At 34.6% G+C, this 72,089-nt stretch overlaps 1 protein-coding gene and 1 long non-coding RNA gene across 3 annotated transcripts in view; one reads left to right on the top strand and one right to left on the bottom strand.

Moving 5' to 3' along the window:
* The first annotated feature begins 48,987 nt into the window (after positions 1–48,987).
* LOC119524349 (PHD finger protein 20-like protein 1) lies at positions 48,988–54,133 on the top strand. Of its 2 annotated transcripts, XM_037822938.1 has the most exons (3): positions 48,988–49,435; positions 49,581–50,605; positions 50,795–54,133. In XM_037822938.1, exons 1-3 carry the CDS (start codon positions 49,353–49,355, stop codon positions 52,480–52,482), a joined length of 2,796 nt encoding a protein of 931 aa, XP_037678866.1. In that variant the 5' UTR covers positions 48,988–49,352; the 3' UTR covers positions 52,483–54,133. The 2 variants fall into 2 exon arrangements, with proteins under 2 accessions (XP_037678866.1, XP_037678865.1); XM_037822937.1 differs by having other exon boundaries at positions 49,581–54,133.
* Positions 54,134–70,502: 16,369 nt separating this feature from the next.
* LOC119524348 overlaps positions 70,503–72,089 on the bottom strand; it is a 3,671-nt gene continuing 2,084 nt past the window's right edge. Inside the window, exon 3 of the long non-coding RNA XR_005214796.1 lies at positions 70,503–70,549. This is a non-coding gene — a long non-coding RNA (uncharacterized LOC119524348). The remainder of the gene's footprint in view (positions 70,550–72,089) is intronic.

Genomic DNA, 72,089 nt, shown 5'->3' on the forward strand with positions numbered 1-72,089 from the left:
TGACAAACTGCTTGGCCACTTATTCAAATTTATATCAGTCTCAAACATTTTGCTAATAAAAGGTGATTCTAAAGGCTATGCTGTCTGAATTGAATGAGAGGGAAATATCTTATGGGCCAAGTAGTGTACAGCTTTTCAATTTTGTAACCTCTGAATTAGTCATGCAGTTTCTACACCTGTCATTTAAATTTGCTCAGGAATTTCAAAAGAATAGGTAGTGCTGATTTTCTTATTCTACACTTGGATTAGGACATTGTGAGCTGAATTATAAAGTAGTAGAAAACACGTCATGTGTAAAATAGGAATTGCTAAGGTAATAAAGTAAGTATGAAACATCAAGTTAGAAAGCAGATGTTAACTAAATTTATCTTATTTATAAGAAATTATCACTTTAACTCATTTCTTATTATCTAAATATTTAAATTTATACAAACCCCAGAATTATATTTTCATATGATTTCAAAATGAACATTTAATTGCATAGATTTTGGTGATAGTCCTTTAGAATTTAAGAAAGGTAGTACAGTTGAGGATGTAGGAAGTACAGTTGAGGATGTAGGAATATTTTATTAATTTCTATTGCTGGATAACAAACCAATGGAAACATAGTGGGTTTTAAAAAAAACATTTATTATCATTCCTTGTTCCAGAGTTACCAGGGGTCAGGAGTCCCCACACAAGTTAACTGGGTCCTTTGCTTAGTTTCTTGCAGGGTAAGAGTAAGATGTTAACCAGAACAGCAATCTCATTTGAGGATGGAGGGTCTCTTCCAAGCTAATTTAGATTGTTGGCAGAATTTCATTCCTTGCAGTTGTAGGGCCAAGGGCCCTGTTTGCTTGTTGGCTTTTAGCTGGGGATCTCTCTCATCACCTACCAGCCATCCTCAGGTCTGAGGTACATTGCTTTTGAAAATCAAGAATAAATCTCATACCTAGTCAGAGTCTCGAATACTTGGAGGTTGGTGGGGGAAAGGGACAAAGACGTGAACTATAATGCTCTCCTATGACTGTGATTTCAGCAGATAGATGGAAGCTTCCTTAGGTACCCCTCTAGATCTCAGGTCTCAGGAATTAGGTGGAGGAATGATAATCAGTCTCTCTTGGGGGGAAACAATAAATTATCTTTGATGGCACCTTAAAAACACTGTTTCCAAAGATCAAGGGGTAGGGCACAAATCAATTCCCCAATAAAAAGATTTAGGTCTAAGAAGCCCCCATAATTAGAAGATGCTCAGTGATCTGAACATGTTTAGGACTGTCTAAAAGTGGCAGCTGGTTTGGCTGAATAATACACCCACTGGAACTGGGGAACACCTCCTGCTATTCTCAATATCAGCCTTCTATTTTCAAGAGAACATTCAACATTCCCTTAAAACATTATTTGATATATTAAAAAGAATTAAAATTATAGAGTATGCTTTCAGACCCCCCCAAAAGACTAAATTAGAAATCAGTGATGGAACAGTAGTAGAGAAATCTCCAAATATTTGGAAATTAAATCACACAGTTTTTAAAATCTTAGGGATCAAAAAGCATTAGAAATTATTTTAACCTAAATGAAAATGAAAGCACAACATATCAAAATTTGTGGGATGGAGCTGGATACTAAAAAGTCCTGGCACATATTAAAAACTACGGAAATATATCCCTGAAGAAAAAAGATGAGAAAAATCTTTAAAATACTTTCAAGAACAACACAGCAATATATAAAAAGATAGTTGTCAAGACCAAGTAGATTTTATCCCAAGAATGCAAGGTTGTATGACATTTAAGATTCAAATGATGTAATTTAACCCATTAATAGAATACAGGAGTAAAATCACATGATTATCTCAATTGTTTCATAACGTTATTCAGTAAAAGTTAGCATCCATTCTTGAGGAAAAACTTACCGTATATTAGGAAGTTAAGGAAATTTCCTCAATCTGATAAAGGAAATTTATGGAAACTCCATATGTAACAGTATACTTAATGGTGAAAAATTTAATATTGTCTTCAGATTAAGCACAAAACCACAATTTTCTTTCTCATCACTTTTCATCAGTGTTGTGCTAGAAGTCGTAGCCAATACAGCAAGGCAAGAAAAATAATAAAATGTGTATAGATTGAAAAGTAGAAAGTAAAACTACCTACATTCACAGATGAAATGCTCATGCAGATAAAAATCATAGGAAATCCACAAAAAAGATAAAATAAATAAGTGATTTTATCAAAGTCACAGAATATAAGGTGTATGACAATAAAATGTTTTATTTCCACAGTAGCCACCAATAAAAGGAAGTAGAATTTTTTAAAAGATAATTTATAATAGCATCAATAATATGTAATTTTGATATCATATTTTAAGAAAATAAATCATATGCAGTCCTTCAACCTTAAAAACTCCGAAACAAACCTAAAAGGAACAGAATACCTAAGAAGTAGACATATACACTATGCTTTCACATTTGAAGATTTAATATTGCTGTGCTATCAAGGCTCCCCAAATTGACCTACCAATTCAACAAAATAGCAATCAAAACCCCTGCAAAATTTTCTGCTTTCTTTTGCAGAAATTTACAAGCTGATTCTAAAATTTATTAAAAAATCAAAATGACCTTTAATTAATTTCCTGATTTCAAGTCTTACTATAAGCCAGTGTTAGGATAATACAGAGTAATGTAGCAACAAAAAGACCATAAGTATACTCACACATGTAAGACTAACTGATTTTCAACAGATGGGCAATATAATTTGATGACAGAAATAAAAGTATTTTCAGGAAATTAAAGAAAAAAAAAAGAAACTTAATCTTTACTTCCTACAGTACACAAAAATGAACTCAAGACTGATCATTTCACTAAATATAAAACCCCAAACTATAAAACTTATATACTAAACCATTAGAGGATGTTTCAAGTACCTGGGCTAGGCAAAGATGTCTTAGGGAACAAAAATTATTTGAGCAGAAAATAAAAGTGTTGCTAGTTTATTCTCTGACATTTTAAACTTCTGCTAGTCAAAATACACAGTTAAAAAAATAAAAGACAAGACACACACTGGGAGAAATATTTGTAATACATACATTTGACAAAAGACTTGTATATAGTATATACAAAGAACTTAATCAAATTAACACTATTACTAAAAAAATCAAATAAAAAACAGGATAAAAATTTGAGTATACCCTTCACAAAAACGTATACAAATGGTCAGGAACTGCATGAAAATATGTTCTGTGCCATTAGTCGTTAAAGAAATGCAAATTAAAGCCATAATGAGATACCTCTATACATCTGCCAAAAAGTCTAAATGATTAAGGCTAAAAATATCAAGTGTTTGTGAAAATGTGGGGCAAATAAAATTCTCATACATTGAATGTGGGTGTCTAAACTTGTAGAAAAATATTATATGAAATATTAGCAGGTTTTAAAAAGTTAAATATATACTTAAACTATCATTCAGCAATTTATCTTGTATATATTATCCAGGATATATGAGAATACATGTCTACAAAAAGACCTATCCGTCAACAAAGGTTTATTCGTGATAGCTAAAATGAAACAATCTGAATGTCCACAAACATGTGAATTGATAAACAAAAGGCACTATATCTGTATAGTTTAATTATATTCAGCAATAAAAATGAAAAAAAACCCTACCAATAAACAGCAGTAACTTCATTTCCAACACATTGCACTCAGAGAAACAAGTGGGGTCTAAAATAGCACATACTGCATGATTTCATTTATTTGAAACTTTAGAAAAGACAGATGCAACCTACTGTGACTGAAATCAGATCAGGGGTTGAGTGGAGTTGGAGAGGAGTCCAGTGATGGGGGGGTGGGTAAGGTTAGTGGTGGGGGCATAGAGTGGGAAAAGTGCAATGTAATTGATTTAGAAGAAACATGAGAAAATTCTGGAAGGTAATGGAACTATTCTATATTGTTTTGTGGTGCTAGATTACATGAGTATATATAATTGTAATAATCATCTAAATGTAGAATTAAAATAGGTATATGTAATTATATATAAATTACATCTCAATAAAGTTTATTTTTCAAATTGCCCAGAAGAGTTTATTTTTTGTAAGACACAACTTTAAAACATTCAAATTTATTAAAATTCTATTTCTAATTGAATTAGCTTTAGCAATTCATATTTTTCTAGAAATTTTATCTACTAACTTTCATAAGATGCTAAGCCCACAGGAGGTTTCTTTGTAATGTCTAGCATGCACAGATAGTTTATATTTTCATTTTAAAATTGTTTATTTGTGCACTCCCTCTTATATTTAATTTCCAATTTCATGTTGAATTTTCAATTTTAGTGGTGTTTTCAAAGATTCAACCTTTGGCTCTGTTAATCTCATTTTGTAAATAGCTAAGGAAAGAAAGCATTTAAATCATCTTTGGCTCATCTTACACTGATCTCAACTGTATAGATTTAATCTGTTTTTAATTTCTATTTCATTAAATCCTGTTACATATACACTTTTACATCTTTTTAAGTTCTTTGGTTTTATTCTGTTGTTTAATTCTTCTTAAGCCTTATTCTTAGTATATGATATTTAAGCTACTTTCCTTTTGTGATATCAGATTTTTAAAAATTTGGAATAATTATAGACTACAGGAAGGAGGGGAAATAGTGCAGAGGGGTCCTATGTACTCTTCAACCTGTATCTCAAAATTTTAATATCTTACATAATAATATTAAAATATCAAAATCAGGAAATTAATATTGCTATAATACTATTAACTCAGACTTCATTCAGATTTCAACAAATCTTACATGTTCTCTTATGTGTCCGTGTGGGTGGTAATATGCAATTTTATCAAATGCAACATTCCTGTACTCACCATCAGCAAAATTCAACATGCGGAACTCTTGAATCACCACAAAGAAATTTTTCTCATATGACCCCTTTGTAGTCACATTTCAACACTCCCCTCTTCTATCCCTAACTCCTGCCTACCACTAATCTGTGCACCATCTCTTTAATATAAGATTTAAAGCATATATATTTCTCTCTAATTACCATTTTTATTTACTCTCCTAACTTACAGTATGCAATATTTTGGACCTTTAAGTAAATATTTGCAATCACCATAATAATTTTCCTTGGAGGCATGAGTTACTTCTAAGTTTGTTTGTTTTTTTTAACATTTATAAACATGGGATTTTAAAACTATTTTGTAACTAATCTCTTTGGGATTAGAAAAAGTGCTTTGTAAGTTATAGCTTTGATATTTGCAAACTGTTGAGAGATCATTTATGACCAACAAGATGGTCAAATTTTGTAAATAGCTAAGGAAAGAAAGCATTTAAATCATCTTTGGCTCATCTTACACTGATCTCAACTGTATAGATTTAGTCTGTCTCAACACAACTTCCAAACATCTTTATGGAGTATATTCTTATCAATAACAGTGCATTCTAATAAAATTGCTCAAGCACTTTAAACTAAATTACCTCTGATATACTGAAAATACTCTGGACAGGTTATTTTTACAGAAACAAAATCAAGGGTGAGGTATGTGTGTGTATTTCCAAAGAAATATATGTGGATTCCTTCATGGTACTGCATCCTAAAATATAGCTGTGCCTGCAGGCTTCTGTGTTGCTAGGGGAAGTGCTCTGTTCTGTATTGACATGAGAACTAATATTATGGGGCACGAATGGTCCTGATTCTACCATCAATCCAGTGGTAGACGACGGAAACTTGACGTTGACTTTAGATAAGTATGACCGCCTGATATTCTCATGGAGCACCAGGCATAACATTATTTCTTGTCAGGACTCTGCATTTTTTGTTCTTTTCAGATTTTTTCTTCTTGGCATTTATCATATTTGACTGGTTATTTTCATTAATATTTTCCTCTCCCAATAGACTCAGATCCCAATGGCAGCAGGAAACCTAACTAGTTCATACATCAATTCTATACTCCATGCCTGGAATATAGAAGGCACTGAAAAAGAGAAGCACGTTGAGTAAATGGATTGATTGGAGAGGATGCACTGCAAATAAAAAGTGATTTGGCAGCTAAACAAGTTCATTAATTTTCTCTTGGATTCATAACCAGTTAGATTTGATCAGAATACAATATAATTTAAAGATTCATATAAATTACTAATTTATCAAGTCATTATTTTGGTATGCAAATATGAACAAAACTTGCTACTTGAAAGGAATTCTGAAGTGTTTGGATTGTGGATGAAAAATTCCTGGGTGATGTCAGCATCCCATAGGTAAAATATGATTCACAGAAGAGGGAATCACCAGTTTCTGTGGTGCAAGTTAATTTCTGTTGTCATCACAGATCGTTACATTCTTATTGCCGTTTCTTTAAATTAATCACATTTAAAAATATTACAAATAAAATGTTATTAGTAGTTATACTCTCAAGATTGTAAAAGATTGATTCAAGAGAGGAGTATCACGGTCATGTTCGGGAGTTGGGACAATTTGGCATATAATTTCTCCCCCTTCTCATCTCAATTGGTGTCCTCAGTGTGGTGTTGCTGTATTTTCATCCCTGGCTCAATTGGTTGGGTACCTGTAAGGGAACCTCCTTCAAATAAATTTTTACAATGTTTCTTTTAAGCCTTTTCAGAATGGACTTTTTTTCTAGACACTTATTATCCACTAACTTTATGGACACCACAATTGCTTAATTCTGTATTTTTTGACATTTACCCTTAATCTCTTTACTGTACCTGTTTATAAGACATTTTCATATGACTTGTCTTAGATGCTTTAATACTATCTTTTTAGAATTTTAAATTATGTTAGTGTTCATAATATCTATATTAGTTACTGTAGATCATTGAAATTTTGAAAAATCAGGTAGCATAATATGATACACATGCAGTGGGGAGAGTAAAATGTTCTTTTCCAAGGTAAACTTCATGCTAAATATATTGCAGTGGGTATAACTTGGGCTGGAAAAGTATGTCAACATGCTAGCCTTTAGATCTCCAGGTATAGAGTCCATATGTTTTCGTAATTACAATTCTAAAGGAAAAACAATATCCAAAAACGTTTTTCAAACATAATGATGCTCTTGTGAAAAGTGCACAATTGCTTTACATGCTTTTAGTTTGAGAGATGAATTCCTTAAATGGATCAATCTTAAATATGTGCCCTCCTTTTCTGTCTATGACACTAAACTAGTTCAATATTGATTGAATTTTATAGAAATTATAGTAAGAATTTCATAAATATCTTGATGCTGCCAAACTCTTTTTGCCTTTTCCACCAAAGGACTAATGTTAAAACTTTCTTATTATTTAATAAATTCATGCTCCATATATTAAACTTATTGTATGTACTCCATGAACTTGTTTGAGAACTCATCTAATGTGCATCCATACTATGATAAACATTACTCACCTCCCTCAAAAATGTGCTGAACTAGCAAAATTGGTCTACCCATAGTTTGCTAAATACTCCAGTGTCCTGGATTCACTCTTTCAGTTCTTATTTCTGCCTCTAACAATTCTCCCTTTCCTTTAACTCTGACAACAAATGCCATTTCTCTCAAATAAATCTTTCCAGATTATTAAAAGTAGAAGTTATTCCATTTTCCACTATATTAAAGATAATAATTATTACCTGATTCCACTACAACTATTTTGTAACATTATGGCAATTTTTATCATATCTAGCATTTAACTTCATATATTTAAAAATATTTTACATCCTCTTTATTAGGTTATATTTTGAATACATAGATTATATATTTTCATTTGTACGACAGATAATTTTTCAAAGGGATGTTTTTCTTTGAAACTGTTGTTACAGGTTTATTTATATTAGAGCAAACTAATTAAATGACATAATAATAAAAAGTAAATGGTGAGAAGGTATGAATTCAAATGGTTTATTTAAAATTACCTGGAATACCATGGATATACGGCAGCATATGTGAAGCTGAAAATATCATAGAAGATCATAGGTGCCTTGAAACGTTAAAATGACTTAAGATAAATTTAAAGGAAATAGGTTCATCAGGATAAGATAACTGGTAATTGGTAACAGATGTCCTTCTAGATAATGATAAAATGATAATTACTAAAATATATAGGATCCAGGAAAGGAAAAATGAGTTCCACCAGTTATCCTACAAGTGTAACTAGAGACAACATAATAAAAAACCCTCTAGAACAAAAATTTTAAAAGAAGTTGTACAAATTACCCTTGGAAATATCTCCAGGTTTCAGGGTTCTTTCCTAAGTTCTCAGAAAGCAAATTTGATGGAAGATTAACTGCCTTTGAAGTTTAGGCATGTGCTCACATCATTAGGACTTTAATTCAAGTTAACATAGTCATTTTGTTTCAATTTAATTGGCTCAATAGGAAGCAACTGAGCTTAATTGTTAATTGATAACTTAATTCTATATTTTAAAAAACTATACAGTTTATTATTTGTTTCTCAGTATTAGGATATTAGGAGACAACGTCAATTTCAAAGTTCACAGGAAGGTGCCACAGGGAAAAAACCTACAATCTGGCAATTTCTCTTCTCAGTATATATCCAGAAGATCTGAAAGCAGTGACAAGAATAGACATTTGCACACCAGTGGTCATAGTGGCATTGTTCACAATTGTCAAGAGATTGAAACAATCCCAGTGTCCTTCAACATATAAGTGGATAAACAAAATGTGGTATATACATATGATGGAATACTATGCAGCAGTAAGAAGGAACGAGGCCCTGAAACATATGACAACATGGATGAACCTTGAAGACATAATGCTGAGTGAAATAAGCCAGACACAAAAAGAGAGATATTCGTTAAACATTTAGAAGAAAATGGCAAGTGAGAATCCTATCAAAGCTTGATTACGAATGAGAAAGCCTGTGTCTAACTTTCCTTGGGACCTCAAGCAAATAATTCCAGCCATGTCTATGAAGTAAGAGGAAGCATCTGGTGTGTTACAGCCACACTGTCTTCCACAGGATTTCCTTTTTTAAGAGCTTCCATTTGACAGACTTGTGAATGCATTGCTTCAATCAAGTCCTCAGAGAGCATGTGGTTTGAAGGGACCAGGAAGTGCCCAGAACATGAATTAAAAAAAAAAAAAAAAAAAAAAAAAGCCTTTGTAAGGTAATTTGCTATGAAATTTCCGAACACTGGGGAATAAAAAGAAGATTACAAAAACTTCCAGAGGAATAAAATAGGCCACATATAAAAGATGAGAACTACCAGTGGCTGCAGACTTCTCAGCTGCATTGCTGGAAGCAAGAAGACAATGAAGTAAGGCCTTCAAAATTCTGATGGGGAATTAAATTAGAATTTAATTACAAGCTTCATTAGAAAACAATTTTATGCTTGTTAATTGGTGGTCTCTAGAGACAGATCCTACAGAAATGTCAGATTGACTGTTAGGTGGCTATATGGTTGATATGTTCAATGAAGACTTACATTTGTGAGTCAAAGGTATACAGGTATTTTTAGATATAATTGATATTCAGTAAAATTTGCCCTAAGAACAGTTTTGTAAGTTTTGACAAATGCAAAAATTGTGTAACTGTAGCCATTACTACAATCAAGGTGTAGAATGATTCAATCTCTCCATCAAATTCCCCTGTATCTCTTTCTGGTCAACCCCTTCCCATGATCCCAGACATTGAAAACCATAGATCTGTAATCTCTCTTATAGCTTTGCCGTTTCAAGTATGTCATATAAATGATAGGTAGTAAGATAAGTACATGTTTAATTTTATGAAAAAAATACTTTTAAATTTAGGTATATGACCCATTTGGAGTTGATTTTTATATGGTATTACATATAGATCGATGTTCAACAATTTACATGTGGATGGATAATTATTATTACTATCATTTGTTAAAAAGACAATATAAAAATATAGGTGGGTTTAGAGTAAAATAATGGAAAATATTGACCCTGTGAATATTAATCAAGGGAAAAGTGTAGCAGCTTTGTTCATATGAGACAAAATAGACTTCTAATCAAGGATTATTACCACGGATAAAGAGAGACAATATATAATGAAAAAGGGGCCAATTACCTGGTGTGCCTAATAATCCTACATGTGTATTCACCTTTCAATACAGCTTCAAAATAAATGAGCTAAAAAAGTGATATAGAGGAAAGGAGAGATAGACAAATCCATGATATACTTGGGGCCTCAGCACTCTTAGACGGTAAATCAGCAAATGTATAAAAGATCCAAACACTAGCAAACAATTTGAACTGACAGTTACAGAACACTATACATCAAAAATGAAACATACATTATTTTCAGTTCTACATGGAGTATTTACCAAAGTTATTTGGGCCATAAAGCAAAGCTTAAAAATTTAAATAATGGATATGATAACAAGTACTATTTGAACCACAACAGAATTAAGTTGGAAAATAACAGAAGCATATGTAGACAACTATAACATATTTGCAAATTAAGAAGCACAGCATATTCGAATTTGTTAGCTGAAGCTATAACTTCATCTTAAAGAAGAATTTATAGCATTAAATGCTTACATTAGAAAAGAAAAAGCCTCAATTCAATAATCTAGGCTTGTAGCCGAAGAAACTGCAAAGAACAAGAGCCAAATAAGCCAAAGGCAAATCAATGAAAGAAATTAAAAAGGTAAGGTTAAAAAAATCAATGAAAATAGGAAAAGTAAAACAATATAGGAAAACAATGAAACCAAAAAGCTAGTCTGAAAGATCAACAAAATTGAAAAAACTTTTGGCAGATGTAGCAAGAGGAAAACTGAGAAGACACAAATTACCAATACCAGGAATTCAGAAGAGGAAATGTTATTTATTATTATCTGAGGAGTCTGTCTTTGGCGGAAAACTTGCGTGATTTTCCCGGCTTGATCACAAGCAATGACAAAGGCTCACCTGACGGGCCTCACTGGAGAAGCCGCCCTCCCCAAACCAGACCTGGTGACCAGCCAAGGGCAATGCAGAGTCTGAGGCATTTGCAGTCAAGGACTCAGAGCCCTCCTGGCTTCTCAGGCTCTTACACCCACTTTCCTACCTGGAGGACTTTCCCAGTCACCTCTGGTGAGTCCCCTTGTGAGGGGGAGAAAAAGAAGACCTTGAGGACATTTTCCTCCACACTCAGATGTTTTCACTCCTAGGATGTCCTCCAGTGTCTGAGTTCATAAAACTGCAGAAGCCTTTAGTTGAGGTCTCCCACCTCAGTGAGATGTTCCCCACATCTGTGCTGATGCCCCGAGTCTTGCCTAGTAGTTTCCATGGGGGACAATGGAATGAAGGGAACCAGAGCCTTTTCTCAGGTTGCCCTCTAGCTTGCATCACTGCAGGAAGCGATTAAAGACTTAATTGCTACTTCCATTTTGGTTTTGATGGCTTAATTGGCTACCATGGACACCTGAGAGCTCAGCTGAGCTTTTGCCATTACCCCATTAAGAGGAATATTTCATTAACTTTATATCCAGAAATTCATCAATTTAGATGAAATAGAAAATTTCCTTAGTAGACAAAATCTACAAAAGCTCACCTTTGAAAACAATCATTGTTTATTTAATATAAAAATTGAAATTATGGTAAAAAAAAAAAAAAAAACTGTCTAGCAAAGAAAACTCCAGGCTTAGATGGTCTCATTGGCAGATTCCACAAAACATTTACAAATGAAATGAATGGTACCAAGTCTACACAAACTCTTGAAGAAAATAAAAGAATTCATTTTATGTAGCCGGCATTATCCTGAATTTAAAAAAGAAAACAAACATACAAATACATTTCAAGTAAAGAAAATTATAAACTTAGATTTCTCATACACATGAACTATGTAAACACAAAATTCCTCAAAAAATTTTTAATGAATTCAGCAATATATAAAAAGAATAATACATCATGACCAAAGTGGTATTCATCCCAAGCATGCAAGACTATTACAACATTAGAAAAGAGATCAGTGTATTCACCATACCATTAGATAAAATTTTTAAAAAAGCTTCTAACTTTCTTAGTAGATGCAGAAAAGTCATTTGACAATATCCAACTTCAATTTCTGATAAAAATCCTTAATCCTGAACCAGATTCATAAAAACAAAATTAAATAAAAAAACAAAAAAAAACCTAGTTTTTTTTTTTTTTTTTTCATTTTATTTGGTGAAAAACTAAATGTTTCGCTAATATTTAGGGGGAAAAAAAAAGGATTTTAACCTCACAACTCCTATTCAACAGAAAACTAAAGGTCGTAGCCCACACCATAAGTGAAATGAAGTAACAAAAATTAGAAAGGAAGAAATGAAACTATAGTCACAGATGACATGATTATCTTAACAGAAAATCCTCCTGCAAAGAGAAGCATTAAGAAACTACTAGAATGAATAAGTCTTCTCAGCAAAGTTACAGGGTACAAAGACAATATACAAATCAATAACTTTTCTATTTTCTAGCAATCAAGTGAAATAAAAAAAGAATATTGAATTTTTTTAAAACAATCATCTATCATTTAATATAGGACCCAATAAAATATAGTTACATATAAATAGAAAAATATGTGCAATATCTATATGTTCAATTGTAAAAAAAAGAAAAATAACACTATTACAAGAAATTAAAGAAGACACCTAAATGGAGAATTATACTGATATTCATATTTTTGAAAGCTCAGTATTGTTATCAAATCTTACTAAGCTGATCTACAGATTCATTATAGCTCCAATCAAAACCCTATCATAATGTATAATTTGACAAGCTATTACCAAAATTTATATTGAAAGGCAGGGAAACATAATAATCAAAACAACTTAGAGAAGAAGAAAAAAAGTTGGATTTCACACTACATGATTTCAAAACTGAATACAATGGTTCAACAGTCAAAGCAGTTCAGTGTTGGAAAAATCATAGCTCAGTGAAAAATAATTTTATATTTACGTTCATCTATACCATTGGGTGCCTTGAAGTCTTTTTTTTTTTTTTTTTAAGTGTTTGTGTGTGTATGTGTTTATCTACTTTCCTGTCTGGTATCATATTCAAACTGCTAGAGAAGTTCCTTTAACATTTCTCTTAAAGCAGGTTTACGAATAATGAATCAATCCTCTCAATATTTGTACGGTCATTAAATTTTTCTCTGTATGTAGTAAGTTTTATTTTTACCTTTGGATGCTTTTAATATTTTCTGTTAATATTTGGTATCCCACAGTTGGAATATGTTGTAGGTTGTTTTGTTTGTTTGGTGTTTTTAACGTGTTTGTTTATTTTGTATTTATCCTGCTTGATTTTAGATATATAGTTTGGTACACTGATACATTTTGGAAATCTGCCCTCCCCCCCCACACACACACACTCACCTCTCTTGCCTTGTTCTCTCACTCTACTTCTGGGGGTTCCAAATACCTGTATGTTGGATGGTGTGATATTGTCCGAGAGATATTGGATGCTTCATACCTTTTCTCCCCCTTTTTTCCTCTCTTTTTTTTTTCTTTATTGAGTAATTTCTATTTCTTCAAGTTCATCATTTCTTTTCTTGGCTGATGAATCCATTTAATGAATTCTTCATCTCTCTTTCCATGGTCATTGTTTATACCATCTATAATTGACTCTTTTTTATAATTTACATCTCTCTGTTGAAACTTCCCACTTTTTCATGTATGTAGTCCACTTTCCCACTAGAGTCTTTAACATAATAAACTTAATTATTTTAATTTTTCTGCCTGATAACTCAACATCTTGGCTCACATCCATGTCTGATAGTAAATGCTCTGTCTGATGATGTTGTTTTCCATGTACTTCATATTTTTTTTGAAAGTTGTATATCTTGTATAAGCAGACAGAGATGAAATAAAATAATACTTATGTCTGGACATGGACACTCCTCTTTTTAAAGTTCTTTAAACTGAGGAATTGAATGAAAGCTGTATTAAATTGAACTGGGTTTGGGTTTTGTTGTTACTATCATTACCCTCATTTATCTCAGTATTCAAATTTCTTTATGGCAACCTTTTGCTTAGGGTGGCAACCAGTTTAACAGATTTATTTTCTCAGCATTTGTTCTACTCTTATCCTTAGAGAGCCTTCATAGAGTCTTTCTCCTTGATCTTGTCCTCTTGCAGATCTTGAACCTGGTGAGGGACGGGAGTAGTGGATGTGTATTCTCTACTGTTTTGATTCAACCTCAGTCTTAAACAGATCCATTGACCTGGTTCTCCGCAGAGGGGATGTCAAGAGAATCTGCAATAGAAGTCTAATGATATGGTTGGCTTCTGTTCCTTCCCCAAGAAATTAGTTCTTTCTTCTTCTATTTCCTCCTTTCTTCTTTCCTTCCTTCTTTCCTTCCTTCTTCCCTCCCTCCCTCCCTCCTTTCCCTCTTTCCTTCCTTCCTTCCTTTTTTCTTTTCCATTACAACAGCTGCAATAAGTATTCAGTGGGAAGGAAGGTTTGCTTCCTTTCCCCAACAGTGTTTAATTTTTATAACACAGAACATAAGGGAGATAGGAATGAAGGATCTTACTGAGGCTTGGTTTTTCCCATGGGTGCTTCTGCTCTCTTCCATGACACTTTCATGTCAAAGGATGTTTTCTTTGGTATCTCACCCTTCCTCCAGTATTTCTCATGAGGCACATGGTGAGGTCTGTGAGAAAAAGCCTGAGAGAATGTGTGAATTTCCCTTGTGTCTAAAGCATTTAGGGGTTTTCTACAGTCACAGTTGCACATGCTTGGCTTTATGTAATTCAATAAAACTTTTAGCAGATTTCTATTTAACCAGATTGTATGTGGTCCCATGTCTGCCCCAGGTAAGTGAGTTCTTGTGTGATGTTCTCTAATTAGAGGTACCTGTGTTTCCTTAGATTTCTGAGGTTCTGTGACCTCAGCTCTCTGTTGAGTTAAAAAAGTTTGTGATTTTGCAGAGTATCCAGCATTTCTTGTGAAAAGGTGGAAAAGGATGCTCCTTCCAGCCTTCTGTATACTAAGCAGGAGTGATATACTAGCACTATATATATGTAAAGTGAAGAAGCAAGAGTGATCAAGCATGTCATCAGAGAAAAAACCCCACAATTTTATGTTACCTACATGTACACATATATAATCTCAAAATCATAGGTTTTCTAGTTCTGACACATCAACCACTGAGATTCTATTTAATTTTGTGATGGCTGTGTTATGTGTCAATTTGGCCAGGTGATGGTGTCCAGGTGTCTGGTCAAGCAAGCACTGTCCTAACCATTACTGCAAGGACATTTGTGGTTGGTTAATGAACCAGAAGGCTGTTTTATTAAGTCATCAGTCAATTGATTGCATCTGTGGCTGATTACATCAATGAAGGGCATGTCTTCTGCAATGAGAGAATTCAGTTAGATTTAATCCAATCAGCTAAGACTTTTAAGGGAGAGGGAGAACTTCTGCTTCTTCTTCAGCTAGCCAGCATCTCCTGAATTCATCAAACACCTTCATTGGAGTTGCTAGTTCCCTGCCTGCCCTATGGAGTTTGGACTCATGTATCCCCAAAGTTGCGTGAGACACTTTTATAAAATCTTATGTTTACGGATATCTCTTGTTGGTTCTCATTCCCTAAAGAACCTTAACTAATACAAATTTCTATATCCAGATTTCAGAACACTGGTCTTGTTTCTATTTGCTTCTCTGTAGAAGAGAATTCACGCCCACAGCATACACACCTTCCCACTCCCAAGCCACCCCTCAGACCTCACACACACTTCAATGTCTTTCATGATGGATGGTTTGGGTATGAAACTCTGTGTTGAAACTGTAGACATTGTACTGATAGAATTTAATTTTTCTGTATGGAATGCAGATGTTTTGTTCTCAAGTCAAAGCTTAAAGATGCCCATGCTAATGTGGAGGTACAATGAAAAGGAAAAACTATACAAGTGGGTCCTAGATCTCTGTAATCTGTGTTCAATTAAATATAAATTAACAAATGTAGTGGTTCTCGCTCCTCTTGACTTCAGGGAAAAAATTAATATTCTCTTTTCTGGGATGGGAAGATCTGGAAACAGACACTACCATCTATGGAAGTTATTGGATTTTATTTATAAAGTTTTGTAGATACCTGCATCGAGAAATGATGTTGGGAAGTGACTACTATTTATATATCAAATACATAATACCCAGAAGCAACCGGAATGCCAATGCTCTTTCTTCATTTCATAAGCTAAATTGATTTGGACCCACAACTTGCAGTCTCAGAAGCATCTCAGCAAAGTTTGCACAATGTTAAATTATAATGAATAATGAGCTATTTATAAATATATATGGTCTTTATTGCTTCTCTGAAGGGTGTTACTGCTCTGTGTATTATACTATTTGTGCTCATCAGTCAGGACTGAGGAGAAAAAGGGAACATATTTAGTGATCAAGTGGAGAAGAAGGACCAATGAATTAAATTCAGTAAGTGGTGCTTGGGAAGTCTGGGGCAGGCCAGATTGAAATAATTTCTTCTACGCCATTAAAATCACTCAAGAAAAGCAAGTAAATCAAAAGAAACATATTCCTGGATGGGAAGGTAGACAACCTACTGATTAATTTTGCAGAAAAAGGAGAAATTTCATTCAAATGACTTTTTAAGTGTTATAAAATTGGCAAAGACATGGTATATTATTAAAAGTTGGGGCTGGCTAAATAATTAATATTTTCTTTATATGTAAAACAACGGAATTAAACTATGTGGGGATCTTGGTTTATAAACATTTCTTGAAAATCTTAGCATTCAGAAGGGGGCCCTTGGGAACTCAAATCAGAAGAAGATGAAGAAACAATGGGCTCAAATTAAATTTAAAGCAAAAATGGGTGATAATAACTGTAATCCTGAAGGTCCAAGTCTTAGGCAGGTGAAGCTTGAAGAGATGAAATTATGGAAAAAGGAAATCCATGAAGTCTGGGGATGTACTCCATCACCTGGGCAATACTGAGAAATGTGATTTGAAGCTTGAACCTGGGAGGGTTCCAGCCACAAATTTCACAATATATAATAAGAACATATAAAGACCATTCTGACTCTTTTACCAGGAGCTTAAGGCCTTGCCTCTGGGCAAAATATCTTCTCATTTTCCCCATTATACTATGAAGAAGGTCAATTTTAAAATTCTATAATTAACAAAAATGCAAATACCTGTTGGTAGAATCTTTTTTAAAGTTTTGGGATCTTTGAATCTCAGTGATTTCATCTATATACTGTAGATAGTTAGATATTCACTGCAGAGCTGTATTGAGGAATAAATGGAGCAATAATTATAAAGCATTCAGTAAAGATCCTAGACATAACAGATGATCAGAAATATATGTCACAAATATAAATATTTACATTAGCTTACAGCAATTCACAATGCCTAGAATAATTAGCATCATTTTTTGAATCTTGAACATAAGAGGAAATTCACATTTGTCTTTTGGATAAATGATTATTAATGATGAACTATGAAGAAAAGACAGCTAAGATCTACCAGGGACATGACTAGATGGGTTTCACCTTGAATGGAAAAGGGAAAATGAAAAAAAAAAAAAAAAAAAAAAAGTTAGAAAAAGACTAGGGATTCTGAATTCCATTAATATTATAATGTTGACTGGAGCAAATCCCTGGGAGTTTTTGTTAAATTAACTGTATTCACATAGAAGCTACCTGCAAATATCATCAAGTTAAAGAGGAAAGCAACCTGGCCTTGACCCTCGGTAATCATAGGAGTGGATATTTTTAATATTTCTAGGAATCACTTTCCTCATTGTTAAAATGAAAGATTCACTTAAGGTGATTTCTCATGACTTCTTATAATCATTGTTGCTATACTCAAATATTTCTTTTGCTTCTATTTACAAGCACAGTTAGGTAGCTTAACTGCCTGGGATTATTAGTGTTAGAAATATATATTAAAATAGATAAATGAACTATATATAAAAAAACCTTAACATTTTCAAACAATCTCAGTTTTAACAATCTGAAAAATTATTATCTAGAGCATGCTTTTGATTTATTGAACATTCTTCTGTTAAACAAATATTTATTGAACATTCCCCTGTTCAATAAATATTTATTGACTGGCTAAAATATACAAATAGTGTGCCGGGTGGGAGGGATATAATGTGGAGCACAATTGAAAAAAATCCTCCTATGGAATTCACAGTCTATTGGAATAGATAACCATTAGTCAAAGTATGAGAATTAATAAATTGTGTAATTTTAAAGCATGATTAGTGCCATAAAGGAAAGCTATAGGAATCTCAGGAACAGAATAATATAGAAAGCAGAAGATACTGTTTCTCTGCTGGAATGACCTGTGGTGCCTAGGAGAAATGAAGAGGCTGGGGTTCAATCCAGAGACCTACTATATAGAATTTCTGGAGGTCTGGCAGGGAAATATACATTTTTCATAAAGTCCTCTACTGTTTCTTCCTATTTACAGTGAAGTTCAAGACCAAGATCTCCAGAAGATTTGTAACAATTGCACCAAGGGTTGGAAGCAACTGATTGGTTTTCTAGATTAAAGCTTTCAAATGAAGATTTTTATTTGTTTATTTACAATTTAACAGGTATGTGATGTTTAAATATTTAAATTTGCATTTGGAAATCAGATTCCCCACGTTTCACTAGGGAAACCCTAAATTAGAATAATTTCAGGTATTTTTAACATCCTTGTTAAATGCATGTGTGATAGGGAAACTCATTATGGCCCTATGGATATCACTCAAATGCAAAGTGCTCATTTGACAAGAAAATGGTTTAATTTTTTGATGTTCAAATAAAATAACTTAGGGACAAAATAAAATTCCCATAGGGAAATTGCAATAAATTTAATTTGAACCCATTGTTCAACATATACATATCTCTTTATACAACATACGTAATTATAGAGCTGAAAGAATATAGCACATAAGCCACTCAAAACCCATGAGTATAGTATGAATATGAGATGGAGAATATCCCAATGTTCAGTTGCAGGTAGTGTGGAAATACAAACAAGCAGAACCAGTCCCGTATGGCACACAGGAGTAGGAAGTAAGGCAGGGAATGCACAGAAAGAAGGAAAGTTCCGGCTGCTCTTAACAGTGATGGAATAGATAAAATCATTCAAAAGAGTAAGTCCCACCCCGAATGGGTTTATGTTGAGAAAAGATCTGAGACAGGATACATCAGAACACTGGTTACTGGGGAGCTAAAAGGAAGAGGCTTCAAAATAATCAGATCCAATTGCAGCAGTCCTGGGAGCACAGTGAGTCTGAAAGAAAGTGGTGGCTTGAATGGAGTGGTAACCCGTGGGTTCTTGGGGATGAAGGGGGACTTAGAAGGAAGTGGTGGAGCTCAAGAATCACATAGAAACCAATATACGATGGAATTATTAGATGCCATAATGTCCACCCGATGTTCTCTTTGAACCAAAATAATGGGCGTTTTTGAAATAAGAAATCCAAGAATTTTCCAACCTTGTACCACTCTAGAAATATCTTACTTCTCATCCGAGTAAAATCTAAGAAATATTTAAATATCTTAAAAATGCAACCAAAATTCATATAAAGCTACTATAATAAGAGGTGAAAAGTAAGAATTAATTTATCAATAGATGAAGGTACTTCTCAAAAGATGAACCATGAAACAAAGGAAATTTATCACAAAACCATCCAACAGAAATTTAAAATTATTAAATAAACATTTAAAGATATGCAAGAAGAATTCAAGTCAGAAATTTTTAAAAACCTGTACAATTGGAAAATATCCACATAAAGCTGATATAAGCTGGGCTTCCAATCCAAAACAAAAAACAAAACAAAATAAGAACATTACAAATGAATGAAATCAGGATGGTATAAGATCATTTTTCCTCAGCAACAATCAAAACAATACAACAATAAGCAACATTTTTAAGAACACACTGGGAAAAAAAGTGGGATTGTGTATTTAGTCAAGACATCCTTCAAATTACAAGAGTACAGAAGGAAAATTTTAATTTGCACGTACTCAAGGAAGTCTATTCTCAAGAGCCCTATCTGAGGACACATTTTTATTTGCATAAAAAAATGTCAAAGCAGTCTGGAAGCAATCACAATTTTTTTCTGAACTTTTAATCATTCCCTAGGACCTACGTAGGTCATACATACATGTTACCCAGCAGGGTTGCCTCTGACATAATAGTGATTCACAAGCAAAGAATAAAAAATGGATCAGCCTACCATGAAAAATAAAATATCTACCTCTGGTTGTACAAATAATACATACTCTATGGAAAAGTTAGAAATCATGTAAAAGCAAAGAGAGTAACAATAAAAGATATCACTATTTATGGATAATATTACTAGCAATGTGCATATATGGTTTTTAACAATACTATAAATTACTTCAAAAAAGTATGAGCTTAATTGAACTAAGCATTCAACCTGTTGGGGACTAATGTGTAAATATTGGACTCTGCAACTACATTTTCTCACAATGATGCCTTATTTACAAATTGACACTTCATAAATATCTTTCAACATATCACTGTTTCTCTTCTTTTTATTACTCATCCTTATCCTCACTTCATTATGGATGGACTTCAGTCAAGTTATGTTCATATGATTAACCCCTGTTGGTTACTGAAATCCCTATCCATTATGGAATAAAGTATGATCTATTGCCCAATTTCAAGGTATCTTTATATTGCTCTGGTTGTTTGAAAAATGCTGTTGATCCCAATCCATTCCCTAAATCATTATACATTACAGTATCAATAAAATAATAAACAAATAAACCAACAGAGGAGAAAAGAGAGCTCAAGGAAAGACCAAGGTATATATGGAAACTAAGTATAAAATAAAGGTAGTAACATAAACTAATGGTGAAAGAATGAGTAATTTTTACATGGTTTGGGGGAAAAATATACTCAAGTTATATGGATAAAGTTAGAAAGTATAATCTAGATGGGTTAAAACTGATTTTGAAATCTAAACTACACTGGTAATCTAAAATGTAGAAGAATATGTTTTTAACTTTGGAGAAAGCAAAACTTTTTAAGAAAATATCTAAAACACAAAGTTAAGGTAAAATGTTATTAATGGGGTTGTATAAAATTAATAATTTCTTTTCAAAAAAGGAAACCATCATCATAGTTACTAGGCAGAGAGGAGATCAGGAAAAATGATTTGTAAAGTTTGAAACTGAAAAGTTAAACACTGCAGACAAACATGAGACAGAAGGCAAACACAATGGAAAAATGGGGGAGGGATGGATGGATGGATGAATGAATCTATGAATTCAGCTGCAATTAATAGAAGAGAAAATAATACAAATTAACAGGCATATATGATGTTCAAACCCATCAATAAAATGAGCCAATGAAAAGTAAAAGGAACATGTATATTATATATATAATTTTTATTCTATTAGACTGTATCAATAGTTGAATAACGCCAAATATTGGCAGAGATGTGGGCATAGAGGAACCCTCCTACTAGCGAGAGTGTGGACTGGTACAGCCTTACATTCCATCATGAATCAAGGAGTATGGCTAACACGATCCTCTATATTTGAGGTACAAACCGATTGAAATAAAACCTCCTGTTCAATTTACTTGCACTACCCAGTGTCCTTATTAGATTAAAAAAAAGAAAAAAAATGATGCACAGTAGAGGGTACTTTAATAATCAAACGATCTGATGTAGAAACATGGCAACTGAACATTAGTAGGATGCCAGAGAAATATATTTTCATATAAAAATTAGTATGTGATAAAAATCAGACCTGCATGAGACATTTGAAATAAATAAGTGAATAGAAAGCTAGAGAAAGAGGATAGTGGAAAAAGAGGGAAGTAGGAGTAAGAAAAGAAGAGAGAGCAAGTGTAAGGTGAGGTGAGAGAAAAAAAGTTGCAAAGGAATATTTTTTTCTTTTATGTTCTAAGGAATCATTACCATATTTCTCTTCAACTGAACCTGTATATGAGTTTTCTCAATTATTTTTTTCATGGTGCTAATAACAAAGAAATTTCTTCCAAGGTGGTATGGAGGCAAATTTGCTTGGGAGAGTCAAGCCAATAATGGAAATGACAGTGGTCAAATCAAATTGATGTGGTGGGAAATCTGCACGAGAAACCAGGAAAGCAGGGGACCGTTCAAAAATCAAAGGAATATCTGAAGCTATATTGAGAAGGGTGATGTTTACTATCTAGAGTTCTATTAAAGCATCTGCCAAATTAATACCAGTCTCTAACAATTCAATTAACTGAGCATCTGTAATGTGCCAGGAATTATGAGAATACAAATCAAAATGGATTATCCTTGCCCTTGAATGATTCATTCTGAAGGAGGAGATATAAAGTTTCCAATTCTGTTTGTGGCAGAAGATGAAATAGCTATATGTAAAAATAATCATGAGAATAAAAGGGTGAAATAGTTATTTAGAAAGGAGGTAATACTGGAACTGGAGCCTTTGACTTCAGAGAGGAAGTTTACCAAGTGTCTTAGCTGTGTGTGGCTTCCATAACAAAGTACCAAATGTGGCTGCTTGAAAAATACAAGGGAAATTTATTGCCTCTGAGTTCTGGAGGCTGGATTTCTGAAAGCAAGTTGTTGTCAGGGTCATGCTGCCTTTGAATTTTGTGTGGTTCTGGTGGTGGCTTGTCGGCGATTTCTTTGGCTTGTGGCATAACTCAACCTTTGCCTCCATCTCATGATCTTCCTCTCTCCTTGCTTGTGTCTGAATTTGCTCTTCTTATTAGGACACCAGACACACTGGATTAAGGGCTCACCCTACCCCAGTATGACACTGTTTTAAATTACCTAATTCCACAGGCAATGACCCGATGTCAAAGGTCACATTCTGTGGTACTAGGGATTAGGACTTCACCCTATCTGGGGAACACATTCTGATCCATGACAACCAATATTCCAGGAAGAGGGAACTATGTATATAAAAGTATCATTACTGCAACTATTATTTATTGAGAAACAACTGTATTTAAAACTCTTATCATATTATCTAACTCCATAAAATAAAACAAAATTTGCTATTATTATCCATCCTTAAATGGTGAGGAAATAGTAAGTCAGATGCCAAACTACTCAGCTAGAAAGTGACAGAGGTGCAACTATATAAGTGGATTTTTAGATTCCTTAAATTCCTTACAATGGAGATAAAATTATGTCCTATTTTGAGGAGACCACAGAGTTACTACAAGGCTAGAATCTAGAACAAATTATCAATGGAAATATCTAAGAAAGATTGGGTAGGGCCAACTTTAAAGGACCTTAAATGCCCCCAGGAAGGAGGGTTTATCCTGCAGACAGTTGGGAATTTATATCTGAGATATTTTATTTCATTTAGTTTATTTTTCATTCTAGGTAATTTTTTTTTTTTTTGATAACTCAATTATGTTAACTCTTGTGAACAGAAATTTGACCTTACCAGGAAGTATAAATTGTATAGAAGGGTCAGAAAACCCATATAATGGATTTTATAATTGTTTAGGCAGGAGATGATGAATCTTTCAGCAAGACAGAAAGGATGTTTGCTAAATAAATAATGCAGAGTAATGCTAGGAAAAGAAACAAGTCATGAGCAGTGTCTAAATAAAAAAGAAAAAATTTACAGATGCTCTGACTAAATCCAAGAGGTAAGAAACAAGACAAATTGGGAGAAGCATCATAGAATATTTCTTTTTCCCCTTGACTTTAGAGGTAAGAATTCTGAGTAAAGCTATATTGATAAAATGAGTTTGGCTACATTGACTACAAGAAATGAATACTTTTATTTTTCCTACTAGTTCATTTTAAAACATCCTCTTTTGATAATTTTTTTCCTGCCTCGGATTGGAATTTCTGGTAGATCCCAAAACTTTTTTTAAATTGTACTCAGGCAGTAAATGGTCTTTTGGTCACTCTCAGATAAAGGAAGGTTGATTCCAAATTAATAATCACATAACTCCACATCTGCTTTCTGTTTGAAGCCTCTCCCTTCTGCTGAGCTCAAAGTTGATTGAGCCTCAGAAACCCGGCAAGGGTGGAAGGAGGACCTCAGACATCTTTCCCTTTTCCAGCCTCCACCCCTCCCTAGCTGGGAGCTACTGTTTCTAATCTCTGATGGGTGGTTTTTTCATCATCTGGTGATAAATTAGGGGAAAAGATAACAATTGCATGCCATTGAAGGTTTGCAATATGTATTCATTATTTCCCAAGCATAGCAATTCTCAGGGATTCCTGCAATACATAATTAAAATAGAAAAAAAATTAAATAAATGTGATTGTCAGCTAGAGAGAATTGAGCCAGAAGAAGTGAACTGAGAGGACAATGTGGAGTAACACAGTATTTACCAAAATAAAACTGATGAAGGCACCAATTATTCCAAACATTTGCACACCTAGAGTGTTACTCTCTATAGATCCAGGCTGTGCTGTTGCTTGATGAATAAAGTGGCTCCTGGGGAAATTAATTACATACATGCATTGCACTCCTCAAATAATAATCAACCAGTGAGAAAATAAACTCTTTGAGGACATGACATCTCCTCTTTATGTTTGTATTCTTAGAGTTTAGCATGAGTGTATACAGTTATTTAATAAAAATAATGTTGGAGGACCAGCTTCTGGTGTGAAAGTGTAAAGAGCCTCACTGACCATACCCAAGTGGAACTGTAGAATAGTGTTAAAACAAAACAAAACAAAACAAAACAAAACTGGAAATAGACTTAAAGGGCAAACAGCAAATGGAAAACATGTATCCAAGAAAATTTGCAATTCAGTAAGAAAGGCAAGAATCTGTGGTATTTGAAACATGATAGCCCTTCCCTCCCCCAGCCCAGCTCAGTGAGGAGACTCCACTCTAGACTACTACAATCAAGAACACAGGGTTCCCTCCCTTCCAGATCCCAGACAAAAGGTTTCCTTCCTCAGAGAAGTAGGATTTCAGCAGTTCTCATTCTGTCCACTGCTGCCTGTTGCTGAGGCTAAGTCCCATGTGATTTCAGTGACTTCAGAAACTATTCCATCAAAGGGCTACAATTCATTCAAGTGCTCCACAGAGGAATTTATGCCCAGGGTATTATAAACAATGCAATAATTTTCTAGCAATGAGTGACGCTTAACAGTTAGGAATGGTCAGGAAGATAGTGCAGGGGAGTCCTACCAGTAGCACTGTTATCTCAGGTGACTATGGGCATACCCGAAGCTATGCTTCCCTGAGAATAAGCATCAGAGACCAGCACTGTGTGCTGGAGAAAACTGATTTCACTAAAGTAATCCTGCCAGTCACTATAAAGTAAAACACAAATAATGGCCAAAGCCCTGGGGGTGGGGGTGGGAGAAGAGAAGTACCAGAGTTGTTCTAATATATTATTTATCTAAAATGTCTACTTTGCAACAACAAAGAACAGAAGACATGCAAAGACACAGGAAAATGTGACCCATGCACCAAGAAATAACCAGGTAACAGAATCTCTGATTGTGACAAGACGTCAGATTTAACAAAAAAATAATTCAAAGTAAACATTATAAATATATTAAAGAACTAAAGGAAAGCTTGTTTAAGTAAGTGAAGGAAAGAATGATGACACTGTCATGTCAAATAGAGAATATCAATAAGGAGGTAAGAATTGTTTTAAAAAAACAAATAAAAATTCAGGAGTTGAAAAGTACAATAACAGAAATTTAAAATCCTATAGAAGAGTTCAACAATAGCTTTGTGCTGACAGGAAAAAGCATTAGTGAATTTGAGGGTAGATCAATAGATTATACAATCTAAATGACAGAGAGAAAAAGAATGAAGAAAAATGAAAAGAGCCTCAGATAACTGTGGTACACTACCAAGTGTACCAACATATGTGAATCAGAAGAGGAAGAGTGAGAGAAAAAAACAGTAAAAAATCCAAGGAAATAATGGCAGAAAACCTCCCCCACTTTATTGTAAAACAATAACCTATACATCCAAGAAGTTCAATGAACTGCAAGTAGAATAAATGAAAAGAGAACCATCAATAGACACATCATAGTAAAAATGCTAAAAATCAGACTAGTTGAAAATCTTGAAAGCAGCAGGAGGATAAAATCATACAATAAGTCACTTACAAGGGACTCCCAATAAAATTTATGGCTGCCTTATCAGCAGACATAATGAAGGCTGGAAGACAATGGAATTACCTTCCCGTTCAATGGGTATCCAATATAGAGCAATGCTATCATTCAAAAATGAAGGCAAGCATGAAGTCATGGAAGTAGGAAGCTCCAGGATTGGTCCCTCCCTTGAAACAAGCTTAATCTGGAAATAATTATCAGAATGAATTATTTAAGAACTGTGGAAATTGATCAGATACAGCAACCAGGGTTTTCTGTGGTGGATTCCTGCATAGTGTCTATGAGAGATTTAAAGAAAATTACAAAATATTTTTTTTCTTTTCATTCCAAGCACTTAAAGAAATGTGCATCAGATCACAGGCTTACTGTAGAAATAACAAAAGAGAAACTTCAGAGACCACACAACGAGGAATACAGAAATTGCAGAAATTATAAAAGTCAGTATACAAATGGATGAATAAAACCCTCAAAAGCAATCTCACAGGAAGGGGCAAATATGATTTTCAGAGTTGCCACATTATAATGCCCAAAACATCCAGTCCTGAAGAAAAAATTTATATAGCATATAAAGAAACAGAAAAAAAATAGCTCATTTACAGGAAAAAAAAAAAAAAAAGAATTTGATAGAAACTATTCCTAAGGGACTGAGATATTTGAATTTCTAGTCAAATACAATAAGTTAAGTATTTTAAATATGACTCATGAACTAAAGGAAACAATGAAAAAATAAAGGAAATAATAAAAAAAAGTATGAACAATAGGGAATGTTAATAAGGAGATAGAAATTATAGAAAGGAACAAATAGAAATTCTAGAGATGAAAATTGCAATGGATGAAAAAGAAATTAACCAAAGTGATTCAATGTTAGCTTTGAGTGGGCCATAGAAAGAATCAGTGAATGTGAATATAAGGCAATTGAAATTATCCAGTTAGAGGAGCAGAAAGGAAAAAAAAAAAAAGAAGGAAGAAAACTGAACAAAATATTAGAGACCTGTGGAACAACGTCACATATACCAATAGGGCATCATGGGCGTTCTAAAAGAAGAGAGACAAAAGGAGCAGAAAGAATATTTTAAGAAATAGTCGCTGAAAACTTCCAAAATTTGAAAACATACGTATCTACATATAAGAAGCAGAACAAACTCCAAGCAGGATAAAGAATTCCACAAAATACATTTTAGTAAAATTGTTGGAAGTCAAAGACGAAGAGACAATCTCAAAAGCAGCTACCACAAAGTGGCTTGTCTATGTACAAGGGATCTTCGATAAGATTAACAACTGATTTCTCATCCATGAAGGCCAGAATGCAGTGGGATGGCATATTTAAAGTTCTGAAAGGAAGAAAGGAAAACGAAAACATCTGTCAACAAGAATTCTGTATTTGGAAAAATGGTATTTCAAGAATGAAGGAAAAGTTAAGGCATTCACAGATAAACCAGAACTAACACAGTTTGTTATCATTAACCTACCCTACAAGATTTGTGAAAGGGAGTCTTTCAGACTGAAATGAAAGGATACTAGACAGTAACTTTAAACTGTATGATGAAAGAAACAACACTGGTAAATATAATTAATAGGAAAATATAAAATCCAGTATTGTACTTTGAGTTTGTAACACCTCTTTTATTCTACATGATTTAAAAAGGAAATGCATAAAACAATAATTATAAATTTATGTTAATGGGTGCACAATGTGTAAAGATTAATTTGCAAAAATAACAATATTAAGTGGAGAAGGCAGATGTGTATAGAAACAAAAAATCTGCATGATCTTGATACAACAGAACGGCATCCTTCTGACGCACACATGGAACATTTTCCAGGACAGATCATGCTCTCGGGCACAAATAAAATCTCAATTCATTTGAAAGGATGGAAATAACACAAAGTATGTTCTCCAACCACAATGGAGTGAATTTAAAAATAAATAAGAGGGTAAAAGTTAGGGTTCTAATGAATATGTGGAAATTAAACTGTGCTCCTAAGTAAACAATGGGTCAGAGAAGAAATAAAAAAGGAAATCGTAAAATACTGTCAGATGAATGAAAATCAAGCCAGAGCACACAAAACCTCATGGTATGCAGCTAAATGCCACTTAGAATGAAATTTATAGCTGTACATGTCTAAGAAAGAAGGATCTCAAATCGATAACCTATACTTCCATCTTAAAAGCCTAAAAAGTCCAAGTTAATACTAAAACAATAACTAAAGGAAGGAAACAATAAAGATTAGAGAGGAAATTAATGTAACAGAGACTAAAAAAAGAGAAAGTCAATGAAACCAAAAGCTGGTTATTTGAAAATATCAACAAATTTGACAAGTATTTATGTAGTCTAATCAATAACAAATGAGAGAGTGAGAGTGAGAGAGCGTGAGAGAGAGAGAGACTCAAATTACTAGAATCAGAAATGGGAGGGGACATTACTATCAATCTTACAGACATAAAAAATTATAAATGAATGCTATGAACGACTGTACACCAATAAATTAGATAACTTAGATTAAACCAACAAATTCCTAGAAAAATACTGACCTAATAAGAAATTAAAAATCTAAATAGTCATAGAAGTGAAGTGATGAAATCTATAATTTGAAAAACAACCCAAAAAGAAAAGCCCAGGTCCAGATGGGTTCACTTCCTAATTCTATCATACATTTGGGAAGAAATAATACTATTTTTTTCAATTCTTCTTTCTTAGAATTAACATCAGTTCTGCAACTCTTCCAAAAAATGAATGGAGAGCAATTTTCAAATCATATTATGAGGCTAGTATTACCCTGATACCAAATCCATACAGAGACATCACAAGAAAAGAAAACTGCAAACCAATATATGTTATGAATATGAATGCAAAAATCCTCAACAAAATGTGAGTAAATAGAATCCAGCAACATATACAAAATTATTCTTAACTCATAACTAGGTGAGCTTTAACCTGGGGATGCAATGGTAGTTTAACTTCTGAAAATCAATTCATGTAATACCACATATCAATGGAACAAAAAACAAAATCCATATGATCATCTCAATAGATGAAGAAAAAACAGTTGACAAAATCCAACAACCTCTAATGATTGAATCACTCAATGAACTAGGAATATGAGAACTTCCTCAACCTGAAAAAGGGCATCTATGAAAGGTAACAGCAAGCAACAGTCAAAGACTGGATGTTTTCTCCCTAAGATCAGGAACAAGGCAGTGATATCCACTGTCACCACTTCTATTCAACATTGTAATGGAGGTTCTACCCAGGGAAATTAGGAAATAAAAAGAAATAAAAGGCATCCAGATTGGAAAGGAAGAAAAAAACAATATTTGTAATTAACATGATCTTGTATATAGAAAATCCTAATGAATCCCCCAAAAAATATCAGAACTAACAAGTGAGTTAAGCATGAGTATAGGATAAAAGAGTAATATACAAAAATCAGTTGTATTCCTATACACTTACAATGAACTATATAAAACTGAAATTAAAATTCAATTCCATTCACCATGGCATCAAAAATAATAAATTACTTAGAATAAATTTTTAAAAGACGTACAGAACTTATTCTCTGAAAATTACAAACAGTGCTTAAAGAAATTAAACAAGATCTAAATAAATGGAAACATATCCATGGATGAGAAGACTTAACATTGTTAAAATGGCAATACTCCCCCAATTCATCTAAATATTCAATCAATCCTGCCAGAATCCAGCTGATTTATTTGTTGAAGTTAACAAGTAGATTCTAAAATTCATATCAATTTCCAATGCATTATATCTTAACATCCTGAAAGAGAAGAATATAGTAGGACTCACACTTCCCAATTTCAAAATTACTACAAACTGGTAATCAAGACAGTGTGATACTAGCAAAAGGAAAGACAGATAGATCAATGGAATAAAATTAAGGGATCAGAAATAAATACATATATCTTTGGTCGACAGATTTTCAACAAGGGTTCCAACATCATTTAGCGGGGGAAAGAATATCTTTTCAACAAATGGTGCTGGGACAACTGGATAGTCATATGCAAGAGAATGAAGTTGGACACCCACATCACATCATATATAAAAATGGACTCAAAATGGATCAAAAAGCTGAATGTAAGAACAAAAATGATAAAACTCTTAGAATAAGACACAGGGATAGGTCCCAAGGACATTGGATTTGGCAAAGGATTCTTAGATATGACACCAGAAGCATGAACAATAAAAGAAAAAAATAAATTAAGCTTCATCAAAATTTAAAACTTTTTGCTGCAAAGGACACCATCGAGCAAGTTAAAACATAACTCACAGAATGGAATCAAATAATTTCAAACCAGATATCTAATATGGCATTTGTATATAGATTATACAAATGACTTTTAAAACTCAATAATAAAAGAGAAATAACCCAGTTAAGAAACAAAGAATTTCAATAGACATTTCTGCAAAGAAGATTTTCAAAAAGCCAATAAGCATATGAAAAGATGCTCAACATTATTAATCATCAGCGAAATGAAAATCAAACCACAATGAGGTACTACTTCTCATCTGGGACTTTGGACATTTAAAAATGAATGATTTTCCATATAATAGCATTAAAATATGGGGTTGGAGCCAAATCTTTAGGTTACTCCTTCAATTTCTGTTTCTCCTTAGAAAACTGTGGCTCAGGCAAAGGCAAGCATTTTCATTAAAGCTTTCTTTTGGACATACCATTTATTCTTGCTTTTTTACTGAAATAGAAACAATCACATTATTCTCATAAAATCTGCAGTATGAAATTATTTCAAATTGAAATAATTGCTTTGTAATGCAACACTTACACAGCTTTCAGCTCCCTAGAACCTACTGCTTTTATTAGGAAAAAATTGTTAAAATCACAAACAACTTATTTGATATGATTATCTCAAAAATAATATATTCCAGTTATAAAGGAATATTATTTCAAATAAAACAGTTGGTGACACAATTACAAACCAATAACCAATATTGAAATGCATGTTAAATGACTTGAAATAGTGCTTGTGTGTGTGTGTGCATGCCCGTGTTTTCTCCACTTTATTCTCTTTTCTCAGTTTAATCTTAATCTTAAATCTTGTGTGTGGACATTGCAGTTCCCTTACATGTGACCGTTTGTCTTAGCTAAATCCTGCTTTTGAATTGCCAAGAACAATGAATGGGAATAATGGGAAAACAGGTCATCCTGAATGTATGGTGAAACGTGATAACACATTCCTGGCACGTACTAGGACTTCAATAAACAGGAAAATTAGTCTCCCTTACCCTTAATCTTATTATTAGCTAGAAATGAAGATTCATATATAAAGTTGTGCTCTCAAAAAGATAATTACCCTGTAAATTTCTGTATAAAAGCCATAAAAGGGCATAATTCTCAAAATGAAAAATTTACTATAAATTAAAGAAAGGAAGCTAAGTAAAAATAGGGTGTTTTGAGCTAGAAAACTTACCAGAAACCACTACAGCTTTCACCACCACTTCTTAATCTCTCTTGCCACTGCTTTCTCCAGGTTCTCACACTTGAGGCTGTTGATTCTTCCAACTAAATGATCTCACCCACCCCCTTTTGGAAACCATTCATTTCTGATGGTTTCAAATAGAGAAACAGCCAGACACCTTAACTAGTATCAAAGAGTAGCTACAAAAATATAAGTAGATGGTGGCTGAGCAGTTTCCAGAGTGCACTTTTGTCTTTATGTGGGATCCTCTGATGACTGTGACCAAAATGAGCTGAGACAAGCTTGAGGATGGTGAATCATTCAAAACCACATTTTTTTGCAACAGAATATCCCCCCTGGAATGTCATTCGTTTTGCATGTCCATGAACTGTTCTAATCTTTCTAATTTGGTTTATCTCCCATGAAAACTTTTTTTAAAAATTCAGTTTTATTGAGATGTGTTCACATACCATACAATCATCCAAAGTGTACAATCAGTTGTTCACAGTACCATTATATAGCTGTGCATTCATCACCACAATTAATTTTTAAACATTTTCATTACTGCAAAAAAAAATGAGATTAAGAATGAAAATTAAAGTGTAAAAGAACACCCAAAACATACCATCCCCCCATCCCTCCCTATTATTCATTTACTTTTTGTCCCCATTTTCCCTGAAAAACTTTTAATGAATCAATAGGAGCATGTACAGGGGGGCAAAGTTTTGAGTCTTAGCATCAAGACAATTTTATTTATTTGTGGTGCATATGGCATAGGTGTCTTAGACAATTCACTTAAACATAAAAATAAGTGCACATGGAATCAGTCAACAGAAACTTTTATGACCATAGTTCAGTAAAGGCAAATTCATGCAGTGTGTTGAAATACTCCAGACAAGGAGGGGACACTTAGCTGTGGGTACTTTGCTTAATGTCACTTGGCCTCAGCATCCTTCAATGGAAAATGAGTATATCTATGTCTACATCTATATCTGCAGCCATGTCTACATCCACATCTACATCTATATCCATATCCACATCCATGTCCACACATACCATGTATCTATAGCATTAATACCTGTATCTATAGATACACATGTATCAATTTATATCATCTATATCTACCTATATTTATATCTGTTATTATGAGAAGTGACACAGCATATCAGACCCTCTTGCTGTAATGTCTTTCTTCAATCTGGGGCTCAATATTAGTTACTTCATTATCCATTCTTTTCACTTTTTTAGGACCACAAAAAGCCATTTTTAGAATTTAATCATATTAAGAAAGTTCTTTCTTGAATAATCCTTGCATAAAACAAGTTGTATCCTTTATCAAATATTTTTTCTGAAGTTCTGTAAGAAATTAGGTGCCCCAAATAAATTACGGTGAATAGTTGGTACATGGTATATTTTTCAATAATTTTTAAAATATTAGAGTCAATTCCAAATTGCTAGCTATTGCTTTAGACAACATGTCCATGCAGATAATAAGTTAATGTGTGGAATGCACTGTGAGATAGCTCAGAAAATATTTCTGTTTAAAAATGGCATCTTTTGAGAAGACAAAATGACTGACTTTATCAATTGTAGATCAATGGGATTTGCCAGGCATTTTGTCACCTGGCATTCATTCATTTTTGTTTTATTTACCTTTTAATATTTTGTTAGATTTTAATAAAATATCATACATTAAGAGAATACATGAATACAATATGTATGTCTTACATCTATACATATGTGAATTTTTGTTTTATACCTCATAATTTTAGAAATATAAAAATATAAGCATTAAAAATTTATTAAAAAATTTTCTCTTCATCCACCTCAAAGACTGGAATATACCAGCATATCTGAAGTGCCTTCTGTGACCAAGAGTAATCATTTTAAGTTGTTCAGTACCTTGCTTTCATAACAGATTTGCATGATTTATGTCTATATTACTGAGCATTATCTTTAAAGAAAAGTAATCATGCTAAAAGTATTATTTGATTTCTTTCAACTAGTTTTATTTTGGAAATTCATTTACATTTATATGGATATATTTGTCATGCTGTGTGGTATTTCCTTGTTTGAATTTATTCATCCAATCTCCATTCTCCTTTTATATATATATTTGTATTTCCACTCTCCCCCTGCCACCAATGTTGTTTTTCTTAGTGCACATCATATGGTTAGAATATTCTTGTCCATGTCTCCTTGTGCAATAATTTCTCTAAGGATTTAACTAGGAGTACAACAGCTGAATCACAGGGCAAATACATACATGTTCATATTTGGGGGATAATGCCAAATTTTTTTACACAGTTCATATTCACACAAATTGTGTGTAAGTGCACCCACTGCTCCAATATTCAAATATAACACTCGGCTGCATCTGACTGATTTTTATTAATGTATAGGAGTTTAAACAAGGTATCATTATAGTCTATATTTGTATTTTTAAAATTCCCAACAAAGTTAAGCATCTTTTCATATATTTATTGGCCATTCTTGTTTCCTCTTTTGTTGACATCGTCTAAGTTCTATAGTCTTGCATTCCATTTTCATATAGTTTTGTATGTGTTTTTATATTCTAGATGTTGATCACTTAATTGGTTCAATTTGATGCAAGCATCTTCTTTCAGCATGGAGTATTTCTTATTACTCTGATATGCTCATGATAAGCAAATGTTTAATGTAAGAAAAATTTCCAAAATTATCCATTATGACAAACTTTTCTGTTTCTTGTATATGAAAACTATCATTACAAGGAGGCCATACAGTTGTTTTCCTTTAGTATCATCCAGAAATTTACCTTTCTCATATCTAATTTTTTAATTTAGAATTTATTGGTTGATTTTATTTTTGTGTGAGGTAGGGATCTAATTTCATTTTCTTTTTCATATGAATAATAAAAGATCCTTACACATTTATTGAATAATCCACTTTTTCTCCACAGGCATGAAAATCAATATTTCTCAGAAACAAAGATTCAGTACATGTGGGGGCCTCCTATTTGTCTGTCTATAAAATGTGGAGTATGTTATTTTTGTGTAATAAAATATTTTTTCATTCAAATATTTAGTCCTCAATCAGTTTTACATTCATAGTTATCCTTTGGTTAATTTTGGCCTAATACATTTTTCAAATCTTTAATATAATTCATGGCCTTTTAAGTTTTTCGATAAACAGTATATTCTCTTATCCAGTGCCAATCTGCTTTTTTCTTGGGCATTTTAGTCAATATACATTTATGGTTAGTTCTAATACATTTGGATTTCTTCCTGTGTTTTCCTTCATACTTTCTATTTGCTGTTTGTTTTAAGATATTTGCATACTTTCTAGCATTTTCTGAGGATAGTAAGGTATCTTACTTCTTTTGTTTTTGTTTCCTTCTTTTTCCCTCCCATCATTCTTTCTTTCCTCTGTCCTTCTCCTAACCCTTAATTCATACACTCTTTCCTTTTATGCAATTGATGTTGTGCATCTTGGTCAAGTTTATCTTTTTTTTCCTATACCAGGTTGAATGCTATATGCTCTATTTTATTAACTTGTGCATTTTAACAAGTATGAATTTCCAAATTTAGCATGAAATTTATTGTTTTATAGAGCAATGTTTTTTCATACTTGCCCATGTTTATTATTTTCTCTTTCATTTCTTCATTAATTTCAAACTTTCTTCTGGAATTTTTTTCTTCTTAAAATATATTTTGTTGGTGATTTATTTTGTATTATTCTTTAGATGCTAAATTCTATCAATTAATGTTTTTATCTGAAATTATCCTTATTTTGCCCTCATTTTTCAGATAACATTTTGCTATATACACATTTGCTAGCTGAGTTATTTTCCATTAACATAGTGAAGATATTTTTCCACTGTCTTCTCACTTTCTGTGTGTGTGTGTATATATGTATTATTATATACATATATATAGCTTACATCTAGCTAATTTAACAATTGTCTGTCTCACTTTCTCTCTTTTTGTTTTTTCTAGTTTTCAGTTTCACCTTCATGTATTATTTATTCTCCTGGCATATGTTGTGTTCCTGTATCTAGAAGCTGAGTCTGTTATCAATTCTGGAAAATTTTCAGCCATTATGTTTTCAGATATTTACTTCATGACTTTCGATCTTCTTTCTTTCTGAAGATTTGGGCAGGTATGTAGACTTCTTTTCCTAGCCTCTGCTTCTTTAACCTCTAATTCTCAAATCCTTCTGCTCCTTCTGTTTCTGTATACATTCCAGGTAATTTTCTTTTATCTGTACTCCAATCCAAAAGTCTCCTTTTAACCATATGTATATTGATATTTAAACTTCCAATGAGTAATTTTAATATTTTTTAATTTAAATTTTAGATCTGTAAATTTTTTTTTAACTCTAAAGCTAACATAGATGCAAATCAAATATGTACATTGTATTTGGACAAGAATTGAAAATTCCAGGTCCAGGATGTGAATGTTATTGATACAATCAAGAAAGTTTCCACTCTGAACTCTGGAGAAACAGACAGAGACTTTCCATTTGTTTGATTTCCTCCTGCTCCTTGTCTGCAGGATATAGCCCCTTCAGATGCCCCAGATTTATCTGGGTGCCTCAGACTTGGGCACCTTGTTCCTGAGTTTTTTACCATTAAAACCAAATCTCTATTCTTCATGGGCATTTTCTAAAAGTTAGCCAGGTGCCTGGTTTCATATTAGTGTTCATTGCCCACCTGTTTTGATATATGACTTACCTTCTTGCAAGCTCAGCTCTGCATTCAAAAGTATGTTTGATGTAATTTTTCTGAAATTTAAGTAGCTTTCAGTGGAAAGAATTTTCTACAACTTACTCCAAAAAACTGTTGGAAGCTGAATTTCTTGGCTATTAATTATTAATCAGTTATAGACCCTGATCCTGAAGGACCCAGCAATTTAATCATTACCATCCCCAAAAAAGGAATTAAGGGAGATTTTCTTGAGAGCATTCTTCCCATTTTGATTTCAAAAATGTAATAGTTGAAATTTTTAGGGAAACATAAGCAATGAGGTCAATGTTTGTTCTTGTTCCTCCAGGGTTTCACACAGATAAAGTTCTCCAGCACTAAGCCTGCTGCTAATATTATGTACCCTAGAGGAGAGATCCAGAACTTTTTCTAGATACATTGGCAATATAGAACAATCAGGTAGCTGTGCAGTTTCAGTGGTTGTAGGAAAACAATTTCAGTCTGTAAACAACCAAATTCTGGGATAATGACTAATGCAATTAAATCAGACACTTTGAATGTAAGTTTCAAAATTTCAAGAATAAATGTTGCTGGTTTTAGGAAATGCAAACCATTTAATAATTTTCCTGTAGACTATGGATTTTGAAGAACGTATATCCTCAAACTGACATTTCTGCATGAACTTTCTGGAATCATCAGGCAAATGCACCTGAGAATGAATCAATATGTTTGATATAACCTCAATTATTTTGCATATGGTAAGGGAAGAACATTTTATTAGAAACCACTCTTTTAATAACTGTAATTCAGTCTGACAGGGTTGGGTCCCTTTGTTGCTTACTGTAAATGTTAAAAAAAGTTTTCTCAAGATTTGTGAGCATAAACATACATTACAAACAATAAAAAAAACTGCAGCGCCATCTGATATGCAATTTAAGAAATCTCTAAAATAGCAGTTTGGGGATAAGTGCTACAAATCGGCAATAAAATAGTAATTCCCTCATTAGCTTGTTGACTGCTTTCATGAAATGTAAATCTCTGAACAATGATGAGCACCACCTGGAGTTATATCTTTACCATAGTCTCACAAGTTCATTAAAAATCAGTCTCTGGAGAAACAGGAAGTTGGTGTAACATATTTACATCCTATGTTCTAATTTCAAATTGTACTTATAACATAAGCTGATGATTTTTAAGGTTTCAAAAGATGCATTAGAAACATCTGCATACAACTGCAGGGAAACTTTTTTGAAGTCAATTCTAGGAATATGTTCAAAGATTTCTTCACAAACCATGTTTCTATTCATGTGCCTTTTGGCCAGTAGCATTGAGTTCATAACTCCCTTATGTTTGAGTATATGTAGTCTGCTAATGATGCAGGGCACCATGACTTACAGCAACCCTGATGCTCCACACTTTTCTGGGCACTGTCACATTTTGGCATCTCTAGGCTAAGGAAATTTTTAATTCCTTTCATCACAGTGAAAATTCAGAACACCACTAGGCAGACAAATCTCCCATTATTCCTACTTATTTCCAATGCCAGGTACTATCCATGTATTATCAATTCCATTTGTAGCCCCTTCTATGGAATGTCAAAAAAATGGAAAGATTTATGATGTTAGAATATGGCTAAATGGGGAAAGACCTTTTAGGCTGAGCAGATTTGGGAAAAGAAAGAGAAATATAAAGATCATTTGGTATGAGCAAGACGAATCAAAAAAAAAAGATATAATTTTTTTTCCAAATTTCTACTAACTGATAAAATATTAGAATAACTAGAGTTAAATAGATTTGGTTTTCATCCTTTACAGGCATAGACAGTTTCATAATTACTATAAAATGAAATAAGATGTAAGAAACTATGCATTATATGCATTTAAGTAATCAAATATGCCCAGTTTTAGAATTATTATTGTGAATTACAAGAATTCATGGATTGTAGCAAATAAATATCATAAAAGCTATAAAATAATAATCATGGTTTCTAGGTAAACTATGTTTATTTAAGAAGAAATGCAGTATTTCTCAATATTTTCCTTTGCAAACACACAAAATTTCTGGAAATATTTTATATGAGAACTTTCTTGTTTTCTCTTGAAAGGAAGTATGTGTTGAGAGATTTTAAGATCCTTAGCAAAGCCATAGTAACAGTTTTACACCAAAGTAAATGCTCTCTCAGCTTGACTTTTTTATGTGTGAATTTTCTTCAGGCTGAAAAACAAATTTTGGAGAGAAAAGAGATTTTCAAGTTGGTGCCATCCCCTTTCATTTTTATAATAACAAATCTGGAGGAATCAGAGGCAAAGAGAAGTTCAGAGGCAAAAGTTACTTGATACTTTAATAAATAATGAATGCCACACTAAATGTTCTTACAAAGACCAGAGTTAATCAGAAGATTAAATATTTATTTTCACCTCTACTTCAGGTATTGAGGTACAAATAAACTGCGGATCCATTTTTTTATCTAATAATTTATTTTTCTCCAACTGAGTGTATTTTTTTCCCAAAATACAACCTGCAAGGAGGTTCTAATCAAAGAGCACATCCCTGATTTTCCAGTGATCACCATTTGGTAAATAACACAGGTGGGGTTTCTGCAGTGGAGGTGAGGATGAGATCTCTGTGGGTTCTATACTTCCCTAATCACAAATGCACCCTTGAAGGAGAGAGCTTGGCGAAGACTGATCTAGCTCACAATAAAAAAAAAAAAGAGCATTTTGGGGAATAATAACTACTAGATATAGAGAGATGAAAATAAATTTCTGACATCTGAAAGGGAATTTGTCTGTGATGTGGCCAAATTGAGTTTGGTGACATTTATTAATTTTTTATCCATCACTACAGGGAGAGAATATGTATATGCCTAAAGTAATTTTAATAAATACCATGCAAAATATAGCAGACAGCAAATGCCATTTTGTTGGGCAATTCATCCTTTTCTTAAGCATATTGAGTGGATAGACACGTTTGGGTTAGGATACTAGGAGGAAATGATCATAGAATCGTGTTGTGGTGGGGAAAATGTTGCAATTAGAGCTCAAAGGTGTGCCATGATTAAGACAGAAAGCAAGGATCAGTGGCTCTCAAATAGCATGTGGTTTAGAGACAGGGTTTCCAGGTCAAAGTTAATAAAATAGGTGTTCAAAGGCCAAACCCTTAGAGTTTCAGAATGAGAAAAGATATGAAAGAGGTTACAGGTAATTAAGGCACCTGCTGCTCAGTGGCTAGGGGAATATCGTTAGGTAAGAAGGTTGTAATGAAGAGGGGCTATTACTGATCACATGGTGCATTCCAACCCTGCTTTGTAAAAAAGCCAGGGCAAGCAATGGCCACAGACAAGAGAGTTTTAGAGAGATTCCTGGGGCATTGGCCAGAAGGAAGAGGAGAAGAGGAAGAGAACAGGGAGTCTAGCACAGAAATAAACTCCCCGATGTTCCCAGTTTATCACAAAATAAGTAATCCATATTTATATTAAAGATTTGTCCTCACCTACTCTGTTACATATGGTGTTATGAATCATAATTAGATTTTGTGACAACAGCAAATGTATAACTCTTGGCAGGGAGACTGTTAATAATGAGAACTTCTTTCATTCTAAAGCTTTCACGATTGCCTCTGAGAGTTATCTCCAGAATCATATCATTAGAATGAATTATAGCCAATCCAGTCATTTCAACCGTTCATTGCACAATGGAATGGTCCAATGCAAGTCCAGTTCTAGCCAAATCATTGGAAAATATTGATTGAAAATGGTCGTATGCACCAAAAATAAGGAATTACTCTGATTCAAAAAGCAGTTGCCTCATGAAAAGTACCCTGAAAGATAAACACTTAAAATCGGTAAAGCAGGGCATAAGCAGATTTACATGATCAACAAGGAGTCTTTAGATTATAAAAAGAACTAAATCAAACAGCAGGTGAAAATTTATTATTCACTATTGTTGTATGTCTCCACTGAAATATTCATGACAATATACAAAGTTTTGGAAGCCACTGCATCTAGTAATATTAATCAGTGATCTGTCAAATTATTGGAACATTTCCATGGATAAAGGCTGATGTGTAATCCTGAGGCAATATAGTAGGAGAAATAACAGGAAATAGTTCTGCTGCTTCCTGTAATAATATTATTATTAGCTCCCAGTTATGCAATTCTTGTTATGTGCCAAGTATTGGGTCAAATGGATTATCCTTTTTAATCCTTTCACAATGCAATGGGGTAGGAACTGTAATTAGACTCAATTTACCGATGAGTAAGGAGAAGTTAAGGAACTCACCAGGGTCACAGAGCTAGTAAGTAATAAAACCAGAACTAGGCATCTAACTGCAGAGCCTACTCTTAACTAGATTCCTGACGCTCAGACACAGGCCTTTGCCAACAAAGAGTTGTGATATCAATGCTGCAACAAAAAGGCATATTTTTCCACTACCCAAAACAGCATTCCCTCTCATTCCTGAAATTAGAACCTCTCCAAAATAACCATTTCATGGAAAGTGATTATCTGTATGCAGAAGGAGGTGCAGGGATCTTCCAAAAGTGAGAGATGGGAAGTCTACATCTGGAAGCAGATCATCTTTAAGAAAAAAGGAAAATGGTAACTCTTAGATAGTGGATGCTTATATTACTGATTTTCAAAAAATAAGAGACCTATAGACAGTTTCATTGTATAAGTATATACTGTATAGTTGCCATTTTTTCTTCCTCCCTACGTCCTCCCTTCCCTCCTTCCCTTCCTTCCTTCGTTCCATTTTCCATTTTAGACAACTGTCATTTTTTAAGCCCATGCCCATTTAGTGGTAATATTCCACCTTATGAAAGCTACCTTTCCAGTTCAGACTCCAGAAACTTGCTTTCCTAACTCCCTCCCTGCAAAATCACAGGCATAGCATACAATCTCTTTGAATACAATGTATCTGGTCAAGAAATCTATTTAGAATGGACATGGTGAAGAAAAGTACAAGGAAATGTCACTGTGGCGACAGTGATGGAAAGGCATCAAATGTTCAGAGATAACAGTGACAGATGTCTTTGGTGTTGCTTTCATATCCACCAGGAGCAAAGTACAATCTAATGTGCTGGTTCCCTATAGCAGCAGCAGTAGGTTCTCCATTGGTCCTTCTGTAGGGTAATTTATGTTTTTATATATTGCACCTGTATGCAAAGCTTCTACACCTGATTCTTTGACCTTACCAGTGATTTCATTAGCAATTTATACATAGGCAATATTTATATCTCATATAATCAATATAATCTATATATAATCTATAAAATACATAATATATATTATATTATATATATATATATATATACACACACACACACACACTTTAATTTGTTTGCAACAAAATATCCAACTAGCCCAGCAGGAATATAACTCATAATAAGGTGGGTGCTCATTAAACCATTCATAAAGAATTTATTGATAAATATTTATTTATTTAATATACCCCATGTTCATGGTACTATCTAAAAAGTGAAATCAAAACAAAACAAAGCAATTATTTGGAAGATAGTTAAACTTCCCAATAGTATTCAGCGACCCTTTATTCTCATAGTAAAATTGAGGAAGTTGAGTCTCGAATGCCCTTTTCCCCAAGGAGATAATAATTAGAGGTAGCTGTTCAATGGTTTTAGAGGAAGAAAAATGGGAGCCAAAAATTTTATGCCTCTTTTTTTTCTCTCCCTTTTCTTCTGCCATCTATAGCTTTTGGGCCATGGGATTTTTCCAGAGGTTCTCATTGTTCAACCTGATTGACAACCAAAGTTAATGGTGGAATAAAGACACCGCCAGTATACTTTCCCATTGTGTGAGCTGGGCAATCTTATTACTGTTGACATTTTTCAGATGTCTTGGTAAAATATTCACATTACTGAATCAGATTTGAGTAACCCCACAGGAGGAAAATATGTTACTTATGTTATAGAGTGCATAAGTGTATTTTAAAGTCACTTGTGTTAGAATTCATTTTCTTGTAAAATGTTAATTGTATGAACAGAAATCCCCAACAAATTCCACTGAAGTATAATGAAAATCCATAAAGAAGTTAAATAAAAAATGTGTCTATGAAGGAAGAGAAACAAAACAACATTTTTTGGCAAACCCTATTGTTCCCTGCAGTCTATGGATGACAAGATTTCATTTTATCATCGCCCAAGTACAATAAAATATCCCTTTGAGTTCTTTTGAGATACAAGGGACTTCTCTTGAAGACTTTAGTAAAAACAAGTCTAGATAAAAACCTATTCCAATACATATGTCATGCCACTGACTCACAAGGTGATTGACTATTTTTCAAAACACTTCAGAAACAGGAATTCAAGAAAAAACCTACTGAATACTAGGAAAAATCATGAGTTATTCATGTATAGTTTGATTAGCTAGATTTGTCACCTTCAAGAAATTAAATGAATTCAGTGATATGTAAAATCACTAATAATTTGCCTGGTTTCATAGAGACATATGTCATTACATTGTGCTTTGCTTTAAAATGCTTTGAAGATATCTCATTTTTTACAGGCTGAAGCTCTGTGGCAACCCAGCATCCAGCAAGTCTACTGGTGCCATTTTTCTCAAAAGCATGTGCTCACTTTGTGTCTCTGTGCCACATTTTAATTAAGGCATGTACATTGTTTTTTAGACATAATGCTGTTTCACAGTTAATAGGCTATAATATAGTGCAAATATAACTTTTAAATGCATTGGGAAACCAAAAAATTCGTTTGACTGGCTTTATTGCAATATTTGCATTATCACAGTGGTCTGAAACTGAACCCACAATATTTCTGAGGTATGCTATGATTTCAGAGGGTCAAAAGTAGCCAAGGTTCTGAAATCTATTTTCTAACATGATTGATTCTTAAAACCTAGATTTATGTGTGCTCATAAAAGAAATTCCATAAAGTAACATGTGTGGTGTTGGGATCAAAAAGGAACCACACATTTCATTATTCCCATTTACAAGAGTAGACCATCTCTCTAGAGCATGTATAGTCCTTTATGTGTCAAATATTGCACAGTAAATATAATTTAAAAATAAAAACAAATTTAATTCTTTCCCACTACCTTCAGAAAGGTATGTCATACTCTCAGGAAGGGACCCCAGGCCAAGTATTAGAGCAAATTAAAAGGCAATATGATTTACTGCCTTTAAATTATATAAACCTTTATTTAATAGTCATAAAAAGAATTTATTGAACACTTAACTATCTGTCAGGTATTAGTTCATTAATATGAGATTTGAATATAATTAAGGTACAATGACTATTTCAAGGAATCTGAAATCTAGTAAGAATTATGTATAAGGAAAGAATCTTTCTGTAGGATGGTGGATCCAAATGCAAGTAGGAAAAAAAAACAATAAGCAGGTTGATATGAGAACAGCTAGAAATGTCAACTGATCTAATCCTAGAATGGGGGTTTTGGAATAAGTTAAAAAAGGAAAGAAAAGAAAATCATGGGGGAAGTGACATCTAAACAGAAACCTGGAGGGGGAATATACTTTAATCAGGAGAAGAAGTGGGAAAGAGTGTTTCAGTCAGATAAAAGAAAAACTGTATGTACGAATCCCTAGAGATGAGAGAAAACATGGCCCATTCAGGGAGCTGAAAACGGTTCCAGACAGCAGTTACCTAGATGGTGAGAGACGATTGAGAAGAAATGGGCTGAACAGTTATGCAAGTGGCCAGATGATAAAGACCCCTATAAGCTGCTTGACTATTTGGAAAAGGAAAGAGCTTTATCAGAATAGGAAGAGGATTAGCAGACACCCCACAATGCAAAAATATATAAACTAAATAAAAATTAAGAAGGCAACAAAATCATGGCTACAAGCTGTACACATCAAATATAACCTCAAATTAAAACATAGGAAGATTTAATTCTCACAGCTACCAGGGGAATCTTAGAATTGGCCCATTTAATGACATTCAGTGGTAAATTCCCACAGTAGCTCAACCACTGTTTATAAAAATGTGAGCAAACAGTGAAAAATGATATCAAGAAGACAACAAAACTGAAGGAAAGTGAACTAACCCATTAGATAAAGAGAAAGAGAAGTTTCCAATGTAAAGTTTTGTTTCAGGGAAAGGAAGTTCATTATAGAAAATTTCTACTTGGTAATCTCAACAGAATTCAAGGAGAAATGAACTCTACCCAATGAGATAAAAGTGATATGGTGATAACATATATTTATCCTATATATTTGTAAATATTCTTTTAAAAATATATGATAATCCTTATAGGAAAATTGCTTTTCAGTGACTTAGAGACTGGAGTGTGGGAATATTTGATTTTCTCATTCTATCCCCTCCCCCTCAATACATAAGTATCAAAGCCTTGGTAAGAATTTCAAATCAACACACAAACAAGCCAGATGCCATCAGTCTCAAACACTAGACACCTAAAGCATTCATGTAAAAAAAATAGATGGTTATAATCTGCCACATTTCATAATAGTGGTAATTTTCAGGGAAACAACCCTTCTCATACACTAATGCCAATAATAGGAATTTAAATAGGCATCACACTAGGAAGAAACGTTATAAATATTTATGAAATTAAGTTTTAGTTTGTATAAGATTTAATCAAAGGATTCCACTTCGAGTGTATCAACAAAAAGTCATCTTCAAGCATGTTCAATACAGCATTTTAAACTATAAAATTAGAAACAATCTAAAATTCAACAACATGGGAATGGATTACATAATTTTTAATATATCCTTCCAAAAAACTATTGTGGAATGCTGAAAACATAGGTAGAAGGACCTACTGCCCAGTCCTCGTGTCTTGTAGCATCTTGAGAAGAGTGAATTACCAAGTTGTATATACAATATAATTTCAGTCATATTAAAATCCCATCTGAGTGTTACTCACTTTTTTGGGTGCTGAATAATGGGCAATTTTAATATTGTGTGCTTTGCTGCTTTTTTCCAAGGTAGGAAAATTCAGGTGAAAATATGAGACCAATATTTTTTATACATATAGCTATTAAATCAAAGAGCATATTACCTGAAATTTTGTTTGATGATATTCATTCATCTTTTCCTTCATTTTAGCATAAATTTACTTTATGGGGAAAAGATAACTACAGTAATATTTAAAGAGATTCCATTACCAGCTCTTCAACATGATGAGTTTGCCCACTGTTAAACCTTCCAACAAATTCTGATTTATATTGAAGCTATCTTATGGAAGCTTCTGTGTCTTGCTGCAGTTATTTCATTTTCATGCCTTCCAGTGAGATGTATGTTTCTCTGCCAGCAGTTCCTGCCAAGGAATAATTAGCTGATTATCTGGTGTTGTTTAAATAACAACACTTTTTTAAAAGCTCCCTCTTTTGAATCTAATGTTCAATTCACTGCCAATACTTTGTGCTGGAGGCATGAACCACTATTATTAACATTAAAATTCTCTCAAGAGACAGAATTGTCATTTCTTCTTGTTTTACTGTCCTGATTGTGTTTGGGGGAGATTCAGAACAAGATAGACACCTATGGGTCTGTGCATAAAAATTACTCTTGGGGCAAAAGCATCACATAAAGCAAGGTAGAACAGAGGAACTTTGGGATTTTGGTGTGATGTCTGAATAATTTAAAAATTATTGTTAACATTTTATGGGCTTTTAACAGAACTTAAAGAACAGTGACAGCAAAATTATTATTTTTTTAATAATAGGTTGAAATCTTATAAATCCCACAAATCCTTGATATCGAGAAGGTTTGTTATGAGGAAAAATATCTAAGTTCTAATGGAAGTTAAAAATAAGTCATGTAAAACATCTCTAGATGATATAGTGAAGCAAAAAGCAACACTGAAAATAAAGAGTTTTATTATTCACAACATTACATTTTCATAATCCATTCATGCTCCTTGTCCTTTCAGGCTTTCTTTTCTCTCTCCCAGGTCCCAACATCTCATGCACTGTTCTAACCCTTCACTCATAACAGAACTTCCAACAGGTTTCCATCACTTATGTCTCCCCGTGAAACAATATCCGCAGCCATTCATACTTAGATCCAGCATAAGACTAATCCCCCTTTTTATGCACAAGTTCCAAAATCTTCTTGCCTATCCATAGGCATTGCTTTAGCAATGTTTTAGTTTCCTGGCTGCTAAAACAAACACCATGCAATGGGTTGGCTTAAACAATGGGAAATTATTGGCTCATGGTTTTGAGGCTAAGAGAAGTCCAAAATTGAGGTGTCAGCAAGGCAATGCTTTCTCCCAGAAGTCTGTGGCCTTCTGGGCGTGGCTGCCAGTGATCTTTGGTCCTTGACTTTTTCTGTCAAAGGCTATGCACTTGGTGGCTTCTCTTGGCTTCTTCTTTCTCTTCTGGGTTCCATTGACTTCCAGCTTCTGGCTGCTTCCTATAACTTCCTCTCTTTCTTTGGCCTTCCCTGTAAGTCCTTCAATAACAGGATATCAAGAACCATCTTGATTCAGGTGGTCCACACCTTAACTTAAAAAACCTCAACAACTGGTCCATTTTACAATGGGATTACATCTACAAAGATGGGTTAAGATTAATAATATGTTTTTCTGGGGTACATAACTCCAAGCCACCACAAGCAATTTCCCCCCTCTTTCCAGCAACATCAACTTTTACCTCTCTACATTGAATCCTATCACATATAAACATTTTGCTATTTCTCCCATCATGAGAAGAGAGAAAAAATTCTCAGTTGACTCCACTTCCAGCATCTACGTACCACCTCTACTGCTGACCTGCATTTATAGCAAAAATCTGTGACAGAATTGTCTCTATGTTTCCCAACCCACACATTCAATTCCCTCTTAAATCTGTTCAAATTAGTGGTTGGAAAGCACCATCCATTTTAGCTACCTCCAATTGGCCAAAGCCTGTCAGTAACTCTCTATCTCTGTCTAACTTGACCAGTTCACATCTTTTGACCCAGTGGATCATGCCTTTCTCCTGGAAACTGTACTCCCTTGGCTTCCAGAGCATCTCAATCTGCTGGATGTTTTTTTGTGATCTCTTTCTTGTTTCTACTTGTATCTCCAAACTGTATTGTCCCAGAACTGAATCCTTAGAATACCTTTCTTCTCAGACTCATTTGTTGAGCAGATGGAGTCTCATGGCTTGAAATATCAACTCTACCATGAAATATTTATTTAGTTCCCAGACCACTCCATTGCACTCTAGACCCCTATACCCAAATATCTTCCTGGCATTTCCGCTTGATCATCTGACACCTCAACCTCAGATATCAGCCAAATCTTAACAATCCATAATCTTCTCTGCAATTAGTTTAAACTAAACCCATAATTACTGATGTCAAAAAATACAAAGGGATTTATGACTCCTTTTAGTTATTCATTTTTCTCAGACACACATGCAATTTGCCATCCCATCTTTGTGGTTCTGCCTTCAAAACCTTGCATATATTGACTTTTCATGACCTCCATGTTCATTACCCTATATCAAACCCTGAGCCCTCAATTTGTGACTTCACTACTCCCCTACATGTCCCCTCACTCCTGCCTTTGTCCCTTGACAGTGCATTCTAGCACAGTAGCCAAGTGAGGCTTTTAAAATGCATGTAGATTATGACACTCCTCTGCCAAAAACAATCTCGTGGTCTCCTGCCTCCCTTGGAGGAAAAGACAATTCATAATCTCAACCTCATTATTTCTGTGACCACATTTTCTGCTTCTCTCTTCCTCACCAGTTCATCTCAATGATGCCAGTCTCCTGGCTCTTCTTCAAACACACCAGGCCTGCCCTACCTTTGGGTCTTTGCACTTACTGTTTGTTGCCTCTGGTGGAATGATCTTCTGAGGTCCCTATGAGTCAAAGGTCTTCATTCAAATACCATTTTCTAAAATAAACATTCTAGAAACTTTTCTTTTAAATTGCAGTGCTTCCTGGCATGTCTACTACATTTTTATTCCTAACATTCATTACCGTCTAATATTTTCTAATATACTTATTTAACTTGTTAAGTGTCTGTCCCTGAATTAGAATGCAAATTTGGTGAATACAGAAATTTTGAGTTTTTTTTTTTTTAACTGCAGTTAACCCATGCCTAAAACAATATAAAGCAATAGCATATTTACGCAATAAGTATTTGCTGAATGAATTGAGAATGTGGGTCTTATAAGTCATTTCTGAAGTGTTTATGCTCTTGCGTTTAGCTGTTAATTTGAAATGTGTACTATGGACTTGTCAGGTTGTAGAGCATGGAAAATTCTCCAGATTGTGGTTCCACATGTCAGAATGCCAGGGCTCCTAGCCCAGCTCTGCTAGCTGGAACACTGGACCTCAGTTTCCTTTTCTGTTCATTACCAATCTCATGGCCTTATCAGGAAGATTGGATGAGTTAGTCCACGTGTAAGCACTTACAGGACTGCCTAGCTCAGAGTACAGAGTACAAATGTTAACTGTTAAAAAAGTCACTGTTTTCTTAAGGATTTTTTTTCTTCTCTCTAACCAAGTGTGCATGTTTGAGAAAGAGAGAAATTTCATTTGTATTGGCCTTTTCTTGGAAGATTTGATATAATATCTGTACTTACCGTAACCTGATGCTGTCACATATTACTCTTCGCTCCTCTCACAGTCTCACATTTTTCCTGAGCAACTCTAGCATCCTGCTTGCTAAAGAATAGCAGAGTCCTAGAAGGTATACACAGGTTTGGAAAGAGAGGGAGAAATCAGAGCCTCCCAGAATGGAAGAATGTAGAGTCATTTTAGGAGAATGTAATCCGAAGCCACTTGCCTGGGTTCCTGCTAGGAATGCTTGAATGAGAAAATAACCTCCAGCTGCCTGTGTTCTGAGAATAAAATGAGAATAAAATTAGGTGGCCAACGTGACACAACCAGGGCTGCTTCCGGCGCGTCGCAGGAGGCTGACGTCACTGGAGCCCGGCGTCGCGTCAGAGCTGATCCGCGGTGGCGGCGGCGGCGGCGGATGCGGCAATGGCAGCGGACACCGAGCAGGCTTAAGGGCTAGGACCCGACTCCCTCCCGCGCCACCTCAGGCTCACCCAGCGCTGCAGCCTCAGTTCACTCCGCTCCTGCTCCCTCCCGACCGCTGCCCCGGCGGAGGCGGAGGCCCGGGCTGGCCGCCGTGTTCGTGTCCCGGCTCGGCCTCGGACGGTCGGGCTGCTGTGTGGAGAGGAGGCCGAGTCGGTAAGAGGCGGCGGCGGCGGGGCCTGGAGGCTGCCTGATTCCTGCCTGGCCGCCCGGGGTGTCCCTGCACCGTAAAAAGAAAATACTGAAGAACTGGATCCCAAGATGAGTAAAAAGCCCCCAAATCGTCCTGGAATCACTTTTGAGATTGGTGCTCGTTTGGAGGCACTGGACTACTTACAAAAATGATCTAAAAGAAAGGAAAATGAAAGATTAAAAAATGTGGAAATGTCTCCAAGTATCAGAGTTTGATAGAACAGTCTAAATTTTGAATTGACAAATGCTGTTTCCACACATTTGGAGTTTTCTGAGCTGTATGGAACATTTGCAAATGTATCCGTCACGAATTGAAAAAATAGACTATGAGGAAGGCAAGATGCTGGTTCATTTTGAGCGCTGGAGTCATCGTTACGATGAGTGGATTTACTGGGATAGCAATAGATTACGACCCCTTGAGAGACCAGCACTAAGAAAAGAAGGGCTCAAAGATGAGGAAGATTTCTTTGATTTTAAAGCTGGAGAAGAAGTTCTGGCTCGTTGGACAGACTGTCGCTATTATCCTGCCAAGATTGAGGCAATTAACAAAGAAGGAACATTCACAGTTCAGTTTTATGATGGAGTAATTCGTTGTTTAAAAAGAATGCACATTAAAGCCATGCCCGAGGATGCTAAGGGGCAGGATTGGATAGCTTTAGTCAAAGCAGCTGCTGCAGCTGCAGCCAAAAATAAAACAGGGAATAGACTTCGAACCAGCGTTAACAGCAATAAAGATAAAGATAAAGATGAGAGAAAATGGTTTAAAGTACCTTCAAAGAAGGAAGAAACTTCAACTTCTACAGCCACACTGGAAGCTGAGAAGAAGGAAGATCCTCCCACACCTAGTGAAACATTTGTAGGACTTCATGTAGAGAACGTTCCAAAGATGGTCTTTCCACAGCCAGAGGGCACATTATCCAACAAGAGGAAAAATTATCAAGGCAACTCATTTCAGGCCAAGAGAGCACGACTTAACAAGATTACTGGTTTGTTGGCATCCAAAGCTGTTGGGGTGGATGGTGCTGAAAAAAAAGAAGACTACAGTGAAACGGCTCCAATGCTGGAGCAGGCGATTTCACCTAAACCTCAAAGTCAGAAAAAAAATGAAGCTGATATTAGCAGTTCTGCCAACACTCAGAAACCTGCACTGTTATCCTCAACTTTGTCTTCAGGGAAGGCTCGCAGCAAGAAATGCAAACATGAATCTGGAGATTCTTCTGGGTGTATAAAACCCCCTAAATCACCACTTTCCCCAGAGTTAATACAAGTCGAGGATTTGACGCTTGTATCTCAGCTCTCTTCTTCAGTGATAAATAAAACTAGTCCTCCACAGCCTGTGAATCCCCCTAGACCTTTCAAGCATAGTGAGCGGAGAAGAAGATCTCAGCGTTTAGCCACCCTGCCCATGCCTGATGATTCTGTAGAAAAGGTTTCTTCTCCCTCTCCAGCCACTGATGGGAAAGTATTCTCTGTCAGTTCTCAAAATCAGCAAGAGTCTTCAGTAACAGAGGTGCCTGATGTTGCACATTTGTCACTTGAGAGGCTGGGATCCTGCCTCCCTCTTGACTTAAGTCGTGGCTCAGAAGTTGCAGCCCCACTAGCTCCAGATCTCTCTTACCATAACGAAGGCCCCAGGGCAGAAAAGGAAGCTGCACAGATGTTGACTTACCCTTCATCCAAAGCAGTAGCTGATGGAAGAGGAACTCCAACAGCTTCAGGATTATTGAAAACAGAAAAAAAAGTGAAATTGGAAGAAAAAAGCTCAACAATACTTGGTAAGAGAAAAGAAAAGGATAAGGAAAGAAAAGAGAAGAGAGACAAAGATCACTACAAGCCAAAACAGAAGAAGAAGAAGAAAAAGAAAAAGAAATCTAAGCAGCATGATTATTCAGACTATGAAGACAGTTCTCTAGAATTTTTGGAAAGGTGCTCTTCTCCACTAACTCGATCTTCTGGGAGTTCTTTGGCTCTGCGAAGCATGTTTACGGAGAAAAATACAGCCTATCAGTACCCAAGGGCAATTTTGTCAGTTGATCTTAGTGGTGAAAACTTATCAGACATGGAATTCCTAGATGATTCTTCAACGGAGAGTTTGCTTCTTAGTGGGGATGAGTACAATCAGGACTTTGATTCAACCAATTTTGAGGAATCTCAGGATGAAGATGATGATCTTGATGAAATTGTGCGATGTATTTGTGAAATGGATGAGGAGAACGGCTTTATGATTCAGTGTGAGGAGTGCCTGTGCTGGCAGCACAGTGCGTGCATGGGGCTGCTGGAGGAGAGCATCCCAGAGCAATACATCTGCTACATTTGCAGAGACCCTCCTGGTCAGAGATGGAGTGCAAAATACCGTTATGATAGAGAATGGTTGAATAATGGGAGAATGTATGGGTTATCATTTTTAAAAGAAAATTATTCTCATCTCAATGCCAAAAAGATAGTTTCCACCCATCATCTCCTTGCTGATGTCTATGGCATTACAGAAGTACTGCATGGCTTACAGCTGAAGATTGGAATATTAAAAAATAAACATCATCCTGATCTTCATCTCTGGGCTTGTCCTGGGAAGCGAAAAAATCAAGATGAAGTAATTGCTGGGGTAGAGAAAAGAATGGCGGTGCAAGACACAGTTAATCTAAGAGAAAAGACAGCTCATGTTCAGAACCACAAAGAGCCAGCTCGTTTGCCTCTAAAAATGGAAGGAACTTACATAACAAGTGAGCACAGCTACCAAAAGCCACAAAGTTTTGGTCAGGATTGCCAATCTCTTGCAGATCCTGGGATCTCAGATGATGATGATAGTAGTAGCTTTGAAGAAGAACAAGAATTTCATATAACTGATAAAAACCATTTACAGTACTCAGTAAAAGAAGATGGAATGCCTGAAAAGAATCCTTCTGAAGTGAATACAGTATTTGTTTATAATGATAAAAAAGGCACTGAAGACCCAAGAGACTCACATCTTCAGTGGCAGCTCAATCTCCTTACACACATAGAAAATGTGCAGAATGAAGTTACCAGCAGGATGGATCTAATAGAAAAAGAAGTTGATGTTTTGGAAAGCTGGCTTGATTTCACAGGGGAGTTGGAACCACCAGATCCTCTCGCAAGACTGCCACAACTTAAACGCCACATAAAACAGCTACTCATGGACATGAGCAAAGTACAGCAAATAGCAACTCTTTGTTCTGTATGACAACAGTGAAAACTTGATGAAAAGAATGTGGCTCTCTTCAGTCAAATCATTTTTATTATCCACATGACTAAGTGGATAGTTAAAAACCTTAGTAATGTTTGGTCACTTACTGATTTGTGACATCAGTAGGATGGCATCTTGGAAAAGAATATGAAACCTTATCAAGAAAGCTAATATAAAAAATTCCATGAACAAGCCGCAAGCGGTAATGTGTTAAATGCCATGGATCAGTGAAGTAGAATATAATACTAAAGGGACTCGAATTGGCAGGTGTTTTGAAAAGTTGTTCACATGAAGCTTGAGATATCTGTAGAAAGAAGTATGGTACATTTATATGGTTTTTAGTAGAAAGACCCACATTTATAAACCAGCATTTAGCTAAAAACAAAATTATAGAGGAAATTTAAATTCTGGAGAGTTCTACAAAGTTGCTGTAAGAACTGTCTGCTCTGCAATTGATCCAGCTGCACAGAAGTTTAGGGCATTTAAACTTATATGGGATCATGAGCTGTTTTCTGGGTGATTAACGTTCTTAGTCAGAAAACTGACAGTAGAAGCATCACTTCTGGAAAAACAGTTGTGGAATTCTTACTTCATTATCAATATATTTTAAAAATAGACACCAGATAATTGGAGTTTATTGCAGGTACTAAGCTTATCAAAAACAAATTGGCTTGTAGAAGGGCCACCAGTGCCAAATGATGTTGATACTGCTGGAAAGAGAATTTTAAATATTGTGGGAGTTCTCCCACCCCAAGTCTCACATAATGCCATCAGTCCATCAAAAATGTATATATCATATATAATATATATGTGTATAATATATATATTATATATATAGTGGAATTGCAGTATTCAGGCTTCAACATACAGTTTAATCCTGAGTATGCTTGTTGTTTGCCTTCAGAGGAAAAAAAAATGTAAACAACCTCAGCTGGGATGAGGAGTGACAAAAATATCAAAATAAATTTGTGGCCGTGGATTTTTTTAACTACTAGTAGTGGAATACTGGAAATGCTTCATTTCTGAAGATGAATTTTATTTTTAAAAACACATGTGCACTCATAACTTTTAGCTTTGGTCACATGGACAAGTTTCTGAAACCAAAGGCAACTAAGTTGCTGTATTAGCTCTTGCTGGATTTTGAGCCTAGGTCCTACTGTCTGTCAGCGCTACGGGAGCTGTCTGCCGCCCCCAGTGCTCCGTACGCAGGTATGCGAGGTGTGTGTGCTTGTTTTAAACAAACACTCAACGTACATATGTGCATAACAGACACATATTTATATCTACACATATCTAGTTTTATTACTATAGACTCTTAAGAATTGGTGGTTAACATGAAATGTTACCTTTTAACAGACTGTTTTTAAAATTAAAATGTATGTACAGGTTTTGAAATTTTTTTTAAAAGGGGAAAAAGACTGTTAAGAGGAGGCTATTTGATGACATATAACACTTGAATATTTTTTGCCTCATTCTGTTTATCAGTTCTAGCAATCTGTATAAATGCATTTTAGAACTGATAGACAGTAAACTTGAATTTATCTTTGATAAGAATACATACCACTGTACATTCAAATATTATTTAAATTTGCAAACACACTGTTCTATATGTAAGGTACTGTATGTAAAACTCTTTATTAAAACTGTTCCACGTATCTTAAAATTTCAGCTTGCCTTTTTGCGGCCTTACATTTTGGTGTAAAGATGATTAAAAGAATGTGCAAGAGAGTCATTAGAAATTTTTATTGCCTTTTTGAGAGTCTGCGACTTGACAAATGTGCCAAAGATCACAGACATAAAATACAGTCCTGTGTATTTACTTGTGATGCATTAATTTTGTCATAAAGATTTGACTGATAGAAAAAAAAAAAAAAAAAAAAAAAATTAGGTGGCCAAATTCCCAGGCTTTCACTTTTCTGTTTTTCTAAGCTTCTCTTTCTAATCTCTCTGCTTACTTTTCTACACATTAGATATCTGTGTTGCCATTTTCCTTTGTTCTTAGAAATAATAAAATTAAATTTCCCAAACATAAAATAAATATAAGCTTTAGGACTAAGGTGCCATCTGATTAGCAGGCGTTAGTATAGCATCATCTTTTCAGTGTAGTGCACATGAGTACAGAGAGAAAGATAAAATTGTATAAAAGAGAAAGGAGAAACTAAGCCCATTTTGCCCATATTTAATTGCCTGATTACCAGCAAATGACTTAGCTTCTTCTTAACTGTGAACTAGAGATAAAGACACCTATTTATCCAGGTTGTTATGAAGAGGAAAGAGATAAGTATAACAAGCAACTAGTGTAATAGTTATAAACATATAAAGATATATAGATAAGTTGAAGCAAGCATACTTACAAATACACACAAACAGTCTGCTTGGAATGAAATTAACCACAATCTTCAGATTCCAGTAGAATGAAAGGGATGCAGTTGTCCTTCCCATAAATTCTACCTGCCTGCACTCAGAGTGGGTTTCCTTAATCTCCAGAAATTATGGCAGCACATTACACATAAGCTTGTAATTACTCATAATAATCTAATGGTTTTTAATGAAGAAAACTTTAAGATTCTTTTGAGAGAAAGAGATTTTAAATAAATAAATACATAAACACACACATTTTTCTTGGACACAAAGATTTAACATTTAGTGCTGCCATATCTCCCCATCATTTAAAAATATTAATTAATTTCCAGTAAAACTGACAATAGATATTCTTAATCTTGACATATTTTTCTAAAGGTCTTGTGGATACTTGAGTTTTTGAGAGTAGCCAAGAGTATTCTGAGAAAGTAGAGTACTAACATCAATTATTGAAATGCATTAAAAACCATGGTAAGAAAACCACTTTATGATTGACATATTATTAGGGAACATGACCAAAGGAATAGAATAGGCACAAATAACACAGGAATTTAGTACACCATGAAAAAATATCATCAATGGAAATATGCTATTATGAAAATGGAAAAAATATTTAAAATTAGGATATAATTTTCATACAGTGTAATTGACCTACTTTAGCATACAGCTCTGTGGGTTTTCATTAAAAGGCATTGTGTAATCACCACCACAATCAAGATATAGACATGTTCCATTAATTCAGAAACTTTGCTCAAGCCCCTTTATAGCCAACTCCCCTCCCCACCCCAGCTCCTGTGTACCACCAACATTTTTTTCATAGCTAAGGTTTTAATTTTCCTGAATGTTGACTTAGTTTGTCAGTCTGCTATAACATATACCACACAATGGGTTTGCTTAAACAATAGACATTTATTGGCTCATGATTTTGTAGGTGAGACATCCAAAGCAAAAGCATTGGCTAGAATGTTATCTTCCTCTGGGTCAGCAGCTTTCTGGTGCTGGTTGCTGATGAGTCCTAGGTTTCCGTGGCTTCTCTCCCTGCCTCGTGTCAGCTGGTGATGGCCTCTCCTTTCTCACTGGTTCTATGGACTTCAGTCCTAAGCTCTTGGTTCCTCCCCATGACTTTCTCTATGTCTAGATTTTTTTTCTGCTTTTATAGGACTCCAGTAATGCCATTAAGACCCACCCTCATTCAGTTTGGCCACACCTTAACTAAAATAACATCTTCAAGAGATCCTATTAACAATGGGTTCACACCCACAGGAATGTGCATTAGGTTTAAGAACATTTCTAAATTGGGGTACATAGTTCAATCTACTATAATATCATACAAATTGAATTGTACAGTATGTACCTCTTTTTGGATATGGCAAGATTCTTTGGGATTTTTAGCATATAAACAAATAATCATACAAATAATAATATCATTTGTGACTAGAGACAGCTTATTTCTTCCTTTCTAATCTATATGCTGTTGATTCCTCTTTCTAGCCATCCTATGCTGACTAAATCTGAATGAGTTCAGTGTTGTATAAAGTGGTGATAACAAACATCCTTGTCTCATTTCTAGTATTTGGGGAAAATAAGTCAGTCTTTCACCATTAAATATGATTTTTTTTGTAGTTTTTGTTAAATATCCTTTTCCAGTTTGAGATTGTTCCCTTCTATTATTAGTTTCCTGAAAGTTTTTGTCACGACTAAAGGGTATTTTGGTAAAATATTTTATCTGTATCTGTTTATTGAGCATGTTTTTTCTTCTTTCCTCTGTTTATATGGTGAATTATTTTGATTGGTTTTTGGAAGTTGAACCGGCTTTGTAAGGTCCTTTTGGTCCTAATTCATCATCTTTTTTATATATTGCTGGAATTGTCTGCTAATAATTTTTGAAGATAATTTGCGTCTATGTGAGGGATATAGTCCTGCCTTTTTCTTTTCTTTCAATGTCTGGGGTTGGTTGCATGGGGATGTCAGTCTCATAGGATGAACCCAGAAATATTTCCTCACATTGGATCTGGGAGATTTTTTATAAGATTGATATTATATCATCATCAAAAGTTTGGCTGAATTTGAATATGAAATGCTCTGGCCCTGGAGTTTTTTTGTCTCTGTTGTTGTTTGCTGTTGGAAGGTGTTTAACCACCAATTCAAATTCTTTAGGACATGTAGAACTATTCAGGTTACCTGTTTTTTCTGGAGTGGACATTAGTGGTTTGTCCCTTTCAAAGAATTTGTCCATTTACTGTAAGCTTTAAAAAGAAAGAAAATAATTAAAATTTCTTAATCCTTATTTTTATAACTACATTTCAGATGTGCCATATTCAAACTATGTATGAATTTTAAAAGAAATAAATTATTGTGAATGTGGAAGAGTTTAGTATGAAGGTATAATACATGCTCCATATCCACCGTAGAAGAACGGAATTTTATTATACATGAAAACAAAACATTTCTGTTTTGGAAAAAAAACAAAAATAAAGTCATGTGCCAATGACAATTAAGAAAATGAATTTTGTGAAAAAATTATAATTTCATCAATGTATAAGAAGCTTACTCAAATCATTAAGAAATAGGATTGCAATGAATTGTAAATGGGTTGAAAATATGAGTAGTCAGTTGACAGAAACATGAAGTGTTGCATGAAGATATGCAAAGATATTCAATTTCCCTACTGACTGAATGAGACAAGTCAAATTATTGATGATATATACCTTTTTATTTATCAGATAGGAAAAGATGCTGTTTTCTCTTTATGGTTGTTGTTTTAAAAATAATAACAATAAAGGCCAGGTTGTAGGTGGTATTCACTCTGATTCATTCTTGATATTCTTGTATTTTGGTATGGGTCTTTGTTATTTAATGTTGAAATTTAAATAGTATGTATCCTTTACCACAGCAGTTACTTTTCTAGGAAGGAACCCTCTTGTATTCAAGACCATGTTTGTAAAGATGTTTTTTGTTATCAATTGTGGATCATTAAAATAAGTGATGGAACTTCCAAATAACAAAAACATTAAGCCATTTGAATACCATTACAGTTATTTTTATGGTAGGGATAGCAACAGAAGTACATAGTTTTATAATAAAGTGAGGAAAATGAAAGTGCTTAATTTCTTGTTATTTCTACTGACATATGAAAGTGTGTGTACAAACATACTTATTTATAAATGAAAAATTTCTGGAACAATAAATACAAATACTACCCAATGGCACTAGAGTTTTGAGAAAATGAGAAGCTCTTCTGAACATTTTGATATTTTATATTTTTATCATGTGCATGTGTTGCTTTCATAATAATAAAACAGTCTCTTAAAACAAAACAAGCAATATGTACTTCATTATAAAGAACTTGAAGATACAGAGGAGACCAAAAACAAAGTATAAATCAATCATAATATAGATGACTGGAATAAACCACCAACATTATTTTAAATAAGACCAACCTTAACTAGGTGTTTCTGATTGTTTTATTTTTAAAACTAATTTTTTGATAGAGTATTGAAATATAAAATATTGAAAATTATATCATGGGCACATCTGCATAACATTACATGTAATATTTGCCAAAACATGTATTCCATGCTTGAACTAAATTTGTTCACTTGCTTGGAAAATGATGTTGAACCTTTTCTACATTGACATATATATATATAGGCTATTTAAAATATTAGAAGTTAATGAACAATTTCAAGCCCATTAATATAATGGTAAAATTTCTTTCTAAAACAAAGGTAACAATTTAGAGTCTTGTGCAAAATTATAGCAGTTTCATTTTCAGAGTATTATTGCCAGCATTAGATACATCTGTTGGACATAATTGAAAATCACTTGTTGATTTAGGGAGAACACTGTGGTGGTCCTAAGACTCTAGACAAAAGTGTAATAAAAACAATAAATACACTGAAAGTAAAAAATTTTAATAGTAAAACATGTGTTATAGGAGTCACAGGGGGCCTCAATAGAGCTGGAAAGATTATAGCTACAGACCCTCTGTGCTCAGGTCCTATACCGGTTTGTATATATTATGTCCCCCAGAAAAAGCCATGTTCTTTGATGCAATCTTGTGGGGGCAGACATATTAGTGGGGATTAAGTTGGAAGTTTGGATTAGGTTGTTTCCATGGACATGCTCCCATCCCAACTGTGGGTGATAGCTCTGATTGGATAATTTCCATGGAGGTGTGGCCTGCACATTCAGCATGGGTCTTGATTAGTTCACTGGAGCACTATATAAGCTCAGACAGAAGGAGCGAGCTTGCTGTAGCCAAGAGGGGCACTTTGAAGAATGCACAGAAGCTGAGAGAGTAGTTACAGATGACAGACAATTTGAAGATGGCTGTGGAAAGCAGACTCTTGCTCTGGAGAAGCTAAGAGAGGAAAAACACCCCAAGAGCAACTGAGAGTGACATTTTTGAGGAATTGCAGCCTAGAGAGGAATGTGCTGGGAGAAAGCCATTTTGAAACCAGAACTTTGGAGCAGACGCCAGCCATGTGTATTCCCAGCTAACAGAGGTTTTCCGGACACCATTGGCCATCCTCCAGTGAAGGAACCCAACTGCTGATGTATTACCTTGGATACTTTATGTCCTTAAGACTGTAACTGTAACCAAATAAACCCCCTTCTATAAAAGCCAATCCATCTCTGGTGTTTTGCATTCTGGCAGCATTGGCAAACTAGAACAGGTCCCAAAGACCAACCTCAGGCTCATTGATTTGCTAGAACTCACAGGACGCAGAAGTGGTTGTCCTCTTAGTTACAGTTTGTTACAGCAAAAGAATAGAGAGTAAAATTAGCAAAAGGAAAAGGCACATGGGGTGAAGTCTGGAGAAAACCAGGCACCAGCCTCCAGGTGCCCCCTCCCACTGGAGTTGCATGGAACCTTTAATTCCGCCAGTCATGATGTGTCCAGGCTCACTAGAGTCTTCGTGTCCAGGGCTTTTATTGGGGTTTTCATTGGGGGATCAATCACGTAGACATACAGTGCCTACATGACTGACATAAGCTACTAAAGCTCCAGATCCCCAGAGAAAAAGCCACTGTTCATCCTAAATCGCATTGTTGGCATAAACTATCTGGGAAACTGATTACAGTGTAGCTTAAGGACTCAGGCATGCAAACACACACTCATCAAATGGAACATTCCAATATCTCATTTCCTGGGAGGTGGCCAAGTGTCAGTACCGAAAACGTGACCTTTTTGGAAATGTACAGGGTTTGAACAACTCAGGTCTGCTTGGTTGATACTTTCCTGCATACACTCAAATCTGTGCTACCATATTTTAATTTGATTCATCATCTACCATGATGCTCATGGGCTTTCTTATTTTTCTTTTTCCTACCCTCATCTAATAATGTTGGCCTTATTCCTGGCATACCTAATGAAATATATATTCAAAAAGGTTGGGGGGCTGTGTAAAAAGCCCTAGATTTATATCAACTTTTAAAATAACTTGTGCATTTTCCACAATAGGAACTCATCTTTCAGATCAGTAAAAATTCTTTCTGTTTTCCATCGTATGGTTTTGTTCTATGTAGATCTTATTGAGCTTCTTCCTTATTTGAAAACTTCTCTCCATACCCTAGAATTTCCCTAGGAATGTTACTTTTAAATTTCACTGGTATAAAACTATGGTGTCTAATAGCTTTTACCTGTTTTATATGGACTCAAGATTTAAAATTTATTACTGGGCACTTGAAGTCTAAAGCTCATATTTGTATCAATATCTATTTCCAATATGACTTAACAATTTCAGATGTATTTAAGGTATTTTTAATGTAAAGATTTTTTGAAATTGTTCAGCAGCCATACATAGTTAAGTTAGGCACCAAATTTGGAAATACATAGAAATATGTTTTGATACTCTATTTTTTAAATCTATTTTTCCTATAGAAAAAATATCATTTTGTTTCAGATTAAATATCTCACAAATCTTAAACAACTGATATTTGAAATACCTAATTTCATATGTAAATGAGAAATCATGATTTTCTAAATAACTTGGACCACAAAAGTTTCTAGTCACAGTGAATGCTTTAATGATAGAGAACTATTTAAAACTTTTACCAGTGGTAATTCTATAAATGCCAGAAGTATTATATTGAATTGTTTGGTATGTAACTACACTTCTTGCTTCCTATAAGTGCTGAAATGCAAATCCATAAAATAATGATAAATCCAGGTTTTTGGATGTACAATGTACAAAGATATAAGTGATAAGAAGTACAAAATTAATGGGGGGAAGGAGGGGCAGAGGAAAATATATGTGCAGTCTGTTGAAGTTAAGTTGGTATTAAAACAAATATACTTGTTATATATTTAGGATGTCAAATTTTAACCCTATGGTAAACACAAGGAAAACAGAGGAAAAATATATCCAGATATTTGAGAAGGCACTCAATCTGGTACAAAACAAGAAAATAAATAAATTTAAAAGTGGAATGGAAATGAATGGAAAACTTTAATGGAAGTGAGGGACAAAGAGTTATAAAACTTACAAAGGCTAAATAGCAAAATGGGAGAAGAAAGACCTGTATTATCAGTAGTGACTTCAAATGTAAATGGATTACGTTTTTGATAAGAACACTTCAAAAGGTAGGAATTGAAGGAAAATTCCTCAACATGATAAAGAGCATATATAACCCACAGCCAGCATAGTACTCACTGGTGAGTGACTGAAAGCCTTCCCCCTAAGATCAGGAACAAGACAAGGATGCCCGCTATCACCACTGTTATTCAACATTGTGCTAGAAGTGCTAGCCAGGGCAATCCGGCAAGACGAAGAAATAAAAGGCATCCAAATTGGAAAGGAAGAAGTAAAACTGTCATTGTTTGCAGATGATATGATCTTATATCTGGAAAACCCCGAGAAATCGATGACACAGCTACTAGAGCTAACAAACAAATTTAGCAAAGTAGCAGGATACAAGATTAATGCACATAAGTCAGTAATGTTTCTATATGCTAGAAATGAACAAACTGAAGAGACACTCAAGAAAAAGATACCATTTTCAATAGCAACAACAAAAAAAAAATCAAATACCTAGGAATAAACTTAACCAAAGATGTAAAAGACCTATACAAAGAAAACTACATAACTCTACTAAAAGAAATAGAAGGGGACCTTAAAAGATGGAAAAATATTCCATGTTCATGGATAGGAAGGCTAAATGTCATTAAGATGTCAATTCTACCCAAACTCATTTACAGATTCAATGTAATCCCAATCAAAATTCCATCAACCTACTTTGCAGACTTGGAAAAGCTAGTTATCAAAATTTATTTGGAAAGGGAAGATGCCTCAAATTGCTAAAGACACTCTAAAACAGAAAAATGAAGTGGGAGGGCTTACACTCCCTGACTTTGAAGCTTATTATAAAGCCACAGTTGCCAAAACAGCATGGTACTGGCACAAAGATAGACATATAGATCAATGGAATCTAATTGAGTATTCGGAGATAGACCCCCAGATCTATGGCTGACTGATCTTTGATTAGGCCCCCAAAGTCACTGAACTGGGTCATAAAGGTCTTTTCAACAAATGGGGCTGGGAGAGTTGGATATCTATATCCAAAAGAATGAAAGAGGACCCCTACCTCACACCTTATACAAAAATTAACTCAAAATGGACCAAAGATCTCAATATAAAAGAAAGTACCATAAATTCCTAAAAGATAATGTAGGAAAACATCTTCAAGACCTTGTATTAGGGGGCCACTTCCTAGACTTTACACCCAAAGCACAAGCAACAAAAGAAAAAATAGATAAATGGGAACTCCTCAAGCTTAGAAGTTTCTGTACCTCAAAGGAATTTCTAAAAACGGTAAAGAGGCAGCCAACTCAATGGGAAAAAATTTTTGGAAACCATGTATCTGACAAAAGACTGATATCTTGCATATATAAACAAATCCTACAACTCAATGACAATAGTACAGACAGCCCAATTATAAAATGGGCAAAAGATATGAAAAGACAGTTCTGTGAAGAGGAAATACAAATGGCCAAGAAACACATGAAAAAATGTTCAGCTTCACTGGCTATTAGAGAGATGCAAATTAAGACCACAATGAGATACCATCTCACACCAATTAGAATGGCTGCCATTAAACAAACAGGAAACTACAAATGCTGGAGAGGATGTGGAGAAATTGGGACTCTTATTCATTGTTGGTGGGACTGTATAATGGTTCAGCCACTCTGGAAGTCAGTCTGGCAGTTCCTTAGAAAACTAGATGTAGAGATAACCTTCGATCCAGTGATTGCACTTCTTGGTATATACCCAGAAGATCAGAGAGCAGTGACACAAACAGATATCTGCATGCCAATGTTCATAGCAGCAGTACTCACAATTGCCAAGAGATGGAAACAACCCAAATGTCCTTCAACAGATGAGTGGATAAATAAAATGTGGTATATACACACGATGGAATACTACATGACAGTAAGAAGGAACGATGTTGTGAAACATATGACAACATGGATGAACCTTGAAGACATAATGGTGGGCGAAATAAGCCAGGCACAAAAAGAGAGATATTATATGCTACCGCTAATGTGAACTTTGGAAAATGTAAAACAAATGGCTTATAATGTAGAATGTAGGAGAACTAGCAATAGAGAGCAATTAAGGAAGGGGGAACAATAATCCAAGAAGAACAGATAAGCTATTGTGGGTAAATTTAATGTTCTGGGAATGCCCAGGAATGACTATGGTCTGTTAATTTCTGATGGGTATAGTAGGACCAAGTTCACAGAAATGTTGCTATATTAGGTTACTTTCTTGGGGTAGAGTAAGAAAACGTTGGAAGTAAAGTAGTTATGTTAGGTTAGTTGTCTTTTTCTTACTCCCTTGTTATGGTCTCTTTGAAATGTTCTATTATTGTATGCTTTTTTTAATTTTTTTTTAAATTTTTTTAATTTTTCAAATTTTTCATACAGTTGATTTAGGAAAGAAAGTTAAAAAACAAACAACAACAACAAAAAACAAGGATAAAAATATGCAGGGCCCCCTTGAGGAGCTGGTGGACAATGCAGGGGTATTGGCCTGCCGTACCTCGATGGTTGCTAACATGCCCACAGACATAGGGGACTGATGGTTTGACAGATTGAGCCCTCTACCATGGGACTTGCCCTTGGGAAGACTGTTGCTGCAAAGGAGAGGCTAGGCCTCCCTATAATTGTGCCTAACAGCCTCCTCCCGAATGCCTCTTTGTTGCTCAGATGTGGCCCTCTCTCTCTACCTAAGCCAACTTGAAAGGTGAAATCACTGCCCTCCCCCCTACGTGGGATCTGACACCCAGGGGAGTGAATCTCCCTGGCAACGTGGAATATGACTCCCGGGGAGGAATGTAGAGCTGGCATCGTGGGATGGAGAACATCTTCTTGACCAAAAGGGGGATGTGAAAGGAAATGAAATAACCTCAGTGGCAGAGAGATTCCAAAAGGAGCTGAGAGGTCACTCTGGTGGGCACTTTTATGCACAATATAGACAACCCTTTTTAGGTTCTAATGAATTGGGGTAGCTGGTGGTGGATACCTGAAACTATCAAACTACAACCCAGAACCCATGAATCTTGAAGACAATTGTATAAAAATGTGGCTTATGAGGGGGGACAGTGGGATTGGGGGAGCCATAGGGATCACACTCCCATTTGTCTAGTTTGTGGATGGATGAGTGGAAAGGTGGGGGAAGGAAACAAACAAACAAACAAACAGGCAAAGGCACCCAGTATTCTTTTTTACTTTAGTTGCTCTTTTTCACTTTAATTATTATTCTGGTTATTTTTGTGTGTGTGATAATGGGGTGTCGGGGATTGATTTTGGTAATGAATGTACAACTATGTAATGGTACTGTGAACAATCAAATGTATGATTTGTTTTGTATGACTGTGTGGTATGTGAATATATCTCAAGAAAAAGAATAAAAAAAAGTAAATGGATTAAACACTTCAGTCAAAATGCAGAGACTAGCAGAAGGAATTCAAAAGCATGAACCAACTCTGTGCTTTATTCAAGAGATTCACTTAGAGTCAAAGGCACAAGTAGGTTGGAAGTGAAAGGATGGAAAAAAATATATACTATGCAAGTAGTAACCAAAAGAGAACTGGGATGTCTATGCTAATATTGGATAAAATAGACTTTAATTCAAAAGCAGTTACAATAGATGAAGATGGCCATTACTTTCTGATAAAGGGGACAATTCAACTGGAAGATGTAACAATTATAAATATTTATGCACCTAATAGCTGAGCCCCAATAGGTAAGAATGAAAATCTTACAGATTTGAAGGGGCAAATTGATGTTCTGCATAAATAATATGAGACTTTAACACACCACTCTCAATAAGGGATATAACATCGAGTCAGAATATCAATAAGAAAATATAGGATTTGAATGATCCACTAAACCAACTAAACCTGAAAAACACATATAGAACATTGCACCCAGTGAAAATAGAAAAATTTCTTCTCAAGTGCACATGGATCATTCTCCAGGATAGAATATGTTCGGTCACAAAACAATTCTTAATAAATTCAGAAAATTGAAATCACACAATGCAGATTCTCCAACCACAATGGAATGAAGCTAAAAATCAATAAAGCGAGAGAAAGGGAAAATTGACAAATATGTACAAATTAAACACCATGCTCTTAAACAACCAATAGGTTAATAAGGAAATCAGAAGCAAAATTAGGAAATATCTTGAGGTGAATGAAAATGAAAATACAGCATTCCAAAACTTATGGGATGCAGTGAAGGCAGTGCTGAGAGGGAAATTTATAGCTAGAAATGTTTACATTGAAAAAGAAAGACTTCAAATGAGAAAACTAACCCCAAAATTGTGAGAACTAGAAAAAGAAGAGCAAAGTAAGGCAAGCAGAAGAAATGAAATTTCAAATATAAGAGTGATGGTAAGTGAAATAGAAAACAAAACAAAACAAAACAAAACATAACAAAACTGATAGAATCAACAAAACCAAAAGTTGTTTCATTGAAAAGATCAACAAAATCAACAATCCTTTAGCTAGACTGATAAAGAAAAAAAGAGGATACAAATAATGAAAGCCATAAATGAAAGGGGGACATTATTGCTGACCCCCTGAAATTAAAAGGACTATAAGTTTATATTATGAACAACTGTATGCCAATGAATTAGATAATCTAGATGAAATGGACAAATTCTTAGAAAAACACAAACTACCTACATTGACTCAAGAAGAAATAGATCTCAACTAGTAATGAGATTGAATCAGTTGTTGCAAACCTCCCAACATAGAAAAGACCAGGACCAGATGGTTTCACAGGGGAATTCTACCAAAGATTCTGATAAGACTTAACTCCAGTTCTGCTGAAACTCTTTATGAAGGAGAGGGATCACTCCCTAACACATTCTACAAGGCCAACATCACCCTCATACCAAGGCTGGATAAAAATACCACAAGAAAAAGCTACAGATCAATATCTCTTATGAATATAGATGCAAAAGTCCTCAAAAAATACTAGCAAACCAATTCCAATAGCATATTAAAAGAATTATACACCGTGATCAAGTGGGATTTATCCCTGGTATGCATGGTAAGCTTGACATAAGAAAATCAATTAAGGTTGTACACCATATTAACAGAATAAAGGAAAAAACACATGATCATTTCCATTGACACAGAAAAGCCAGTTAACAAAATGCAGTACCCTTTCTTCATGAAAACATTTAGAACACTAGGAATAAAAGAAAACTTCCTCAACCTAATATAGAGCACATATTGAAAGCTCACAGTCAACATTCCTACTTAATGGTAATGGTGAGCTTAATGAAAGCTTTCATTCTAAAATCAGGAAAAAGACAAGGATGCCCACCGTCACTACTGATATTCAACATTGTACTGGAAGTTCTTGCTAGAGAAACTAGTCAAGAAAAAAAAATACAAAACATCCAAATTGTAAAGGAAGAAGTAAAACTTGCCCTATTTGCAGATGATATGATCCTGTATACAGAAAATCCCCCAAAATCCACAACAAAGCTCCCAGGGCTATTAAGTGAATTCAGAAAAATGACAAGTACAAGATCAATACCCAAAAATCAAAGTATTTCTATACACAACCAATGAACAATCAGAAGAAACCAAGAAAAAGTCCCATTCACAATAGCAACTAAAGTAATCAAATATGTAGGAATAAATCTATCCAAGGATGTAAAGGACTTGTATACAGAAAACTACAAAACATTGCTAAAAGAAATTAAAGAAGACATAAATAAATGGAAAGATAGTTTGAGTTCATGGACTGGAAGACTAAATATCATGAAGATGCCAATACTACCCAAAGCAATTTAGAGATTCAATGCAATCCCAATTAAAATTCTCACAATCCTCTTTGCAGAAATGGAAAAGCCAATCATCTAATTTATATGGAATGGTAAGGGGCCTGGAATAACTCAAGCCATCTTGAAAAAGAATGAAGTTGGAGGACTCCACTTCCTGATCTTAAAACATATTACAAAGTTACAGTAATCAAAATGGCATAGTACTGACACAAGGACAAACATATTGACTGATGAAATAGAATTGAGAATTCAAAAATTAACCCTCACATTTATGGCCAACTGATTGTCGACAAGGTGGCAAAGACTACTCAATTTAGAAAGAATAGCCTCTTCAACAAATGGTGTAAGGAAAACTGGGTCTCCATTTTCATAAATAAGGAGGACCCCTACCTCACACTATATACAAATCATCAGTTCAAAATAATTCAAAGACCTTAATATAAGAGCTAGAAATATCAAACTTATAGAAGAAAACATAGAGAATCATCTTCTAGACTTTATGTTAGGCAATAATTTCTTACACTTTACAACAAAAGCACAAACAACAAAAGCAAAAATAGACAAATGGGACATCTTCAAACTTAAAAATGTTTGTTCCTCGGAGGACTTTATCATATAAATAAAATGGAAACCTATGCAGTGGGAGATAATATTCAGAAACCACATATTTGATATATGTAAAGAAATCCTACTGACAACAAAAAGACAAAGAACCCAATTTAGAATTGGGCAAGAGACTTGAACAGACTTCTCTCCAAAGAAAATATACAAAAGGCCAGAAAGCACATGAAAAGATGCTCAACATCATTAGTTATCAGGGAAATGCAAATCAAAACCACAATGGGATACCATTGCAAGCACATTAGAAAGGCTGCTGTTAAAAAAAGTGAAAAATAACAAGGTTTGGAGAGGAGGCAAAGAAATAGGAACACTCATTCAGTGCTGGTGGTGATGTGGTGTGGAAGAGATAATCTGACATTCCCCCAAAACCTAAGTATTAAGTACCATAAGATTCGGCACTCCCACTAATCAGCATATACCCAAAGGAATAGAAAGCAGGAACTCAAACAGATATCTGCACACTGGTGTTCATAGCAGCATTATTCACAATTGCCAAAAGATGGGAGCAACCCAAGTGTCCATCAATCGATGAATAGATAAATAAAAGTGGTATATTCTTACGATGGAATATTATTCAGCTGTAAGAAGGAATGAAGTCCTGATACATGTGACAACATGGATGAACCTTGAAGAGATCATGTTGAGTGAAATAAACCTGATACAAAAGGATAAATACTGTATGATCTCACTGATTTGAAAAATTGGAATAAACAGACTCATAGAGTCAGATTCTAGAATATACATAATCAGGGGATGGTGTGGGGATAGGGAATGGGGAAGTTAAGACTTAAAATGTACAGGTTCCTATTTAGAATGATGGAAATGTTTTGGTATTGGATGGTGGTGATGGTAGCACAACATTGTGAGTGCAATTAACAGCACTGAAATATATATCTGAATATGGTTAAAAGGAGAAATACTAGATTGTATATATGATTGTGGAATAAAGATAAAAATAAAAAATCCTTGGAACTACACTATATAAACAGGAAACCCTATTTAAACCATAAACTATAACTATAAAATTACACATTTAAAAATTATAATTATAAAAAACATAAAACTCACCTGGACTCTTCAATTATAGAAATGTGCTATCATCAGTTGTAACAAATGTTCAATACCATTGCAGCATGTTGGTTGTGGGGCAGTGTTTCAGTTTGCTAAAGCTGCTGGAATGCAATATACCAGAAATGGGTTGGCTTTTAACATGGGAATTTATTAGTTTACAAATTTACAGTTCTAAGGCCATAAAAAATGTCCCAGTTAAGGCATCAACAGGACGATACCTTCTCTGAGGACAGACTGCTGACATCTGGGGTTCCTCTGTCAGATAGCAAGGTGCATGGCTGGCGTCTGCTGCTCCTTTACTCATGGGTTTCATTGCTTTCAGCTCCTGGTTCCAGTGGCCTCTTCTCTGAGCTTTCATGGGTCCTCTCAGCATCTCTGGGGTTTTTCTCTCTCAGCACTCTCTCAGTGCTTCTCTCCTTTGTTCTCCCATAAAGGACTCCAGTAAAATGATTAAGACCCACCTTGAATGAGATGGGTCACATCTCCATTGAAATAACCTAACCAAAATTTCTCACCCACAACAGGTCTGCACCCACAGGAATGAATTAAAAGAACATGGCCTTTCTGAAGTACAGAGCTTCAAACCACCACAGGTGATACATGGGGATCCTGTGTTTTATGCATCATTGTTCTATAAATCCACAACTTGTCTAATAAAAAAATAGAAAAAAAGTCTCAATAAATTTCAAAGAACTTAGTTCATAATATTATTTTGTCCATGAAAAGATTAAGCTAGAAATCAATAACAAAGGTAACTAGAAAATCCTAAAATATTTTCAAATAATTCAATACATTTATATTTTTACATAGTTACTGGTATAGTTCCTTAAGTGCTAATTATTCAATATCCATTTCAGTAAAGCATTACACTTCTCTCCTGCTAAAAGTCTAAGGACAAATGGACATGTATCAACCAAGCAAACTTTTCTCCAAACCACATGAACAAATGATGATCTTTTGTGTAGTCAAGAGGGAGGATCCTGTCAAACTCATAACTTATATTTTAAAAAATGCTGCTATCCATTATTTCATCTCTTTGTGTCTGCTTCTGGATGTTTAGATTCTTTGTCCTTATTCCAACAAACATGTTTCTGGGAAAAAATATTCATCTATGATATACATAAATACATATGTTCACACACACGTGTGTGTGTGTGTGCATGTGTTATAGGGAGTGTTTATGGATAACACATAAATATTTCATCCTCCACAAATAAAATTATGGAATAAGGTAGAACACCAATCAATGAATCAAGTTTTCTAGGTATAGGTATGCAATGGGCCTTGAAGTTTTATTCATAAAAGAAAGAATAACCATGTACTTTAGAAAATTATTAATTTTTGTGTATGTTTGAATTGAGGTTACACTATTCAATTTATTAAAAATACATCAATACCCATACTTGGTTTGCATATAATATATGAGATTATACAGCTAAAGGGTCATAGAATTTCAGTCTTGGAGGGGGAAATGACATCAGGGAAATTTAATTTATCTCACAAATTTTATAGTTGAGAAATATATAGTCATGTAGTGAATTCCTCAGCAATGTCTCAGGTTTTTGGTGTTTTTAAAGAAAGTTTCAACTTAAAATGCATTATTATCTTCAATTAGATATTTGGAGAAAGACCTAGATTAAGGCCTTTTGTAGGAGATCTTCCTGGTTTATAGTCAGCAAGCGAAGTGCCATCTATAGCTGTAACATAGACATGATTTGTTTCAACTTATTTAAAAAGGGATGTGATGATTCACATCAGTAATATAAAAAATCGGCCTACCAATTAAATCCAAGATAGCTTTAGGTGTATTTAATAGACACAATATAAATGAATTACTACTAAAATCTCGGAATATTATACCTTAAGTATGCGCTGACTAACCTTGCCAGGCAAAATTAAGTCTTATGTAATTGAAGCCAACAGGAGTAAAACATTGGCTCAAAGTCAATTTGTTTGATAAAATGGAAGCCAGGCAGTTCCTAACTGCTTTTACTGAAAGCCTTTTCACTTTTCTCCCTTCCACTGCTGAAGCTAAATGAGCAAAGAGATAAAAGTCAAATGTATCCAAACTATATTTCCCTATGACATTGTATTCTGCTGAAACTGATAAATTGAACAGTGAGGAGCATTGCTGATATGTCTTTACTTTTAAGAGTAAATGAAACAATAAAGCGGAAAAGCCCCTGAGTCCATTCTGATTTGTACAGGCAGAGAACTATTTTTTACTAACATTAATGTCTACCTAATGATTTAAATTCTCTGTACTGGCTAATCATATTCATGGACATTATAGAAATGTCTTAATCAAATTTGCAGTAGATTGCAAAATAAAATGGAAACATCTTGGAATAACTTTCAAAGAACTGTATAGACATAGACCAAATGCCAGAATTAAATTTTATATGTTATTAAAAATTTGCATCTAGATCAGGACTTCTCAACCCCAGCACTGTTGATGGTTTGGGCTGGATAATTCTTTGTTGTGTGTCTGTCCTTTTATTGTGGGTATGTAGCACATCCCCGGCCCCTACCCACTAGATGCCAGTAGCTCCCCCTTCCCTAGTAGGTAACAAGCAAAATGTTTCCAGTGACTGGTGAACATTCCTCTGGGGAGGGGGAATGAGGATTAAATCACACACACTCACACACACACACTCACACACACACACATAGACCCACACACTTCTAGAACCACTGCTGGAAATGTAATCCTTGCCTGGGTCAGGATAAGCCTGCCTTGTGACATTTTCAGCTATGCCTAATTGCTGTTTTCCTTTTAAAGAGGGACTGAGGCTAGGGCTTGTCTCAGTGCTGTGATTTTGTCCCATACTGGGTTTATGATCTACTTTGCCCCATGTCCAGCTCACTCCATTCAGGTATAATTTTTCTCAGGGTTGCTGCTCTCTTTTCCACAACTGTTCCTTGGCTCCTCAGGTCTTCCTTCAAAGACCTAATCTTTCAAGTGTGTCACAAATGCGTGACTTTCTCAGCTCCACCTCTGGCCGGCCACCGACTCAGCTTTTGCCCAAGTGTGCAAGAGCATTTCTCACCTCTGCTACAAAGATGATGCGATGAAGTCTAAAATCCTAGCTCAACTTGGAATGTCCTTTGATTCTTCCTTCTCTTCCTTCTTTTCTCTATCTATAAAGGCACAAGGATTGTAGGATTGTGCCTTTAGGAGATGAGATTATAGTCTAGCCTAAGTTTTTGCACAACCACTGATGTTGCCATCCTTTG

This window comes from Choloepus didactylus (genome assembly GCF_015220235.1).
Source record: "Choloepus didactylus isolate mChoDid1 chromosome 5 unlocalized genomic scaffold, mChoDid1.pri SUPER_5_unloc1, whole genome shotgun sequence".
Lineage (NCBI taxonomy): Eukaryota > Metazoa > Chordata > Mammalia > Pilosa > Megalonychidae > Choloepus > Choloepus didactylus.

Coding starts and splice junctions, on each gene's coding strand:
- LOC119524349 (XM_037822937.1), top strand. CDS start 49,353: ATGAGTAAAAAGCCCCCAAATCGTCCTGGAATCACTTTTGAGATTGGT. Junction 49,436..49,580: donor CTGGACTACTTACAAAAATG/ATCTAAAAGAAA, acceptor ACATTTGCAAAT/GTATCCGTCACGAATTGAAA.